Source organism: Squalius cephalus (assembly GCF_949319135.1).
Source record: "Squalius cephalus genome assembly, chromosome: 8".
Lineage (NCBI taxonomy): Eukaryota > Metazoa > Chordata > Actinopteri > Cypriniformes > Leuciscidae > Squalius > Squalius cephalus.
Window position 1 is genome coordinate 12,025,682 of NC_137129.1, and position 61,119 is coordinate 12,086,800.

Genomic DNA, 61,119 nt, shown 5'->3' on the forward strand with positions numbered 1-61,119 from the left:
CTATAAACCAGCTAGAAAACCAGACTATTGAGGATTTTCTATTACTTTTTTAGGCAATTGGACTCATGAATTTCATCTGGTGGATGAAAAAAACATAAAAAGGTTCACATTGAAGTAGGGACTGAAGCTATGCAGAGACCAAAATATCATAGAGACTTGGTTATAGACTTAACACCTTAGCAACTGCCTTACAACTCCATAGTAACATATTGGCAAGTTTTATATGGGAAGAACGTAAAAGTGGGTTTTACTATACAGAACAATAGTTCATGACATTAAGTATTTGAACATATATTTATGATCTAAGATTAGCTGGTGGTACATTAGATTAAGTAATGTTTATTATAAAGCAATTCCATGCATTTGATGTAATGCAGGTATTTATATATACTGGATAATACATTTAAATTACATTTTTACATTCCAGAATCACCTTATGTCACATCTGAATATATAATCATGCAATATGTCGCTTTGTGTGTGGGCTTGAGAAATAAAGAGCTTCTTGGTGATGGAAATTAGAAAAAAAAGAGAGACAGAGCATGGTGGTAAAGGGAAAATGAAACCGTTTGCTGATAATAGCGAATGAAAAACCGCAGAAAGAGAGGTCGGCTCCTTCATCGAGACGAGATAGCAAACTTGTCCCCATTTCCTTTTAATGAGGACAGGGTGGCTGCAGAGCGCCCAGCGAGGAGACAAAGAGAAAGAGGATTTCTCAGATCCGCCTTCCCCTGAGTCTACGCAGGGCAAGAATGATTCAGTGAACATGAAGGAGAAATGGGGATGTGCGGGCCTGCGGTGGCTGTTAAACGATTGGAGTTTGTGAATCTGCTGTTGGTAAACTGTTATGGTGGAGAGAAAGACTTGAGCTCTGCAAAACAAAAAATGCAGAAGTCGCTGTGATTTTATTTCCCTCTTTATCTACATCTTACTCAACCTAGCCTTCTTTTAATCGGTCTTCCTGTAACATGTATGTACAACGGGATCCAAAGTAAAGTATCAAGCATATTGTGTGTATTGCCTACTGTCTGCCTTGAGGCTGTTGATCTGTTGAAGCAGTGGAATGAAACTTAGAAGTAATGTCAATAAATAATCACGCCAATGTTCATTAGCAAACTAAACACTTCTTCCAATGCATTTTTGGCCGACTGACAGATGCAAAGCAGAACAAAAGAGTGTGTTTGGGTGGAATGTGTAGATAACAGCAAACAAAATGTCCACTCATCTGCTGACTTACTAATAACGTACTGAAGACAACAACACACAAGAACAAGGTATTTTCCTGCTATCGGAACAATTCAAGTTGGTATCAATCAACATGATTATGCTTACATTCTCTATTATTTAACAGAGGCTAGCTACAGTATTAATAGGCTACGCTACTACGTCAAATTTAAAGGTACAAAAACATACTTTTTGTACATTGGAGAGTAGGGTTGGGCGGTATTACGGTAATATCGGATACCGCGGGATCTTAAAATAGCACCGGTATCAGTTTCAATACCGTCATTACCGGCACTTATATAGCCTATAATATATATAATTTATTTATTGCCTAAAAAATGCTTATGTGTGGTTGCAGTTTGGCAATATTTCTGGTTCCAACCGAATGAGAAGGGAGAGCCGGTAAATACTGACGAGGCAATTTGTAAATTGTGCAATAAAAAGGTGACCGCGAGAGATGTAAACACCTCTAATGTCTCATCTCCGAAACAACCGCCCACTCACTGCTGCCAGGATGCATATGCGCATTAAGTTTCGTATTTGTTAAAATATTATAATGTTATTTTTTCCATCTTTGTTGATTATGAAAAGTGAACAGCTCAAATAAGATGGGATGCATCGGGAGTCAGACGATTTGACCACTTCAATAAATTTAGTTTTGTAAAAGGCCTCTTTAAAACGAATTTCGTTTTGTATAAATTGTATCTAAATTTTTATAAAATTTTCATCAACCAAATGCCTGGATTTAATATAATCATGACATGATGGGCATGCCGCGGTCACTTGCATTGAAATCTCATAAAAAAGGCTATGCCTCACAGACATGACAATTAAATAAAGCTTGAAATTTCTTTAAACGAAACAATTAAAAACGAAAGAAATAGGCAACTCACTGATTAGGCTAAGTAATCCATGATGTGCATTTCTCTCGTTCATACAGAGATGCGATCGTCAATTTCATTAAACAAAACAATTCAAAACGAAAAGAAATATAGTCTGATCAATCCATGTATCATTCGTTCAATCGTTTTTTGATTTAATATTGAAAGTAGAAAAATGAGAAAACAGTTCCTTTTTCGATTTTTCATCTTTTCCAAAAAAACGAAAAACAAGAATTCAGCTTGATTTTTCGTTTTTCGTTCTGAGGTAGCAAAATTAATAAACAGCTGGAAAATTCGATTTCTACACGTGGGCGGGAATGAAACGCCCCTTTCCTCTGATTTGTCAGCCGAAGATCAAACTGTCCCGTCATCAGCTCTTCCTCAGTTCTGCACTGCAGAATAAGAGTCCTCCGTTGTGTGGATTCTTAACGCGTTTATTGCAACTACATTTAATCTTTTTTTCATCAAACAACCAGACTAACGAATGGTTCGACACAACCCGTACTGGGAAATAAACTACACAGGGCTTTCTTCTGTGTAGATATAAATTCACCTAACTTTATGCTTTGCATCAGCTCGGTATGCAGGGTAAATGACGGCTGTTAGCCTAACATGGTCGCCCTCGATCGCCCAGTAATTTTTTTTTTAAATAATAAATGTAGATATAGATAATCAATATAATTAGTTGTAAATTAAATATTTTAACACTTATAGAAAAAGAAAAGAATAATGCATTGACTATATATATAGCCTAAGCCTATAGGCTATATTAACATAAACGCATGAACTGTCATTCAGACTGACTATCTAACAACCGGAGAACAGAGAACAACAGAGATATTAAAATACATACTCTTCTGAGTTTTATAATGTAGGCCTTATTGTGTTTTATTAAAATGTATTAATTTATATCTCAAAGATGTGCGCTTGTGCGCAGTGCACTGGGTCATGTTGAGAGGGAAACAAACGCATTTTATTATTAGCCTATTCAGAAAAAGACCGGTAAATAAAATTCAACATTAACATTATAAACACTATTAATAACATATAGGCTATTTCTATGCGTATTTTACTTCCCCTTACCATTACTTCCCCTTTGACATTTGCCTATGTCAAATCCTTAAATGAATGGTATTCAGAAAACAACAAGAATAAAAAATAAGTAGCCACGTATAATAAAAATATAACCTAATAGCTTATAATAATAGCCTATTGTGTCCTTATTCATTATAAACAACATTTAGCCTATTTTAAACGCCAAGCCTAAACAAATTTAGGCTATTTGAATCGAAACTGAAACTGTACCGACGTTGGTTTCGCGCATCTCGGTCCCAAGTTTCCATATTTGCAATGCAAAATTTGGATGCTAACTAGTAATGTAAAGAAGGCTTTAAACTTCAGTCGAGTCCCAATATAGGCCTACACGTATAGGCTAAATCATCATCTTCACAGCATGGGAAATGAGTTTGGAATAACTGCTGTGCGGCACAGCCTTTATATTGTACAACAGGCGAATTAAATTAAGCAGAATAACTTTTTATATATTTGGTTGACTGTGTTTTATTTTAATAATGAACAGGCTGCGATGTCAAGTTAGCAATGCCAGAAGTGAACTGATAATAGCCTATGTTGTTAGAGCGAGCGATGCGTCGGCGCCATCACTTGGATTTGTTGCTCAGCAGGGGAAATAACTTTGTTATTCGTTACTCTGTCATTCGAAACAGTAAAAAAATATATTTTTATTTGTGTACATTCAAAATGACTACAAAATGTTATGCCTTTGAAAAATAAAGAAAACAACATGATTTCTACTTTAGTGCGTCTCAGTCTCCTTGAACATCTTTCTGGCGCACACCAAAAATGAACCAAAATAGAGTGAATAGCCTTCGGACGCGCCTACTTTTCAAAGTCAACATTTAGATTATTTGAAGTAAAATGCATTATATAGTCACTTAGGAATAAAACTCAGCGTGGTTCATGATAAAAAAAAAAAAAAAACTTTACAGTTCGGAAAATATGAAAATAGCAATCCCCTGGCACTTGAGAACTCTGGTCTACAAAGAAGAAAGCCCCGTCTAGTCTATTCCCCAGTACGGGTTGTGTCGAGCCATTCATTCAGTCTCGTTAATGGAAAACATGAAAAAGTTGCAATAAACGCGTTAAGAATCCACACAACGGAGGACTCTTATTCTGCAGTGCAGAACTGAGGAAGAGCTGATGACGGGACAGTTTGATCTTCGGCTGACAAATCAGAGGAAAGGGGCGTTTCATTCCCGCCCACGTGTAGAAATCGAATTTTCCAGCTGTTTATTAATTTTGCTACCTCAGAACGAAAAACGAAAAATCAAGCTGAATTCTTGTTTTTCGTTTTTTTGGAAAAAATGAAAAATCGAAAAAGGAACTGTTTTCTCATTTTTCTACTTTCAATATTAAATCAAAAAACGATTGAACGAATGATACACGGATTCTCTGTAATCCATGATGTGCATGTCTCTCTATAGCGTTCAGATGCCGATCGTCAATTTCTTTAAACGAAACAATTCAAAACGAAAAGAAAAAGGCCACTCTCTGATTAGGCTAAGTAATCCACGATGGGCATTTCTCTCTATAGCGTTCATACGGAGATGCGATCGTCAATTTCAGTAAACGAAACCATTCAAAACGAAAATAAATATAGTCTGAGTAATCAATGGTTCGCATTTCTCTCGAGGCGCGTTCATACGGAGATGGCGATCGTCAGTTTCTTTAAACGAAACAATTCAAAACGAAAGAAATAGGCTACTCACTGATTAGGCTAAACTATCCACGATGTGCATTTCTCTCTAGGCGCGTTCATACGGAGATGCGATCGTCAATTTCAGTAAACGAAACCATTCAAAACGAAAATAAATAGACTAGCCTACTCTCTGTAATCCATGATGTGCATGACATGTCTCTCTATAGCGTTCAGATGCCGATCGTCAATTTCTTTAAACGAAACAATTCAAAACGAAAAGAAAAAGGCCACTCTCTGATTGTGTAATGATGTGCATTTCTCTCTATAGCGTTCACTACAGAGATGGCCATCGTCAACTTCCATCTTTGCAGAAAAGTTTTATTAATAAAAATCAGTGGACACGCGTCACCGGATTACAAAGGCACTTCTTGCTTGTTGCACGCACACAGATATTATGTTGAATAATGGTGGGCTCCGGCTCATAATAACAGTTAATGCCGTCGGCCTGACTCAGACACAACGTGCACGGGTTGGGCTTGATTTTTTTGTTGTTGTTTTTTTGCCCGATCTGGCATTCAGTTTCTGAACGGTGTAGGCACAAGCCAACAGTTTGGTGACGCCGTCTGAGCCCATTATGTCATAATTTTTAATTAGTCACGGTAATACCGTATACCCCGGTAAAATAGGGAGGCGGTTTGACGGTTTCAAAATTCGAATACCGCCCAAGCCTATTGGAGAGATGCTGAAATGTACAATATGGACATACTGACAGCATCTGTCAATATGTACCATCAGTATTAGTATATATACATAAATATACACATAATATACATAAATATAAATATGTATAGCCTATACTTGTCACAATAATGTAATGTCTTTATATTATCATAATATGGTGGCTTTTCCCATCAATTACAAGTATATGCAATTCATTTGATTAATTATTGGGCATTTCAAGTCATTAATTTAATTAAAACTGGAATTTGTAATCGATTTGCAGCCCTTATAAACACACTCTAGAGTAGGCTATTGAATGATAACAGCATAATAGCACACACAGCTTTTTTGTCTCAGCATTAGAAGCAGTGAGCGTGACTCTCACTCACACACACACACACACACACACACACACACACACACACACACACACACACACACACACACACACACACAAACAGAAACACACATCAATAGGAGTGCAAACAAAGCTCTGATGTCGGTTGTCAGAAGCAGTACCGCAGTTATTCATCAAGCCCATTCGTTGCCTCCATTTCTCTCTCTTTCAGCCACAACTCACTGAATCTGTATTAAACCAACAGGAGAAAAGCTCACAAATAATCTGAACCTACAGGAGTGTAATCCCCAGAGATTACACAGGTGTTAGGAGAGTTCAAAATACACTGCACACATATTAAATACTGTGGATCTAACGCACTAAAGCATGCAGAAATCATCCAGAGAATATTTACAGGTGAGATGTGTTGAACTGATATAGCCTATATCAGGGTTCACCAATCTCGGTCCTGGAGGGCCGCTGTCCCTGCAGAGTTTAGCTCCAACCAGCTCCAACACACCTGTTTGAAAGTTTCTAGTATGCCTAGTGAGACCTTGATTAGCTGGTTCAGGTGTGTTTAATTGGGGTTGGAGCTAAACTCTGCAGGACAGCGGCCCTCCAGGACCGAGATTGGTGAACCCTGGCCTATATCATTAGAAAAACATTTTCTCAGCCATGGCAGGGTTGAGAATAATAACAGTAATTTTAAAATTGAAGTCTTTCTTTGTTTTCTCTTTCAGATTAGTAATATGTTCCTAGTCAAAAGTCAAAACCTAGTAAGCATAAGATATTATCGAATCTTTGACTGTTGTATTTCTGAATCTTTTATTATAAATATGACTTAATTTCAATAGGCATTGTTTCTGACTGGAATAACTAATAAACAATTAAAGAATCACTTAATATTAAAAAAAAAATCGCTTGTAGATGTTACTACACTTTGAGCAGAGTTAACCTAAGGCAAATTCAATTGAATGGGTGTGGTTTGGAAAGGCACAGAACACTCAATAAAAACAGCTGAAAATGCATATCAGAGCAAACACCAAGCCATGAGGTCAAATGGACTGCCTGTAGAGCTCAGAGACAAGATTGTGTCAAGACACAGATCTGGGAAGACTACAAAAACATTTCTGCTGCATTAAAGGTTCGTAGAAGCATATAGCCTCCATAATCCTCATGGAAGAAGACTGAAACAACCAGGACTCTTCCTAGAGCTTGCCTCCTGCCAAACTGAGCATACGATGGAGCTTTGGTTAAAGTGCTGACCAAGAAGCTGATTGTCACTCTAGTTGAGCTCCATAATCAAATATGGAGCTGGGAGAAACTTCCAGAAGGACAAACATCACTGCAACTCCACCGATATGGGCTTTATGGCAGAGTGGCCTGACTCAAGCCTCTCCTCAGTTAAGATGCATGAAAACCCACTTGGAATTTACGAAAAAAGCACCTAAAGGACTCTCTCATACTGTGAAGGTGATGATACACAGGGCAAATTTTTGAGCAATATTGCTGGGCAATGTTGCCGTCAACGGGCAACCAGATGAGACACAGGGCCCACGACCGATCTAAATTATCCAGATAGAAATGTATTGCCCATTTTCAATGGGAAAGTGCCCAAGCAACAATCGCTCGACAAGATTGCCCAGCAACATTGCTCAAAAAGTTGCCCTGTGTATCATCACCTTGAGAAACAAGATTCTCTTGTCTGATGAACCTCGGTTCCAACTTCCAAGCATCCTGTATGAAGGAAACCAGGCACGTAAATCACCTGGAAAATACCACCCCAACAGTAAAGTGTGGTGGTGGCAGCATCATGCTGTGGGGGTGTTTTCCAGAGGGACTCTGAGGGACTCCTCAGGGTAGAAGGAAAGCTCAATGAAGCTAAATATAGAGATAGCCTTAATGAAAATCTGGTCCAGAGCATTCAATAACTCGGACAGGGCAGAAAGTTCACCTTCCAACAGGACAATTACCCTACAGCTAAGACAATGCAAGAGTGGCTTATGGACAACTCTATGAATGTCCTCAAGTGGCCCAGTCAGAGCCTGGATTTGAACCCAATCGAACATCTCTAGATAAACCTGAAAATGATTGTCCACCGCTGGTCCCCATTCAACCTGACAGAGCTTGAGAGGATCTGAGGAGAAGAATAACAATAAATATAAATAATAATAAATATAGAAAAAGGAACAATTACAAAAAGTTCAAACAATTTTAAAAAATGAAAAGAAAGGAATGTTCCAGGAGAAACTACAACAGGCTGTTTTATAATCAGCATGAGAGGGAATTATGGGTAAAAGGCTGATGTCTGTGGAGATCTCATTCACACATCCACATAGACTGGCTTCTGGGTCACACCATGACATTTATAAATATGCATCAGAGCCCACACATAAGCGCTCCTGTTTTCAACAAGGTCGTGCATCGACAAGCATTCACCCTGACTCTCTCCTCCGCTCGCTATCTCCCTCACTACAGCTCGCTTTTCCCACCCAAACAAGTGCAAACGCTCTCATTCCCCTAAGGAGGCAAATTTAAATGTTTGTGTTGTGTGTGTGTAATAGAGAATGAGCGATGCCGTGTGTGCGGTACAGGTTATTAAACCGCGGCTGGTGTGGGAAGGAGAGCAGAGCAGGACATAATGTGGCGTGAGAGTGCCATTACCTTTAGAGTAATGAGTCTGATGAAGCCAAACTCAAAATGCAAACTAAAACAGCAACACTTCAATGTTCCATTTTCAGATCAAATCTGAATAATCCCTCAATTTGTATAAACAAACAAAAAATCATGTATGCAGATAGCATTCCAGAGGGTTTCAAATGTTTTATATGTACTCATGTTTTTAATGTTATTAGATACAGTACATCAGATAAATGATCTATTTTATGTTATTTCTTCAGTTAAGAGTGCGTGTTATTTTAGCAATTTAGTCCGTGTGGTGACTTTAATGTTTCCTTCATTTAATGTGAAATTTACCTGGTTTATAAGCAGGGTTCGTCTTGCTCTAATAACTTCAGTTTTCACTATGCAAGATGGTGTCAACAAGTGATTGCATTTATGAGAGTCACTGAATCATTCACTCAAAGATTCAGCCAAAGACTCTAATGGGCCTTTCACACAGGACGCGGTATGCGCGGCGCTTGCCGCTGGGTTCAGCGTTGCCCTTCAGATACAACGCGATTTTATATACTTTAATATCTGAATCAGAACAAGAATCATGAAGTCAGCTCTTTTTTAGAATAAAACATTTATTCAAACATTAAACCTGAAACTAAAAAACAAATTATATATATACACAGTACACTACTAGCCGTTCATCCATTTTGATTTCCGTGCTTGTTTGGATCCCCTGATTCTATTGGCCGCGCTGGTAATCGTCACAGAGCGCAGCGGCAAAAGTTGAACTATTTTGAACTTTGACCGCGGCGTGCGCGTGAGCACGCCAATGATGCGCACCACTGCGCTTGCGCTTTGGTCGACGCAGCAACAAAACGTCCTTGCGCGGCGCAGGCCATTGAAATGAATGGGTTTTATAGCGCAGTGCCGCGCATACCGCGTCCTGTGTGAAAGGCCCATAATTCTTTCAAAAACAAAACAAGTGACTATCATGAATGAGTCATGAATCATTTACTCAACGATTCGCTCAAAAATACAGATTCATTCAGGAACAAAACAAGTGAGTGTATTTATGAGTCATGATGAATCATTCACTCAACCAATTCACTCAAAGCTACTGATTTATTGCCTCTCTATTGTTGCGTCCAAAATCGTACACTCTCTTTTTGAATAAGTACTTACTTTGCGACTGCTAAAAAAGTATTTTCTATATAGTATGAATTTATGTATGAATGTAATCCGGACTTACTCCATTCATCATGGTGTCATTGTTATGTGACCTACCAGCGTCAGTTACATCGCTTCACTGCCATTCACAAATCCTCTCCCTTGGCCGGTTAGTAAAGTGTCCATTGTATGCACACTTTAGAATCTCACCAGATGTAAGTCATCCTGGTACTTTTTGCCTTGTCTTTTATGAGTACTGTGAATTAGGATATAGTATTCTTGTCACACTATTTTTCGCCTACTATATAGTAGGGAAGTATGTGATTTTAGATGCAGCCTATCATTGAATCAAACTGATTTTTGCAAAAACACACTGATACATTCAGGAATGAAACACCATTAGTGTGTGCCTCTCTGAGACACACAATGGTTAATCTGCTGGGGTTTTTTTTTTTTTTTTTTTTTTCATTTGCAGAGCAAAAATAGACAAAAGTTCTGACAATATAGGCTAACTGAATATGAACTTCTTGTTTATTAAATTATTATAGGGTAAGGGTTAGCATATTTTAACTGCTTAAATAAAAAAAACTCTAGGCTATAGGCTAACTGAAATTACTATTATTATTATTATTAAAACAATAGCCTACTTTCCAATATGTTGCTACATTTAATATTTGTCTGTATTTTATAGGCTACTTTTGCATGTCCTGCACTGTGGTTATAGAGGAGTCACCATATTTTGCTTCTTCAGAATGACCTACATTGTACCTACATTGACTTTTCAGTAAACAGTAACATTATGAATCACTCCATTATGTCCACACAATGGAAGACTTATACAAAATGTCCAAGAGACTAAGCAGAGTACAAATTAGCCCATCCAACCACTATCACAACAATTTTGCAACCTAAACAATAAGTTTAATTCCCCTCACAACACAGAAAGAGAAAGCATACTGGGGGAATGTGATTTTTTTCCCCTCCCAAATACCCATGAATACAAATGAGACGCGACATGGGAGAATGCTGGCAGCGTAGGAATGCAATTTACTAATCCCAGGAAGTCTTCACTGCGTCCTCGGGGCCTACGAGCTAATTAAACCCCATCCACATCCAGTAAAGCAGCCAGCCCTTCTTCATGCTGCTGGAGTGAGACTTTCATATATCTTCTTTAATACCAAAACAGCCAGATATGTAATACAGGGGACCAAAATGAGGTTCATAGTTGAGGCTGTGTTACTGTGAAGAAGCCTCTTAAGAGTTTTAGCTCAGCCATGCTTCCTATTGCAATTTTAAGCCTGCAACAGTATAAGGGATAAATTCTAATTTCTGTTTATATTCTGAGCTGTAAAAGCCATGTGAATACTCACTCTGGAGCAGCGGGAAAATGACACCAACTGATGGCAACACAAAAACAAACAATGTCTAAAATCCTTCACTAGTGATGTCAGACCAAAGGCAGCAGACAGGGAAAAATAAGTCTGTTTATGCTTTTTAAGGCTTGTAAATGTAATGTGGGCAGCATTTGATTGGACCACAATAAATTCATGTTCCTGAACACACCAGAACCAGCCAAATATATGTGCTATGTGACAGAGTGTTACCTTGCTAGAAGAAGTAACCAGAATATGGCTATTAGTAACCAGAAGAAGTAACCAGAATAATGAATATTATGAAATTGTTTACTTACTGTTTGCAATGTGTCTGCTGTCAATCAGATCCAGTAGGCCTTGGCTACTTCATCTTTTAACAAAGGTTTCTTTGCTAACCACGCATTACACTGCCTCGTTCACAAAACAATCTGCTGTAAAAAAAATTAATTCTCCACACAAACATAATCCTCGAAGTCCGACGCGACTCATGCACTTGTTCCTGACGCTGGTGTCCTGTTGTCAAGCATGACAAGTATGGAGTATGTCAGAAACTGAACGGGTACTGTATACAGTGTAGACAGCATTGGTGATATTATTTGCTGTTGACGCGACGCGACGCGACGCAACGCTCGAGTTTGGTGTGTTTACACACAGGTGTCTAAGCGACTGAAGTGGGCGGGGCCTATGGTGTGATGATGTAAAACTATTCGTCGATGTTCTTGCTCTAGTCTAGAGGCAATCATATGCAAATTTGAGGTAATCGATAGTTGTTAGCCAGTCTGCAGTTGACAAATTTAACTGAAAATCGCATAGCCTATAGCTACAATGGGAACAAACTCAGATTTGTTTTTGCTTTTGAGACTTTTTATTCAGCCAGTCAGAGGATCAAACATGTTCCACATTTTGACCCGATTTTAGAACAAATGTTTTCATTAGCCATATCTCGTGAGTCGTGAGTTTGTTGTGTCCAGAATAGTGTTGGTAGTGTGTGACCCTATGTATGTACGATACCCAGTTTTTCTATGTATCCATTAACAAAGTCAGCAAGTGTGATTATAGTGTTTTAAAGGCACACTATGCAGTTTCCGTTTTTCTCAAACAGCGACCCCTAGAGTCGCTGTGGAGTAGCCTACTTGTATTTAACGTTACTGTCGTAAATACCACTCACGCAGAGCCATCGTTTTCTTTTCTTTGACTCTTCCGACCACTTCCGACTCTTTTCTTCGTTTTCTTCGTCGACTCTGCCATGATTCACGTCTGAAATGCATGCTAGTGTCTTCCATAGAGGCTGCTTCATATGTTGTTGATGTATGTGACGTCATGCCGTAAAGCAAGTCATGATTCTTGCGAGATTTGTCGGGGCACCACCTCTCAAACCTGCATTGCTGGTTTTGCCAGCGCCTACTAAGATGTCCTACTTAGAAAATAGGGTAAAACTCCACTTAATGACAACTTTAACATTGACAAGATCTAGATGATAGGTCATATCAGGGGCGGAGTGGGACCAAAAAATCTACCGGGAAATTTCGTAGACCACCGGCCCTCGGTGGTAAAAAACAACAACAACAAAAACAACAACAACAACAAAAAAACGTTTGCTAAAAAATATAGCGGTGAATGAGAGAATATTAAATAGATTTTTTTTGTTCCTCTATAGTTTTTTCACAACTTTCTAAAAGAGTAAAAAAATTGCGAGAGATGGATAACGGCAGTCAGAAGAACTCAGAAGAGAGAAATATATGTCAATTTGTCATCACTCCCACAGACGCAGCATTAGAAACCCTCACAGCAGCATTAACTCGTTTTTTGTAATTTTAATATAATATAAAATAGTGTTATAAATGTAAATACATATTTTTTTAAATAGAAAATATTTAAAAAACTTTCCAGGATTTATGCGGATGATGACCGTTAAAACGTGTCATCATCACCCTGTTGAAAAGGGTCCATGGCATTTTCACGGTGACACGACACCTTGCTAGTTAGCTTATGCTAGTGTTAACATAATCTGTATACACTTAATATAGCAGCAGCAGCCAAGGGAAGTTACTCGTTTTAAAACTAGGAAATCTGCCACTAGTAGATAGTCACTCAATAGTAAACTTTTTATTTGTCTCATATTTACCACAGCTACTTTCAAATTACACAAGCTTTTGGCTGGCTGGCTGCATAGCTGGTGCTAATTCCCATCTGTGCCTAGCTTTGACAACATGTGCTTCAGTTTATTTCACCTGTAGTATCTTTGCTTGTTGATGCCCGGAACATGTCTGTTATTTTGGAGCATTTCACTGCCTCCTCCTCCATAATTTTTTTCCTTTTGAGTCTGAACTTCTCAGCGCCAGATTTTTTAACGCTTGTGCTGAGGGGTGCTAGATCATTGACGGGGGGGCTGCGCAGTTATACAAATAATAATTGAGCAAAACTTGGCCACTAAATATTTAATATTCAATTATTTTAATGATCACAATTAAAGTTTTAATTTTATTCAATTGAACAAGCGCAACATTCAGCATTCAATCAAATATTCTAAAAGATGTAGGCTATTATTAGCCTACTAATAAGGTTATTTCAACATAATATTTCGTTATTTCGACATTTATGTGCGTGCAACAAGCAAGATGTGCATTTGTAAATCCGGTAACGCGTGCATTGATTTTTAGTAATAAATTAGTGTTTTCTGACAGTGTCGGGTGTCGGCTGCAAAGATGAAGTTGACGATCGCCATATATAGTGAACGCGCCTATAGAGAGAAATGCATGATTACGTAATCAGAGAGTAGCCTTTTTCTTTTCGTTTTGAATTATTTCATTTAAAGATATTTCAAGCTTTGTGTATTTGATGTGTTTCTCATGTCTGTGTGAGGCATACACTGAGTTTCGTTAACTTAGTTCGGATGAGATGCGCTCAGTTAACGTGCAATGCAATTGACCGCGCGGGCGCCTCCATGATTAGGCTATATTGTCTGTTTGTTATATTTGCTTATTATTAAATCCAGGCAATTGGTTGATAAAAAAATGATTAAAATTAAGATACAATTTATACAAAACGAAATTCACTTTAATGAAAGGTTTTCTACAAAACAAAACTGAATGAAATGGTCAAAATCATGTCTGTCTGACCCACCCACTCCAAGTCTCTCGATATATAGCGCATCATATCTTACTTGTGCTGTTCACTTTTCATAAATAAACATAAATGGAAAAGAAATGACATTATAATATTTTAACAAATATGAAACTAAATGCGCTTATTTAATGGCTACAATAGGCCTACAGACTCTCTATTTGTGCAAATTGCTGCACATTCATTTAATTCTGAATTTTGCACAAGTGGAAAGGCGTTTGTTCAAATCAAGTTCACGGATAATTGTGCGTGCATTTATTAATCATTATGATACTAAAATCATAAAAATGCTATGTAGGCTACTAAAAATCAGATGAGCCCAGAATATGAACGCAACGTTTAATTACACGTTAAGCAATTTCCTCCCATAGAAAACCATTAGGCCTAAGAACGCTTAATGTAGCTTAATGCAGATTAGAATGCCCCCTTATTATGTCGAAATAACGACTTATTATGTCGAAATAACGAGATATTATGTTGAAATAACGTCTTCGAAATAACAAGATAAGTTTTCTTTTCTTTTTGCTTCAAAATGCGGTTCAGGGCTTCCATAGAATAGCCTACAGCCTGAATATAGCCTAATTGCTTCCAGAAATTATTTTTGGGGGTGCTTTGGTCTTTCTTGGGGGTGCTGAAGCACCTGCTAGCCCCTCCCTAGAGCCGCCCATGCTCAGCGCCACCTTTCAGTTTTCTTTTTTGCCTTTCCATCATTTAACTCACTCTCACGGACGTTAGACTTCCAAGACGTGACGAGGAAAAAGAGGTGTTCGGCGGCTTTTTACATCAAAGGCCGACCCGATTTTGGGAGGGGCCGCTCACTGATCCCCCTATGTTTTTGAAAATCCTATAGACATGGTTGGACCTGCCGAACGGGTTGAGCACTTTTATATAGGCTACTGTGTTGAGCAGAGAGGCTGCACAGTTTGACCAGCTAGAAGCGGCCGCACATCAGGCCGCCAGACGGTGTTGCTAAAATAACTCGCAATGTATAACTATTATCAGACCGGCCCTCCGCGGCCTCAAAACACTACCGGCCCACCGGGAAAAGTCCCGACTCTCCCGATTGCCACTCCGCCCCTGGGTCATATAATATTTAAAACTTTTTTTTAAACTATGTTAAAAAGATGAAACAGTTCCTAAGCTAGGATTGGTCAGTGACGTCTTTAAAGGTCCCGTTCTTCGTAATCCCATGTTTCAAACTTTAGTTAGTGTGTAATGTTGTTGTTAGAGTATAAATAATATCTGTAAAATTATAAAGCTCAAAGTTCAATGCCAAGCGAGATATTTTATTTAACAGAAGTCGACTACATCGAACAGCCCGTTTGGACTACACCCCTCTACTTCCTTCTTTAATGACGTCATTAAAACCGTTTTTTGACTAACCTCCGCCCACAGGAATGCTCTCTCAACTCTACCAAAATTCGTTTATGTACTTGCGCACTTCTAATAACTTACTGTGTTTACTCAGCTCTTACGGTGATTTTCTGAAGTAAAACTGACGCTTCATCTTTTGTGTGATGTACAATAAACTTTATTAAACTCATCAGTACACTCTAAAAAATGCTGGGTTAAAAACAACCCAATTTGGGTTATTTGGCAACCCAGCGCTGGGTAAATATTGGACAGAACACATGCTGGGTTATTTTTACCCAGCAGGCTGGGTTTTTATACATTAACCCATCTGCTGGGTTGTTTTTAATCAGTGCTGGGTCAAACAACCCCCATGCTACAGGTTATTAATTTTAGATAATAATAATAATAAAAAAACGAATAGAAAAATACAAAAATATTAATAACAATAATAACACTACTGTTTATTGATTCAATTAAAGTGTTTATTCCAGGAAATTAATATAATCATAAATACATTCATGTAAAAAAATAAATAGACATCTGCAACATAAACGGAGGCCCACAAAAATCATTTGTGCTAAAATGTTGGTATGTTAAAATATTATAAAATGGTAAGATTCTCAAAATTCAGAACTCTACACTTATAAACTGTAAAATAGCCTACAGCTTAAGATTCTATTCACAAAGAATACAATAAAAACACATAAGTACATACATTGTAATTCACTTAAATAAGCAATCATTTAGTCCTGTGCAGCAAAAATGGGAGGCACATCTCTGCGTATAAACAGTAAGTACATACATTGCAATTCATTTTAAATAAGCAATCATTTAGTCCTGTGTAGCAAAATAAAAACATGAAACTCTATACCTATAAACTGTAAAATAACCTAGCTAAAAATTATCTTCACAAAATGATAAAAAAAAAAAAAAAACTGAGTCAACTTTTCCAGAGTTTCCCCTTCACCAAAAAACTGTCCAGCCATTCCAAGCTCCAAGACAAAGGGGGAGGGTTTTGCTTCTCTCTGCCTTTCCAGGTAAAGCACCATGTTGGTTCCAGACTAAATGAGGGAAAGACAATATCAGACACATAATTATTTAAAAGTGTGTCTTAGGTTTTCATAAGAGCAGTCTTAAATTAGTTAAATACCATCTTAAATTAACTTAAAGAATTAGTTCACCCCAAAATATAAATTTCCTAATCATTTACTCACCCCAGTGCCATCCAGGATATCCATGTCTTTCTTTCTTCAGTCGAAAAGAAATTAAGTTTTTTTGAGGAAAACATTTCAGTATGTTTCTACACAGAATAGACTTAAATGGCAACCAACTATCCCAACGTTCAAAGAAGGTTCAAATGTCCGTCTCAATGCAGCTTCAGAGTCTCTACACAATCCCAGTCGAGAAATAAGGGTCTTATCTAGCGAAACGATCGGTCATTTAAAAACAAAAAACATTTATATACTATTAAACCACAAATGGCTTATGGTTTCGCTAGATAACACCCTTATTTCTCGACTGGGATTGTGTAGAGACTCTGAAGCTGCATTGAGACCTTCTTTGAACGTTGGGATAGTTGGTTGCCATTTAAGTCTATTCTGTGTAGAAACATACTGAAATGTTTTCCTCAAAAAACTGAATTTCTCTTCCACTGAAGAAAGAAAGACATGGATCTTGGAAGACATTGGGGTGAGTCAATTATTAGGAAATTTTCATTTTGGGGTGAACTAATCCTTTAAAGAGTTGTGAGAAAATGAAATGCATGTCAGATTCAAGCAGGAATAAAACGATTTATCGTGCAGCCCTACAAACAGGTGTAAAGAAATGAGCCTGCTCTTTTTGTCCCCTGTTGTTTTACTTACCGGTTGTACATCAATGGATGAGGTTCTTGTCTCTTGAATAGTTGGCCGAAAGGTTTTGTGGCCAATCTTACACAGGCGGGGGAAGAATGACAGGCAGGATTGTAAGTGCTAGTATGCCTTTGGAATCTAAGAATAGAAAAATGGCAGATTAGAACATGTTCGTTCATCAGCTTTTAAATTAAGCAAAGTGCATTTCTAACTAAGGTCAACTTAGAATGAGTGAAATTAGCTTAAATATATAACAGTTAAATATGTACTCTGGTAATCTGAAAACATTTAGTGTTATTAAAGGTATAGTTCACCATAAAATGCAAATTTACTCACCCTCATGTCAAATTTACTCGCCTCATTTACTCACCCTCACGTTGTTCCAAACCTTTTTTTGGAACTTTTTTTGAAGTTTCTTTCTTCTGCTGAACACAAAAAGATTTTTTAAAGAATGTCAGTAACAAGATAGTTGACGGTAGCCAATGACTTCCATAATAGGAAAAAAGTACTATAAAAGTCAATGGCTATTGTTAACTGTTTTGTTACCAACATTTTTTTTAAATATCTTCTTTTGTGTTCAGGAGAAGAAAATCATTCAGGTTTGTAATACCATGAGGGTGAGTAAATGACGACAGAATTTTCCTTTTGAGGTGAACTATCCCTTAAAGCAGTGCTTCTCAAACCCGTCCTGGGGACCCCATACCACTGCACATTTTGTATCTCTCCCTCATTTAACACACCTGATTCAGCTCATTAGTACAGACTGCAAAATTTAAATTGGGTGAGACATCCTAAATTATGGGGGTCCCAGGACATTTGAGAACCACTGCCTTAAACCAAGAAAGGGGCAAACAAGCACGGCTATCTATGAAATTACACTGACAACGACTAGGCACAGAAGTGGTACCCTATGCCAGCCCTACAATATAACTGATTTAAATTCACCCTACATGGTTTGACATTAAGTCTTGTCATGTGCTTGTACTTGGACAAGTAAATTGGCCATTCATGTTTTTGAGCTTATTGTGAATGGTGTAGCAAACTTTGTTAAAGGGATAGTTCGCACAAAAATGATATTTAACCCATGATTTACTCACCCTTAAGCCGTTCGAGATGCATATGTCAATCTTTTTTCAGACGAACACATTTTCCGTTATTTTAGAAAATGTCTTAGATCTTTCAGTGGTTATAATGTGAAGCAATGGGGTTCACCTCCTTCAAGTCCCAAAATGTGCATGCATCCTTCACAAAAGTAATCCGTAGGACGTAGCGTAGAAAACGTCGTGACGTAGAACGAACGTGACAGCGCAGCCAGAGAGCAGAGCAAAACAAAACTCTACATTCATTCTACGTCAAGACGCTTTCTATGCTACGTCCTACGTCATACACCAGCATCCATCTCCGTGAACGCGCATCGACCGCTACCGGAAACAAGATATTTTCATTTATAAAGTTTTAAATATGTATATTTTTACGACAAAACCGCACGGATTACCCTCAGAAGGCCTTCGTTTATCCCCCTGGAGCCGGATGGATTACTTTTGTGAAGGATGCATGCACATTTTGGGACTTGAAGGAGGTGGACCCCATTGCTTCACATTATAACCACTGAAAGATCGAAGACATTTTCTAAAATAACTGAAAATGTGTTTGTCTGAAAAATGATTGACATATGCATCTCAAACGGCTTGAGGGTGAGTAAATCATGGGTTAAATATCATTTTTGGGCAAACTATCCCTTTAAGGGTTAGGGTTGGCACTGGATGCAACTGTGAAAAAAAGATTACCTACAAAGAAAGAGAATTTGAAATACAAAATTGTTCATCACATATTTACCAGCAATTTTTCAATGAGGCACTCAAGACTCCAGTTGAGGAGATTTGTTGAACAAAAATGTCCATTGCTGTAAAAGAAAAGAAGGAAACATCTGATTAGTAATATCTTTACAAATTTAGCATGTATTACATGTACAATGTTTTTAAAATTTATTTTTATGCTGGCTCCAGTTAATTTAAAAAAATATATATATAAATAATTTGAATGAATCATTACTTAATTAAAAAAAATAAAAAATAGACTAAATAATTTTTAACAGCTTAATTAACTATTGTTAATTCACAAGACTGTAAACAGAAGAAATGTTAATTTTGTGGAGAATTAAAAAATATTTTATAAAATTACCTGTAGATATTTCATAGAATATTTTTATTCATTCCAATGTATTAGTCTATCATTATAATAATTGCCCATTGCGCCCATTGACTTATTTGATTGCAGTTTCAAGATAAGTAAAAATAATAAATAAATGTTGTTAATGTTTATTCTTCCTGGCAGTTTTTTTTTAAATCATTCACGATTCAATGATCATCATAGTTATTTAATGACTGTGAACCAAATTGCATGACAAACCAAAATAATAAATTGTATTAGGCTATTTAATACATAAGCTTGGTTCCTCCTAAGGTTTTTTTCCCTCTCCATTCTGTCACCTGATGGAGTGTGGGTTCCTTGCCACTGTTGTCTCTGGCTTGCTTAGTTAGGGGCACTTAATTTTCAACAATATTATTGATTTAATTGCACTGACAATATCAGATGAGAACTGAACTGAACTGAACTGAACTGAATGACTCTTTTTTTCAGAGCCGGTTTAAGACCAAATTGTACTTCAGTAACTACTTTGATTATCTTTACATAGTTTCTGAACGTAACTGAAGCAACACTGAACTGACTTTAAATGAACAATGACAGTTTTTGATAAGAATTGTACTGAGCTGGACGATGACATCACTGTTTTCTGCAGAAATGCTTAGCCAAATTGAATTAAGGCGCACGCACCCAAACACAGAGAACATACTGCAGCATAATTCAATATTTTATGTAAAGCTACCTTTCGAAAATGACTAACAAACACAGTTAAATAATAGGTAACGTTAGACTTACAGCTTCTTTAACATATCCAGCCAGTGACGTTACACTGCATCCATCCAACGCCGCCGAAATCAAGTAACCCGCAACATTTCTGGAGATAAAACAGACACCAACAACTGTACTTAGACATTGTAACCGTGTTTTAAGTGGAATAATTGATTACAGACCGTGTACAAATAATGTATGTTATGTGTAACGTAACGTTAACGTTAGCATAACGGTCGCTAGTTCGACAGACGTCGACTTCGTCAATAATTCATAGTTCATTTCAACATAACTTCTTGTTGACTTTCTGACTTCTTTGACTAACGTTACTTAACATTAGGAAAGTTGTAATAAAACAGGGTTGCTCACCTTTACGCTCGCTCCTGCTTGAACCTCTCGTCCTCCTGTTGACGTAGTGATTTGAACAGTGTGGACAAAAGCGCGCGACTCGCGAGTCGCGAGGAGGCGCTGGGTCAAAATTTCCAAAACCCAAATGCTGGGTCATTGCCAGCTGATTACGGAGAAAATAACCCAGCAACATAGTCAAAATGCTCAACCCAGCATTTGGGTTTAAAAAATAACCCAGCATTTTTTAGAGTGTATGTTTGATCATCATTCAGATAGCAGACTTGTAGGCTATTAATAAATAATGGATACATACAAGCAGATGACAAATACGTTATAATAACCGTAATTAAACTACTAAACTATACCTGTTTCATCTCTATACAGCACTCTGACTCAGTAGGCATTATTGTCCGACTCGAAATGAACACCGTTACTGAGAGTTTCTGATATTATTATCATCATTCCGTGAGAAGAAATTGTCCCGAGACTGTGCGCGAGCTCATGAAGCTCCGCCCCCTGTGTCCTCCAGCAGCAGCTTATTTGCATTTAAAGGGCACACACTAAAACAGCGCGTTTTTCTGAGCCCCAAAAAATTACAATTTAAACATGCTGTGAAAAATTATCTGTTGGGTATTTTGAGCTGAAACTTAACACACACACTCTGGGGACATCAGAGACTTATTTTACATCTTGTGAAAAGGGGCATAATACGGGACCTTTAAGGCAGAGCTTAGTGAAGGGTCCATTGGTATTGCCAAGCAAATATTGCCACACATATTTACACTTCCAGTCCATCACAAGCCTGGACTAAAGGTAGGATGGATTCATATTTTTTTTTGCTTTTTTTTTTTTTAACTTTTTTTTTGTTGTCGTTGTTGCTTTTCCATCACTCGCTATAAATTGGACTGTTGTACTGTCCCGGGAGATCAGTTGCTGAGACACTCAAACTGCCATCTGGCACCAACAATCGTGCAACAGTCAAAGACACTTAGATCACATTTTCTTTCCTGATCTGGTATTTGGTTTTGAACAACCTCTTGTCTATGCCGGCATGCTTTGATGTATTGAGATGCTGCCCCTGATTGGCAGATACAATATTTAATGTTTCATATATAAATGTCAGAGTGTGTGTCAAATGAGTCTTGGGGAAAATCAGATTTACAGTGCAGCATGGGCGTGAATGGGGAGTCAATTCTTTAAATCTCTCTGCAGGGATGCTGAACTGTAGACACAAGCACATGCACACATACACACACATGCACCCAGGTGGCAGAGCTCAGCACACACTGTCCAGTGAGCGAAGCCGACTGTCCTCTGCATGCTGTAGCACCCACTCACAGACTGGGTAAATATTTGCGGATCAAACGCAGATCTGGCTCCATCTGTGTGGAAACCCTGTCTGCCTGTTTTTCAACTAACCTTTCCCAATCACTAAACCTGGTAAATCACAGAGGCTTTCAGAATGTATATGACACGTGTGTTTGCTTAAAATATTAGGAACAAAACTAATCATGTGATTATATGCATGTGTATTTGTTAATTTAAAAAACACCATGAGAGGTCACACAATGTTACAAGATTAAAGGATGTTGCATCAAAGACGTCAGTTTCAGTTCTGGCAATTTTCCATTATGAGAAGTTACCAGTAAAATATTGGTATGATGTTATGAGTGCACAAAGTATAAAATTACCGGTATGAGTACAGTAGCCTATGGGCAGGACATGCTGACTAAAGAGAAGTTAACTTTGGGCCAACCAAGCTCTGTTGGAGCTGTTTACTGGAAGCTCCGCTGCTTTTAAAGTCACCATGAAATCAAAATTGACGTTTCTTGAATATTGCAATATTTATTATAAATGATTTCCCTGTGCATGTATATCATATTTTGTCTTTTAAAATGCCCTCATAATTTTTATCACAATAACTTAATTTTTTATGCCGACTTTAATTGTTTTTAGCATGCGCTAGACGGGCGTCTGACTGCTGTGCCATGTCTTGCGTTCTCTAACAGCACAATTGTGTATGTACCAGAAAAGTAAATCTGGTCATTTTACGGTACTTTACCGGGTTTAATGTGTGAAAAGTGGCAAAAACAAACCACGACAGGGTGATCAGGATCCCGATGCCAATATGAGTTTGCCTGAAAAAATGTCCTCTACAACATATGAAACATATTTTATTTTATTCAATTATTTTGGCCTTGTAATGTTTAACTAAAATATCATAACTCGATCTTCCAGTGAAAAGTAATTAATCCCGGGACACACCAAGTCGACGTAAAAAAAATAGCGGTGACGAAAGCGGACTGTGTTTTCGCCTCTCATCTGCTCCTTTCAAACTTCAAACACTCAAACTTTCCTCCTTGCCATGCATTAAGACAATATAGACACACGTCTTCTTCATGGCAGATTCGTAACATCTTTATTTGATTGGAACTTCTTAATTATTGTCCTGATGGTGTAAATGGAAAATTTCAATGCTTTAGCTATTTTCTTATAGCCACTTTCTTTTTTGTGAAGCTCAACAATCTATTAGCCTGGTAATACCAAACTCTGCTACTTCGCTTTGCTTCGTAGACAGAGTCTGGCATGGCATAATTAAAAAGCGTTTTCTTTCTCGCGGGAGGAGCGCTTGTCTGGAGTTTAAAATCATTGGTTACCCGTAAGCCAATCACATAACGTTTGGTTATGGCGTGTGTTATGCACATGCTCAGCCACATCTAACTTCCACTGTAAACACATGTACAGTATGATGCGAAAACAAAACCATCGAGCGAAATACCGGAGTGAACATGGCTGTGAACGACTTTTGCAGATTATGTAAAGTAAATCTACGCATCCACGGTACAATCAGCATCTACGTCACGGCTCTCAGCCCGCCCTCTGTTCGTTGATTGGCCGGCTGTTTTCAGGCCGGAGGAAAATGGGGAAAACGGTCACTATCTCAGACTGAGTACAGAAGCGAAATGAAATTGAGCAGAAGTACGAAGTCTGACGTAGTCACGCTAACAATCTATTGCTGCACATCAGAACTATATTCTTTGGTTTTACTCATTGTGATGGATGATTAAGGGAATTTGGCCTATGTGTTTTCTCCTATTTATACTCCTGTGGAACAAGTCATATAGACAATTTCATGTTCATAGTCACCCTGGTGTGCTAAAAAAATTAAATATGAATGGGAATATACTTCAGAGATATGTTACTCATAAGAATTTCTAGGGATGCCAATAATTGTGGCCAACGTGCTTTGGAGAAAAACATTTATTTCATAATGTGAGTTTCCCCCCACTTTCAATTCTTTTATTTCAAAGAAAGTTTAGATTTTTGCGAATTTTTTGAATGAAAGATCAAAAGGATAAACAATGTAGATTTATTTTCACAACCATCTTTGATCATATTTACCAGGGGCGCCAATAATTCTGACCACAACTGTATCTTAAGATATTCATATAACAAAATATTCTGGGGGCCATACAAATTGTGTAAAAATGATGGCGGTGACTGGCAACTTAATATAAAAATTTAAAAAACACTGGTGAGGAAAGAGATAAAACCCTCCTAGAATCAGCAGCACCAAATGGGAGGCAGTCTCCAATACGGACAATAACCAATCCGGAGCTGCCACTTCTGCAACATAGGAAAAAAACAACTAAAAAAACAATTGAGGTTGTAACATTAAAACCGCCTGCTAAATGCATAAATGTAAATAAATGGAATGCAGGAGTGAGGCATATTTCTTGTATGTGTGTTATCATGAGGGCTTATTGACGAGTGTTGTCCTTCACCATGAACTGTGTATGTGTGTCTGCGCATATTTTAGATTAAAATCAGGGAGGTTAATTAGAAGATCCAGTGTGGTTAAGATGCAGTGATGATGGAGCAGGGTCGGGGCTGCCCTCATTGACTCTGCATTTTATGTATACCCTTTCTGAGAGCTGGAGGAAAGTGCTGACATGTAGGGTCATTTACAGACTTCTTTCAGTTATTTGCTCCAGTCTCCTTATCAGGAGGACAGCCTCTCCTTCTGCTTCATGCTAACTCTGCATTCCAACATCACTTAAGTAAATTTGCTCCACACAACCAATCACCCCGAGGAACAGCTCTCTGCCAGAATCCCTATAAGCAGGGAGACAAGGAGGGCGCTGGGAAGAAAGACATGGCCAGTGAGAGTGAAAAAGAGACAACAGCCCACTGTGGAAGTTGTAGAGGGTTTGGACGAGATTTCCTTTAAATTGTCTTTAGACCTCTATCTACACCTGGTATTAAAGGGATAATTCATCCTAATATTAAAATGTCATCATTTACTCACTCTCAAGTTGTTACAAACAAAAGTTTATTTCTTCTGTTGAACATAAAAGAATACAGGTGACTGTAGCTATTGACTGCCCAAGTATTATTATTTATTTATTTTTGAAGTCAATGGCTACTGTCAACTGTTTGGTAACCAGCATTCTTCAAAATATCTTATTTTGTGTTCAACAAAAGTAAAAAAGAAAAACTCATACAGGTTTGGAACAGTTAATGATGGGAGAATTTTCAGTTTGGGGTGAACTATCCTTTAAGAATTATAGTTCAACCAAAAATGTAAATTCTGTAATCAATTACCCTCGAATTACTTTTGTACATCTTCGGAATACAAATGAAGATATTTTTTTAATGAAATCTGCGAGATTTATGTCCCTCCACTGAAAGTCTGTTCACCCAAAACTCTGACACTTTAAAAAGTTCAAAAAGAGATCGTAAAGAAATCCAGATGAATCGAGCACTTTAATCAAAGGCTTCTGAAAAGACATGATCACTTTACAAGATGAACAAATTTAATTTAGACAGAAATTATTCACATATGAACATTGATAAGTGAACATACATAGAGCAATCGAATTTGGTAAAAGGAAGCTAAAGCATGCTTGCTTGATGCTCGATTCATAATTTTACGATCTCTTTCTGAAACTGTTGAACTCTCAGTTTTGGGTGAAAAGACTTTTGGAGGGACAGAAACCTCACAGATTTCATTAAAAAATATTTTCATTTGTGTTTCAAAGATGAACTAAATAAGTTTGGAATTACATGAGAGTGAGTAATTGATAAAATAATTTTTGGGTTACAGCTTATCCAACAATGGACAAAATAGAGGTTGTTTTTGCTTAAATTAAATTCTGAGGTAGTTGACCATTGCTTTTGTAGTATACTGCTTATCGATTGTGATGCAAGCACCTTAGGAATGTATTATTAACATGCTTTGCATTTTGACCAGCTCACAAATTGACCAGCTGTGTGTATTGTGTATTGGCTGACCACTGATAGCAGGTGCCTTGCAGTGACATTGCAGAAGTGTTGAACTTAAACTAGACTTTAGGGATGCAGTCTCTCTCTCTCTCTCTCTCTCTCTCTCTCTCTCTCTCTCTCTCTCTCTCTCTCTCTCTCTCTCTCTCTCTGAATTTTTGAATGTCAGGTCTCTTATGTCTGATGAAAATCTATGCATTCATTTGTCTTTTTGCTCACAGCAGATATTTATTCCTCTGTTCTCCCCATCAACTAGCTTTTTTTCATTCTTCATCGGAAATAAATTCCCTTCCATCTCTTTTTAATGTTTCAGTATGTTACATTTATCAGATATCTGTAAATCATTCCAGGTACTGTGATACCAATCATAATCCATCCGTATTGTGCTAGTTAGTCCAATAATACTGTACATCACTACTTACTGCTTCCCTTCTTTTATAAAGCTTTTAATTATTACAGAAATAATTATATTTAATGTAATAACATACTTAATTACAAACCGAATATTGTTTACTCACACTTAATTGCAATTAAATTAAAGTGGATTAGTTTAAATTAGATGCAATCAGCAGAACAACTGATAAACTTTAAACTTAAATTTGACACTATAAAGTGCACTTTTTAAAAGTTTACTTAAGTGTGTTAAGAAAGTCATAAAAGTGTACTCTCTTTAAGTACACGTAAGTGGCCTTTTATTTCATTAAAGGGTTAGTTAAAAAATGAAAATTCTGTGATTTATTTCTATTTTGAATGAAATCTGAGCCAGTTCTGTACTCTCCATTGACTGCTACGTAACTACCACTTTGACGCTTCAAAAAGTTAATAAAAAAATGGTAAAAATAATCCTCATGAATTTAGAGGTTTAGTCCAAATTTTCACACACAATCACTTGAAATGATGAACAGATTGAATTTAGGCTTTTATTCACACATTGATTAGTGAACATAAACAGAAGCTCAACTGAACCTGCATGATGCACGAGAACAAACCTCTTGCAGAAGATCAAACGTGCTGCGTAACATGAGAATGAACCTCATTGGTTCTTGCGGAAGCTCAAACGTGCTGCGTAACACGAGAATGAACCTCATTGGTTCTTGCAGAAGCTCAAACGTGCTGCGTAACACGAGAATGAACCTCATTGGTTCTTGCGGAAGCTCAAACGTGCTGCGTAACACAAGAATGAACCTCATTGGTTCTTGCAGAAGCTCAAACGTGCTGTGTAACATGAGAATGAACCTCATTGGTTCTTGCAGAAGCTCAAACGTGCTGCGTAACACGAGAATGAACCTCATTGGTTCTTGCAGAAGCTCAAATGTGCTGCGTAACACGAGAATGAACCTCATTGGTTCTTGCAGAAGCTCAAACATGCTGCGTAACATAAGAATGAACCTTATTGGTTCTTGCAGAAGCTCAAACGTGCTGTGTAACACGAGAATGAAACTCAGTGGTTCTTGCTGAAACTCAAACGTGCTGCGTAACACGAGAATGAAACTCATTGGTTCTTGCAGAAGCTCAAACGTGCTGCGTAACACGAGAATGAAACTCAGTGGTTCTTGCGGAAGCTCAAACGTTCTGCGTATCACGAGAATTAACCTCACTGGTTCATGCACGTCAAGCGAACATGCTTGAGCTTCCGTTTACCACAATTGATGTGTGAGTTGATGAATGTTTATATGTGAATAAAAGCCTAAATTAAATCTGTTCAGCGTATAAAGTGATCGTGTCTCTTCAGAAATTTGGACCAAACCACTCAATTCATATGGATTAGTTTTACAAACTCTTTGTGAAGTAGTTGCGTAGCTGTCAATGGAGGGACAAAATGATCCTATATTTTATTAAAAATATCTTCATTTGTATTCTGAAGATGAACAAAAGTCGTGCGAGTTTGGAATGACATTAGGGTGAGTAATTGATGACAGAATTTTCATTTTTGGGTGAACTAACTTTTTAATAATATATTATCTGCAAGTACAGTTTTTTAATAAGATTTGAGGTACTCTAAGTGCTTATTCAATAAAATTAAGGCGCACTTCTTTTTCACAAGGGTTATAATAAAGCATTTGAGAAACCTCTTACTTTAGCATGTAAATCATCCTGAACTGTTTGAGCTAGACATGAATGATACATCAAATCATCTCAATACATCAATACATTCTTTGAATTGCTGTATATGGGGAAAGAATTCCAACAAAGTAGAATAGGCTGCCGTGTCATTGAAATTATGTCGCAATGACCGAAATTTGCTCTGTGGATGTCTGTGAACTTTCTGACATGAAGCTTAATTATGAAATATAGTGACCAGCAGACCACCATTCAATATTTATGATACTCTTTAGAGCAGTCAATTAAATCCTCTAAAACGTGTGAGTTTCTCTAAAGTGCATGAATCATTAGAAGCACCTCCAGAAGGAACAGAAGAAAGATATATGAGGCCAGAGACAAAAAAAAATGGAAAAGAAAATGATTAATTTGCATGCAGAGAAAAGCGCCACCTCTGCCTATCAGTCATTGCTCACGCTCAGAGATTCCCATCCTGTCAACAGAACCACTGCGGCCCATCAGTGAGTCAGCAGGACCGTCTGCAACATAAAGCAAATGGCATCTTGTAAACCTGTTCAGTGATTTGTTCCCAAAGGTAATGCCCGCTGAGATCAGTATGTGAGGTCTAGGAGTCCAGACATTAAAAACAAATACTTCACTTTAGTTGTTGTCACCTACTTCAGCTTTATTGTAGGAGTAGAAACAATAAAACGAAACACACCAACACTGTCACAGTTCCACACAACCAGACTTCTGACTTGCAATATATGGTCACTCCAAACAATATATTAAACTGTTATGGGAGCAGAACAAGCTGTGTGCCATTTTTTTTCTTCACTTTTTTCAGTAATTTTTTTTTGTTGACCAAGCACATGCTGGTTATGTTTTGATGTGTGCATACTACATTGAATTGATTGTCTCTCAAAGTAATACAAACGTTATTCCAGTAACATTAATAGAAATTTTGTTCAGAGTTATCTGATCTTTAATAATGTTCTTAAAATATTAGCACAAAAACAGTATCTATGCATCATTCATTTAACTTTTTGTCATAAATGTTTTTTAAATGTTACTAACTTGTTTCAGAATGTTCAGAGAATGTTCCTATAATTTTTGCAAGATGGACGATGGAATGTTCCCTTAACATTCATATAACCAAGAAAAAAAAAAAAACATTTTTGTGAGCTAATTCGATTGTAGATACCATATAGGTGCCAATGGTTCTACGTACTTAGGCTTACGATGTTTTGGAGAAACGCGACCCTGGGCGTTTCGAATGTTCAGAGAACATTATAAAAAAAAAGTTTTCATAACTTTATGGGAAAGTTAGCAAAAAGTTCTTAGAACATTTTTGTTTGCTTGATATTGCAGCTTATTCTGTCAAAGAACCATCCAGTGAGACTGCTTGACTAATATGTGCGACCAATCACAGTTTGTTTGTGAGGCCGTGGGTGCTTCTTAATATTCAAATTGATGTTTCCTCGCTCCTACTTCCTCAAGCCGTGACCCGGAAACCAATCGAACTCAACGGAGTCATGAGCAAGGAAACACAAGGAAACGAAGCCACGCAAATAAGAAATGAGAAGCACCCTGTGTCCTAACCAGAAGCGAAGCAATGCCACAATTCTGTTTTAGAAACGAGGTGCATACCAATTTGAGTAGCCTAGGTTATACACTATGCCATTTTGAAGTATAAATAGTTCAAGTAGTGTGTTCACACTGAAAATTCCAAATAGAAAAAGTGCATTTTAAATACCCTGATGAAGCACTTAATTAACCGAAAAAAATTATTGTGAAATGTTGGGCACTTCATGCACTAGCTCAACTGTCGCAGCTTTAGTTTCATAGCAGAGAAGGCAGGGCTATTAGACTATGATGTTAAATGACAAAATAAGCTTTTAAAATGAATACACTACACGGATGAGCACATGCATAAGTAGTGTATAAGTGTAAGGCACTTATTAAAGCACCATTTGGGACACAACTATTTCTATTTCTGTGACGTTGCGGCTGGAACAAAAACATACAAAGTATGACAATGATAATCCCAGCCAGGTACTGTCTATATGCTTTATTTAATGTTAAAAGCTTCTAATATGAGTCTGAATGTAATTTTGCGTGACCTCCATGCTGAAAGCGACAATGGATAATTCACCTCAGAACTTGAAAATAAAATTAAAGGAAACAAGAATGTGCAACACATTGTGAACTAACAAGTGTATTCTATGACAAAGAACGTTTCACTCACTGTTCTTCAAATTGCTTGTCGCTGGAATCTTATCGTATCATGTCTGGTTAGGACACGGTGTAATATTTGCTATTTATGTACATAGATTATGATAAGACTGGAGGCTGAGAATAACATAGTCATGCATTCTCAAACACGTAAAACATAAACATTCATTAATGTCCTGTGGCAATAATATCTCCACAAGCCTCAGCCCTGCAGGAGTGACTGCTTTTCTAGGGGAACGTGAGAAGAAGTAGCTATGGCCTCATGCTTTGAGAAACAAAGATATGTGGTTATCCCTCAGGATCAGCCCCAGTAATGCAAGACACAGATTCACCTTCACGCCAATTTATAGACTCTCTAAAACCGCTGCCCTGAACTACACAGTGTGCAGAACCACTGTGCCCTCATTTCTCTTTCTATCAGCGAGAGAGAAACGAGAACCTGGGAGAGGAAAGAACTGAGAGGCCGAGATGAAATAATTAGTTCAGCAAAGAAAATTAATTCTGACATCATTTAGTTATGTAATCCAAACCTGTATAACTTCCTTTTTTCACACAAAAGGAGAAATTTTAGGTTGCTCTCATGTAATTATAATGAATCAGAACTATAGTGTTATTCTAGTGCAGAGGTCTTCAATCCTGCTCCTGGACGCTCCACTCACTGGCCCTCTGTTCTAGTGAGTGACCGGACACTGTATTAGGTACACCTGTTCAACAGCTCTTTAACGCAATCTAATCAGTCAATCACATGGCAGCAACTCAATGCATTTAGGCATGTAGACATGGTCAAGACAATCTGCTGAAGTTCAAACTGAGCATCATAATGAGAAAGAAAGGTCATTTAAGTGACTTTGAGTGTGGTATGGTTGTTGGTGCCAGACGGGCTGGTCTGAGTATTTCAGAAACTGCTGATCTACTGGGATTTTGATGCACAAACATCTCTAGAGTTTCCAGAGAATGGTCAGAAAAAGAGAAAATATCCAGTGAGCAGCAGTTCTCTGGGTGAAGCAGACGGGCTACAGCAGCTTCAGTTCTACTGGGGACTAATTGCATGACAAAAAAACAACCAGGATAATTCTCCTTTTGTGTTCTACAGAAGAAAAATAAAGGTTTGGAACAGCATGAGGGTGGATAAATAATAACAAACTGCTCTTTTTTAGGTGAACTATCCCTTTAAGAAAGAAAAAAAGAGTGAATCCAACAGGGCATCCAAGTGAAACAGAAGCCATATGGCCATTACATAAATGTGGCAGTCTCACTTCAAGTCCCTCGAAGGCTACTTTCAGCATACCTTCTCTGTATTTTCTGGATGAGACGGCACAGAAAACAGCCAACATCTCCAACAGTTCCCATGACAAGAACCTCTAGCCTGAGGGGACACTCTATTACTAAAAAGCATGTTTCTCTCACAAACAACCAAGCAAGTGTGAGCTCTCCCTCAAGTGCTATTCGATTTTTCTAATTTATTTATTTTTTAGTAAAACATTGTAAAAAGAGATTTTAACAACTGTTTGATTAAAATGCTAATTATGTATCGATCTAAAAAAAGAGCTATTTCCTTCTTGATCTACTACTCAATAATCATTATACAGCAGCCGTAGGCAGAATTACTGTAGAGTGTTATTACGGGTTTAAAAATGAATTTGCACATCATGATCCAACTATATTAAATTTCACTGGGGGTCAAGAGTGACCCAAGCCACTAGAGACTGAATAATAAAACCTGGTTCAGCTCACACTAGTGTGACACAATAAAGTGATAAGCAATGCATGCTATTCATGTAAATATGAGTTTTTATCCAAACCAGCCACAACACAGTAAAATCTAATTTGATCAGAATCTCACTCAAGTTGCCAGTTTACCAGTGATGCCTTATAAACACAAAGTAGCCTATGGCAGAATTTATGTGGACATGCTGTCTCTAAATGTTCTGTTCTCTTAATGTCTCATTCAATCATTAAAAGCAGAATGTGTTGAACTTGTTCTTTAGTGAAAGGTCAGACAGTTTGCAAGGTAAGCACTCTTTACTGTACTAAACGCTGATACATCCATCACAGATAGTGAGGGTTTTTCAGTGTTATTTCAATATTCCTACTATTGAATTGGCTTTTATTTTTTTCATTTTTATATTCTAATTTTAAGTTTTAGGAATTTTGTTGTGCTAGCCCATATGTAAACTTTACCAGTCCCAAATCTACATGTGCATATGAGTCATGAAGTGACTACTGTGTAAATAGGCCAAGGCCCAATCCCAATTCTATTTTATACCCCTTCGCCTACCCCCCTTACCCTTGCCCCTTGAAACAGAGTGGCAAGGCGTAGGGGTGAAAATATTCCCCTAAGAAATGGGACACCACTACTACACCGTTACACGTCATTATACGTCGTTGCTAGCGCACCTATGTCACAGGAGATGCGCCAATGTTTATCACAAACTTCCAAGATGCCGTCGTCTGTAGTCTTGCGTGAGTTACAGCTATTTTTTTTGCATTTTTCTTCTTAAGTTCGCAGAAAACAACGGAGATGACGATATATGATGCGTTCACACCAAACGCGAATAGAGCGTCTGGCGCAAGTGATTTCAATGTTAAGACGCGTTTACGCGCGTCTGGAGGTCGCAATTGCGGCGCGAATGAGGCGTTTAGCGCGGCGCGGTGGACGCGAATTCGCCTCATTCGCGCGTCCACTTCGCTTACACGCGTCATATTGTTAACGAACTTTAGCGATTTTTTTTTTGCTTGTTTATTTGAATAACATGACCGTAAATATGAACACAAGATTGAATGTGACATAAAGAAAATGATTATTGGCAGTCATGTTGCCTCTGTAGCCTGTGTATGCAGGTATTTCTCATACCCCTTCGTTTGAAGTGTGGTCCCGAAAAATCTTCGTTTCAAGGGCTATCTGGCCCTTCCCCCTACCCCTACCCCTCCAACCAAAAGAGAATCGAGACAACCCTACCCCTTCACAGGAACGCGCAAAACGGAGGGGTAGGGGCAAGGGGGATTGGGATTGAGCCTAGTGTTACTGTTACACTTGACAAAATCTGCATTGCAACTTTAAAAGTCAGCATATCTTAATGTTTACTCATAGATGTAGATATTTGTGTTTGGCATACTGACAAACATACTGTACATTAGAATAATGAAAACGTTTCAGACGTTATGAATGGAAAGTGCATTGTGTGAATTTAAAGTGGTGTCATTCTGTGGCAACTCCTTTTGACATGTAGAGGGTATTTCTCAGAACTTGGCACGAGAGTTCAAGGAGAGAGCTGGAAAGACCTCCACAAATTTAGGAAGAGTGGTTTCCCTCAGTAAGCATTCTGGCAGGAACAAGCGAGAGGGAGCGATGAAGACACTGCCAGCACTTTCCAATCTGAATTTCATTTGGAGACTGAAATGGGCTGCAAATAATGACTATAGATCAGCAGTCACTGGACCATCCATTTAGCCTTAGTCATCACATTTTGAGCTGTTTTTTAGTTGTGTATGTCGTACACCGAAAAACCGTCAATGCGTATTAAAGCCAAGGCTATCATGCAACGCTCAGTGCGCTGTCCCAGGCACTGGCTACACCATAGAAATGGAATACATGTGTAGAATGGAAATTGCCATGACAAAGGGAGTCCTAAAATAGGTGGAGCTTAACAGCCCAGACATTATTTATCTGTCTACAATCAGTTTGCAACTTATGTAGCCTACAATAACTTTGAGGGGGTTTACAAAGGAACATCTATGGAAAAATTAGCAATCGGTTGAGGTTTGTCTTGCCGGATTATCCCAGATTATCATATAGATTGTCTAACAGAAAGGACTAAGGCCCGGATTCATTGACAGGGCTTGGACTAAGCCATTGATTAGGCCTTAGTTCAATTAGGGCATTTAAGTAGCTTTTATAAACATGCTTAGAAAAAAAACAAAGTCACTGACATATAGGCTATCTCAGTTCAAGTTGCTTTTAAAACAGCTCAAACATGAATTTTAGTCTGGACTATGCTTAAACCTTGTCTGTGAAACCGGGGGATAATGTTTATTTTGTGCTAGGTATTAATATGTGTCCGAGTAACTTGTAATGTAATTTTCATGGTTACTGAAGTATTATTAAAAGGCTTGTTGAAACGTTGGCTAGCAATCAAAACTGTTTAGGCCTGTGTGTAGTGGCATATTGTGACATATAGGCCTATCAAAGGTGAAATAGCTTCTCAAACAAGATAAAAAGGTAAAAAGGTAAGGTGAGAATTGATTGGATTGTTGTGGTTTGTTTGCTATTGCTGTGATCTCATGTGAGTGACAGGTTGTCCCGCCCTCGCGTCAGCAAACACGTCATCAGAGAGGAGAAGAGATGCTGCTGGTGCAATCTATTTTGATTTTAAAATTAATGATACATTTTTTCGAATTGAAGTTAAAAACACATAATGATGTACTACGGATACATTATTTATAGGCTAATAAATACTGCTATACCGATTCCATAAAAAATTAAGAATAGGCCTAGTTAATTTTGATTTCAAGCCTCTCCTTTAGGATTTGGGTCAAGCCTCAGTTTGAGAGTATTATTTAGACACCCTATGGTCTAAGTACTCCCGTCTTATTCTTCAATTTCAATTCTTTTTCTACTTTGAAGATCGTCAAGTGTTTTTATTCGGGTGTAAATTATCATCCAGATCACCGCTGGAACTTGGACAGCGTTGTCACGAGGAGCCTGTTACTTTTCTCAGCGATATTAGGACAGGCCAATCACAATCGTTTGTGATTACAGAATAAGGTATTTTATTTAGCCTTTGTACAGCAGTTGCTGTTACTGACCTCCGTTATATGACAGATATAGAATATTTATAGAATATTTTGAATTTATAGATTTAAAAAAATAGCTTGGAAATGTTCTTAATGAACTAAAATTTGAATGCGGTTTAATAAAGAAATGAGGGTTTGTGAGCCACCGAGCGCCCCCTGGAGGAAGATTACATTATGCCCTATTGTTAATAGTGACAAATGCCGTCCAATGGGCTCAGACAGTCTTCTCATGTCGACTTTCTGCGGCAAGTACGGAGTTTAGATCCAGTGCTGTTCTGGACTGATGCGGGAATAAAGACGGCCACCAGTCGTCAACGTTAAACACATAGACGCCGACTTATAAGTTTAAAAATCGTGTGAGTAAATGGGATTCAACGTCTTCCGAACAGAATGTAAAGAATTCCTTGAAGGATGTGGGGAATTGAAGGCTCGTGCGCTGCGCTGTTATTGTTGTTTTTGGCTTATATCTCCGTTTCCTCGGTTAACGCCGGTAAGTTTGCGTGATTGTATTCATTTAGACAGGAATGTTATTTTTATATATGGTCATTATTGGGCATTTGGGCTAGACATAGAAAAAGACACCAAACCCTGTTACACTATTTTTGCATGAATAAACAGAATGACAACTGTTTTATCTTAATATTACAAACAATATGCATAGTAAAAAAGCATTCTGATATGTTCACACTGGCAGAGAACAGACAGATTGCGGGTATGAGATGAATAAATGATGCGCTACTACCTGTTCAGCCCTTCATTGGGAAGCACAAGCCGCTCGTGGGTTTCCACTGTTCATTCAGACTGCATGTAAATGCTGTGAACAATTCATGTGATCCTAATTGATTCTGTTCACAGAGACAGCAGAAACCTGGTCGGTAGACAGAGATTACAGTTTGAACGCACAATAGATCACATTTGAGAGCTCTGGGATTTAGGGCATGTGTCTGGATGCATGCAGACACGTTATATATTAGTAGGCTACTGAATTCATTTGTTTAATGGCTTATGATCTGATAACTAGTACAGCTAAATAACTACAGCAGAATAATGATTACTTTGTCAAGGTCACAAATTCTCCCCCTTCAATTGTATTTGCATTTATCTTTCTCCATTAATTTAACCTTTCTAAGCAATATATCATTTAATAACATCAATGTTTTGTATTAGTATGCTTTTTTTTTTGTCTGGCCTATATATAATCTAATAATCATGGTATTCTGTTTATTTATTATTATACATTTTTTTAAACCTATAAAACAATAGCTGGTTTTACTTATACAAAAATGTTTGTGCAGATAACAACATTAGATTGTCTGCAATATCATTTGTTGGATGGTTCAGCTGTTAACTTGTTTAAGATACTGTTAGTTAAACAGCTTGGAAAGGATTTACAATGATAATTTACCTTTTTAAAAGTGCTGTATAACTCAGTTCCTCAATATGGAACCTGAGATATATAAAGTGCCAATACTTTTGACAAATGCAAACCAATGGCTACCACAAGTAATGCACATTCATCTTTTTAAATTCAAATAAGTGTCAGTTTGCAGAAACACTGAAACAAAAAAGCATAAAAAAGCTTTTTAGGCAAATGCACATTTAAATATTCATAACAATAACTAGTCTTAATGAGTAATTTTTAAGCATTTTGATTCACATGTGTGTGTTTTAAGTTTCACTTTTTGTGGTTGCATGAAAATGAGTGGAGCACCTGACACCTAAAAATGATAAAAGTGAAAAGTATCGGCAGTAACTTGAAATTACTCCGAGTTTGCTAGATGTCATGCTGCTTGCTTTATGTGGATGTGTAACACCACATATGCACTATTATTGTGATTATTGTACTATGTAGACAGATTTGGTGACGATTTAATGGATGAGGGCATTGAATGTTGCGTTGCTTGCATTCTGTGTGTAACATTAGATTACAATTTTTTTATTTTTTTTTACCCAAGTCATTTTTACCCAAGCCAGAGACATTTATACACTGTGCAAGTTTGGAACTGTTCACCAAACACTTACCCCATTCCACCCTTTTTTTCTTACCAAGACATAATAGGCTCTGATCATTAGCTGTTTTTAAATGATCAAAACAAAATTACATTAATGCATCAGTAATAATAGCCATCAAGAAACCTGTAGGACTGCATGCGTTCCATTTACCTCAGAGGAGGGATGTCGGTCACACTGTAGATTAGGGTCCACTTCTCACTATTAACTAACTATTATCTACGACTTTTGCCTAATTACTGCTTATTAATGGTTAGTAAGGTAGGCTAGTTGTTAAGTGGATGGAAAATATGGTGATGCTGAATAAGGCATTCATATGTGCTTTATAAGTACTAATAAACAGACAATATCCTAGTAATATGCATGCTAATAAGCAACCTAGTGAGAATTGGACCCTAAACTAAAGTGTTACTGGGATGTCGTAACTGAATGACGTCAAACCCGCGTTGACCACGTTCAGAAATCTAAGATGGATGCGTCCAGGCAAGCCTTCATTGTGCCTGCTCTATTGGAATACAAACACATAAAAAACAGTATTTTGCACAGATAGTACCGAAGTATCATGTCCACAACTAGAGGTTGGAAAGCACTGTGTGTACCACTGAATTTATTGAGACACAGACAGACTGTGAGCGATATTGGATTCTGAAGTCGGGGTTGTGGCGCTTCCCCCGAGTTTCCAAGTCACAACTCCGACTTGAGGAGGTGTTCCACTCAAAAGTTCCTACAGGGACTAGGACTTTCCCACCTCGGAGGACAATTGAAGTCGGCATGAAATGGAAGTTTCTTCCCATATTGTGACGTATATCCAAAGGAAATGGCTTTTTGAACAAGAAAAAATGTAGGGCGGGACTTGATTTTGTGCTCCGGGAACTGATTGGATCATTTGCTATTGCTGTGATCCCATGTGATTGACAGGTTTTTGTTGCCCTTGCGCCAATGAACACATCATCAGAGAAGAGAAGAGATGTCGCTGCAAGAGGGAGGGGAAGTTATTTTGATTAAAAATTACGAGGGCACATAAAAAATAACAATGATGTGCACGGATAAAGCATTTATAATAAACATTGCAATATTTCATTTTTAATTTTGAAATCATGGTGACTTGAAATGCATGGTTTTCTAGAGGAAGTCACTTGTGAGTTGATTCTATAACAGTTGTTTGGTAAAGGAGGGCAGTCTGCTAGAACAGTCTACTATTTCATATCAGCAGCACCTGTTTTGACAATCTGAAAATTGCAATAGTGTAGAAATACACAACAAAGGCTCTTTTTATCAAAAAAAGATGCTGTGAAGTGATATGGCCAATCCATATATCTTGTTGAAATAAGAGCACAGTGTGTGCTACATTACAGTGCTGTTCTGAGCTGCTAATGTGTAACATTATGTACAGATTAACTGTAATAGACATCCACAGCTCACAACACACCCAAACAGACACTAATAAAGCACACCGAACCATTTTCAATCTGCTTTTCTCTTTTATGTTGTCTAGAGAAGCAACAAAGCCTCTGTCCATACGTCTTTATGCTGAGGCATTGGCAGTGATGCAGGACGGAGGAATATTAATGAAGAGAGCCAGTGACATTTCCACACCATTATGAAAAGAACACGGTTTCAAACACCCTTTCTAATACAGAGAAGCAAGAGGAAGCAGGTGAAACAAACATGTCGGAGAATAACTGATCAACTTTAAGGCTGCATGATGGTTTAGTTTTATTACAGGCCTGTTGTATTTTGTTATGACGCTTGTGATGAAAGGCAGAGGTGCCCACGCAATGTGCAACGCGGAGTTCCTCGCTCCGAGCTCTCGCATGTTTGTTTCATCTGACAGTGTCAGGCGTCTCATCAAAGCTACGGGAGGACATTGCGAATATGTTACGAGTCTGATATTGTTTGTTGGGGCCAATCGCCCCTATGCATTGCATATCAGAGCAAATCTATCAGTTTATCACTCTGAGATTCTGTGTTTGATGCATTAAGACTAGGGATGTCAGATCCCTAAAATATAGGCAGGCAACAGAATTCAGTATAGTGTTTGTTATTTGTCTAAAGTGTATTTTGGTGAGGCACATGAAGCCTGAATTGCTCATTGGTTTAGAGCTGTGATGCAGTAGTTAGTGCACAGGATATTAATACGTTGAGCTATGGTGCTCAGGTCAGACTCAAAGCTGTTTATATTGTGAAATTATGTTTATGTTGCAGCCTTATGCTAAACTGCTTTAAATGACTTTTTTTCACATCAGTCTGCACTCTATACACCATCATTACAAAGCAAAAAACTGGAATAATGAAGACTTCTTAATGTTTTTGCCTTTTATGCCCACCAAGGCTGCATTTATTTGAGAAATATTGCAAAATATTATAATATGCAATGTCTGCCTCCTTCTTCCTTGAACTTGAACTTTGTTAGTCATGTTCAATCACTTAAATTCACATTATTTTATCTAGTTCTAATGAAAAAATGCAACTGTGCAAGTACTGAATTATTACTCATACGGGTCACTTTATTTGACAAATTAAAGTTGTGGGCTAACGCAGCGATGTTTACTTGGTCAAAACTATCATACAAAAAAAAATACATTTGAGTGTGTTGAAAGTTATGTTATAATGTTGCTCGGTGGCTGGTATGAGACACTTATTGCACATTGCAGTAAGCTAGATCGATATTAGAATATCATTAAAAGCTGGATGACTTGTGTTGCTAAATGGCATGCAATTAATTTCAAAATATATTTTATGTTGAAGAAAATTCTGTATACCTGTTACTAAAAATTATGCTCTTTCTGATTATGCTATGTTAGCCTCTTGACAAAATAATATTGTCTCCGAGGCATGGTACAAACACGTTACACATAAAATTAGCATGGTGGATTCTCACTGCGTGATATTACTCTCACACAAGAGTGTTGTCAAGAATATCTGAAAATAAGAGGCAGTCAGGTGGAGTGCAGACTCCAAGCTAAGTTGTTATTAGATGCTGGAGGAGAGCAGTTTGCATCGCTTCCTCTGAGTTCAAGACAGGCCATGGGTGTGTGGATCAGAGACTGGGATTTTAATCTCAAGGGTTTAATATTCTCAGTCTGGAGGTCAGCCTGAGCTGTGAAACCACTTATAGACTTCAGGCAAAACTGCCTCCTGTCATCACTGAATTGTTTATCAGAGGCTCGGTTTTTACTCTCCATAAGGGAGCTTTGCTATATTACTGTAGCCTACATTAAGAAATATTTTCAGTATTAAAATATTTCAGTACTGCTAGTTTCCTTTTTTTTCCCAGAGTCATGATCTGAAAAAGCTACAGTACCTGATGGCCTTATAAACAAACAAAAACTCTTTGCATTTACTCTGAAACTAAATGGCAACCTCTCCGTCAAATTAGCTTCATGCTACTGTTTACATTGTGACAGAGCTTCAGCTCCTGACCAAAACTTACCCTGATAAATATCCCTCAAAGGCTTCCTGTGGGACAGCAGTGCTAAGCTTAATATTTACGAGGACTGCCATGTCCAGGGACAGAGGACGCAGTCAAGCTAAGCCAAGAGATTCACCTCAAAGCCTTGGCTCCCTAAATCAGGGCTGCAGGTCTAGGTAATGCTGCTGCCCGCCTGACTACACAATCCTCAGACACAAGACAACCAGAACGAAAAAACTCTTGCTTCCTACAAGGGCGACCAGCAAACATGCATGAGTTCAATGTGACATGTTGAAAAATGAATCAAATTAACTTTTCCAAAGGGCCAGTATTCCTAAGCAGTGCTCATTGCAAGATTGCCGGTTGAGTGAATGCCTTGAAAGTCTATACATTCAAAACACGTTTGTCTCCGCGGACAGGCTAATACACTTTAGGTTTGGTGTCTGGCTGAAAGCCAAGGACCTATAGAACATTCACATGAAGCCCATTACCTACCGATGGGATCCAGAAAGACTGAATGAACGTCTTCTGCCTGTCCTGAGGTAACATTAATGCACTGTATGTGTTAACATCATGTATGACACCTCAACTCTTCAGTGGTGGTAAAAAAATTATATTCAAGGCAGCTTGACCTTAATTTTTAAGAAGGTAATTTAAGTTAAAAGGCTTAATTAGGTGAAGCGCTGGTGTTGAAGACTTGGAAAATATCCAAACAAAACATCCATTCATTAAAGGTGAAGTGTGTAACTTGAGCGATACTGAATAGAATAATATGGATTTTTACCAATTTCGTTTCACAAATACTCTCAACCAACAAAAGGCTTGATTTTATGTTCTCAGAATTTCAAACTGAAAACATTGAAACATTTTTAAAGGAATAGTTACCCAAATATGAAACTTAACCCTCATGTCATTCCAAACCTTAATGCCTTTCTTCCATGTAAACCAAAAGGAAAAGTTTATCAGTTCATGCTGCTCTTTTCCATAAACACATAGTCACCAGGAGCTTAAAATAAGACCCCAATAAAGTAAATAAAAGTGGATCATACAACTTTATACACTATATTAGAGTCTTCTGAAGTCATATGAAAGTTTTATGTGAGAAAGAGAAGTTGTTATGAAAATTGTCAAACTTGAGCATATTCAAACTTAACGTCACTGTAAGTGATTTAAATATTGGCTTGTTCCTTACACTAAGATATTTCTAACTTCAGCATACCAGTGATATTTTAGTATTATTTATATACTATTATACCATGGTCTGGGTGAATACTCGATTCTGATTGGCTGCAGGGTGTCCATTAAAAAGTGATAGAGGACACCTAGTAAATAAACCATCAGGCGTAACCAGGGAAACCAAGTTATTGTTTGTAAAGACTTTAGATTTCGATTGTAAAACTAATTAAAATATAAACTAATGTTTTAAAAATGTGTTATTTGGCAAGTGACCATGGTATAAGCGGGTTAATGCCCTTCGAGGTGTCCATTGTCAGGTATTAATGGACTTCGGCGGAGGCTGAAGCGCTCCGCTGCGCGTCGGACGGTTCACGCCTCGCCGTCGTCCATTAATACCTGACAATGGACACCTCGTCGGGCATTAACCCTTACTTATATTATTTATTCATATTTTGAATGATCTTTTATTTTTATATTTTCATGTTTAAATTTTACATTTTAAGTGAACTAACCTTTTGCACAACAAGATTTCTCGAACCATGAATTCCGGGAATTCATTCAATATAGGCTATGTTTCTGAATGCATGTTACATTCCTCCCCTATTTAAATTGTGATGTATGATTGTTCCAAACACATCCTGCCCAGTGGGAAACATATTGTGTCCTCAGGGCTGACTGGCTTTCTCTGTCTGTCATCACACAATTTCCCATCTGCAGGGTGTGAATTTGTTACATTGTGATGGATGACGTTAACCAGACAACCATTTCACTCTGTAGTCAACAAACATTACTGATGATTAGAACTTCATGCACCGATTTAAGCAACAGCATAGTATCATTCTGTCAAGTGATGACACACAACACAACTTCTGACATCTTCGTTGCAAAACATTTCAGTTTAATTCATGAACAAAATGCCCAATGGCCAAACAGCGGCTGGCTTTGTGTACTCTAGGCTGTGCCAGGCCATTTTCTTTGTTTGATGACCATCAAAGACAAAGAGGCTGGTTCAGATAGCAATCTAAGAGCTCCCACACAGTAAATAAAAGTAAAGAACAGTGGACATATTGATCTAGAGCAGTGGGTCTTCACTATTTTTTTCTTGAGAGCCGTACTGATAGGACAAAGTCAGTAGGAGAGCCATTTTTACCGCAAAGTATAAAAAGTTACATCCAGTCATAAATGCCATGTCTGCTTATCATTCTGTCACCCCTGAACATACAATATGCAATGCAATAAATACAAAAAGGTGAAAAAAACAAACAAAAAAAACATTCTTTACCATCATTTACCAGTCAAATTTGTAACTGAGACAAGATGATTTCCCTTAATGACAAAAAAGCAGAATTTCCAGAATATATTCATCCCAGAATGACCTTAAAGGGGGGGTACAATGGTGTTTCATGTATTCAGAGTTGTTTACAGTGTTAAAGAGATGGATTCTCATGCTTAACATGGCCAAAGTTTAAAAAAAATATTTTGGACGAATAACGGAGAATTTCTGTGCCGAAAATCTTACTTCCGGGTTGGTACAAGTTTCGGCTGTTTTTTTTTCCACCGTGGATCTAATGACGTAGACCAGAGTGGAACTCCTTATATGAGCATTTCTCCCGGAAAAGCTCGCCCGCGCACACGTCGACCAGAGGAAAGCGAGACCGCGCACATCAACGCGCTTCAACAGGAAATCATCGGCAGCGCTGCTTAGTGTCTCCAAAGTGTGTTTTTGGATGTAGGGAAAGCTTACCATGTTCAGCTTCCCAAAGAACCCAGCGTTAGGAACAGTGGATGCAGATTGTTTTTCCGGGGCAAAAACGAGTTGTGTAGACTGTTTGTTCCCTGCATTTCGACGATGAATGTTTTATAAACAAAGCCCAGATCGACGGATTCTCTCTATGGCTCTGGCTTCGCCCACACGACCCGCCTCCAGAAGCTCGTTTTTTTCCGGAAAGACTCGGTACAGCCTATCTTTCTTTTATAAATATAATAAAACTAAAGACTTTTTGGAGATATGAAGGATGCAATACTGCTCTATAGGTACTCAAGATTAACAGGAGATTGAGTGAAAATGAGCATTTCACCCCCCCTTTAAGTTATTTTTTCTACAGTAGCCCATCATGTGTCTAACCATCCAAGAGCACATGCAGCGTTAAAGAGCTGGGAAGACCGCCATAACTGGCAACTCTGAGTCCGCAGATAATATGTTTACATGCACAACTTTAGTTTAAATCGGACTGAATTCATTCCGATTGATGAATCTGAATGTATTGTAGTTTACATGAACGCTAAACATCGTGATACATGATCGGGTTGATGTGCGCGTTTATAAGTCAAAAGATTCTAATCGGAATAGATTTTTTGACATGTGCACACTGCACAAATACACAAAGTTTCCCGCTGTTGTCGCTTACCCATTCTCCTACATTGGTTCTTTATTTGTTTTAAACAGAAGACTTAACATTTATCCAATTCTGGTCATAATTTGGAGACTATGAACATATGAACCGTTGTGCCGTGCTAGCTGTTTGTAGGCTATTTATCACGTAGTACAAAGGCCCAGTGGTGTAGTCTAGTTTTTTGTAGTGAGTATACTCTAATATAAGAGTAATATAATATATCCCTGAAGCACAGGTTTTATCAGTTGACAATTTTCAAAAAAAATTTTAAAAGCATTATAGGCACAAATACAAATTTACTTTTAGAAATGGTGTTTTTGAAAATTTTTTTTATTTTAAAATACATTTTACTGTGCAATTTCTTTCTAATTAATTTGAGTTAGACCGAACTTTTATTTTGGTGGGTTGTAGACATTTGAGTTTCTGTGTGTTTTAATAAACTATTATTATTATTATTATTATTATTATTATTATTATTAGGCCTGAAGTATACTCTGTGCAATAGTAATATATTTCTGTTATAATTTCTTCAAGTTATACAGAACTTTTATTTTGACAGGTTGTCGTAAAGACATAACAGTTTCTGTGTTTATATGAAACGAATGAATGACGATAGTTTTATCAAATGAAATGGTGAAATTCTCATCAAGTGACTCTCATAGCAGCTCTGCGATGAAATGCACATGTGTAGCTTACATCATGTCTCAATACAGTGAAACGCTGAAAACACCACGAGCGTGAGTCACGCGTGCTTCTGTGTGTGTGTGTGTGTGTGTGTGTGTGTGTGTAGTGGAGCACACACTGAGCGCTCATTCCCAGAGACGCGTAGAACAATTGCAGTCTCTTTTAACTTTAATATTCATAGACACTAGTCCATATCGAGATTTGATTCATTGTACAGCCCTACTTTTGATTTATTCGTTCAAAAATAGCCAAATTCCGTGACGTTCTGTATTATATAGCAAGTTCCATTTGTGACTGGATTCCGCGATTCGATCCGTCGCTTCGCAAACACAGACGGGGTGAATTTATGAATGAAAGTGTGAAAGTTCTGACACAAAACTAAGTTGATACGTATCCTCACGCTTTTTTTAAGTAGGTATACGCAAATCCTTGGCCTTTTCTAGTGGGTATACGGCGTATACCTGCGTATCACGTAGACTACACCACTGCAAAGGCCCAAAACCAGTTGTCTGTGGATGAGAATCTGAAACAAGGACTGGTGAGCCGTTGTCCTGCTTCACTTAACCGATGCTGAGTGAAAGGAGAATTACAGAATGACAGGACACTCATTTATACAACACTTTATTCGTCAGGAGAACAGCTCGTTCAGCGCGTCATACGTCGTCCTTTCAGTTTCGGTTTTCAATCGATCAAGTGTTGTTCTCTCGATAAACCACCCCTTTCAATCCGATCGAAATTATTTATAATAGAGCTGACACTTTGAGTTTGTAATGGGTTATGTTATAGCCCTACTTGTTTTTAATGTTTTTTTATGAAATATCTGTTGTGACTGCAAGATCATATCACCGTATTATTTACCGCCATGCGCCACAAATTAAAGCTTGGCGAGCCTCATGAGGTAACGCTAAGTTAATGAGTAACACTGATCTAGAGCAAACATGGAGTTGAGCATCAGTGCATTTCCATTAGCCAAACCGCACTTTTCATTTCGGTATGAGACAAAATAGAGAATGACATAACAAAGACATTAACCGAGACAGAATGAATCATTTGTTTGGTAAATAATTTCATAACATCATAACCGCCCAAGACAACCAGGATGGGTCTTGCTGCAGACATGCATTTTCTGTGACGTCTTATGAGCTGTAAATAAGTTGTAAGGTATAATATTGCATAAGAGTTGTTGTTTCGCTTGAGTATGTGTACAAAAAAATAAGCAAGCAAGCAATTTCTGCATGTGCAGAGGTCATATATGCATGGCAGACTAGTTCTGCAATGCACACTGCTGCCGTTGCTGTGAGCATGTAACATGCGCTACCGTTGTATGAATTGACATACAAAAATCCTGTATCAGATCTAGGCAGGTGGAGTTGGGGGAGGTAGAGGGTTTAAAAAAAAAAAAAAACTCTGATGGCATGCTGCAGGACCAGCTTACTGAAACCATTGAGCCAGAATATTTAATTGTTGAGCAAGCAATCTCATTGGCTGCAGAACCAGCAGAGGTCAGTCAGCTTGTGCCATGCAGTAAACTATATATATCCCTGCCATTTATGTTAAATTATTAAATAAAATGGTTATTCAGAATCAGTTATTATCACAAATGACTGTGACTGGTCCAATTCAGTTATTATTGTCATAATACACAGTGAGGAGGTGAAACAAAATAATCATTAACTTTTCGACACTCTCTCTCTCTTTTTCATCCTTTTAAGATTCATTAGGAAAAATGAGCAAAAATGATCTTTGCTGTTGCAAAGTACACTCAACATTACACCCTAGCAAATAGCGTAGTTCGGCAAACACTCGCATTTTCTGCAGTCTTAATGTTCTTGTGCATAAATGAGGGACTATAAAATGAGAGAGGTCTTGCAGTATGTCACATCAGTACCTTTTATCCCTTTATGTCTTTTTTTGTGTGTCTCCTCAGACAGTTTATCTGCTCCGCTCAATGTGACCATCAAAGCACTGGAGGGGAACTCGGCGATAGTGACATGGGAGATTCTGGAAGGAGACCCAGTTATTGGGTTTGCCATCACCCAGCAGGTACTGAACCAGTTAATGGTCCATTTTGAGTCCTTACATGTGCAAAACAGGGGGAAATCACCTCATAACTCAAGTTTAATGAGGCAATATCATGGAGGAATTCTTGTGTAAGCATATTGGTTATGTGTCAATGTAGACTGGTCTGCTTTCTCTTCGAGGGCACATGCTGTTGATATTTTAGGTGGCCTTGAGCTTCTGTAAATGTTTTATGCGTGCATGCATTAGTGTGTGTGTGCAGATTTGAGGAAAGCAGTCACTGTGGAGACCTCAGTAATAAGGACCGCAGTGACCATCTGCTGGAGTACAAAGCCATTACAGCTTGTCACCAAACTGAGCAAGACAGAGTTTCTGCAGTGTGTGTGTGTGTGTGTGTGTGTGTGTGTTAATTTTATCTCCTCATGAATTTCTCATGCCACTTATCACAACTATGGGATGATTTCACTAAGAATTGCGGTGATAGCACTGTTTATTAGTGCACACTAAATCTGTTCTGACAATGACATCATCTATGCAGGTCTTTAGTGAATAAGGCATTATTAAAGTAAACATTAAACAGCATTTGATTATACTAAGATACATGAGTGAAACAGATGGATCAATCTTAAAGTACTAGTAATTTTTGATATTGATGCTGTATCAAGAGGATAGATAATCACATAGATTTTTCAGTCAGGTGTTAATTTTTAACAGTTTTTACCATTTATTTTGCTTGAAAATTAATGCTTCATAAGCTTTGAAGTGGGAAAAACAATACTATTTGGTATTACCAAATAGGTATATTGGATAGGAACTATTTTTCCTTTCTCTCATTTTCTGAGTGAAACGGTGAAAGGTACATGCACAAACAGAGCGGACAGGAATGAAAGATAAACTATATCTGGAGATTCATGAGATTGTATTGGGGGTGAGGTTTGCTACTAATGTATTTATTTAATTTGAAGTTATTAAATGCATAGAACACAAACATGATTATGTTCTGGAATAATTTAAACTAAGCAAAACCCTTTTTTCCCCCATTAAATGTTAAAAATAATGGCTTTCAAATTGAATTTGACCACAAATTACCCATTTTATCTTTCAAAAAAGAAAGAGAAATAGCTTGGTGTCAGGGTTATATTTAATTTCTTATGTTTTGTTTTTATTCTCCCTGTTCTTGTTTGCCTGTGTTCTGTTTTCCTAGTTAGTTTCCTTGTTTGTTAATTAGTTACACCTATTTCTGTTTTGCTGATTACCTCTCCCCATGTATTTAAGCTGTGAGTTCTTTCTGTTCAGTGTTCGGTCTCGTTTGCATTTATGTCTTGTGGTTGTAAGTTATTTCCTAGTTATTTTCCTGCATGTTTCTCTGGGATTTTATTGAATAAAAGGACTATTGTGAACTCTACATCATTGTGCGCGTATACGGCCACACACCCCGTGACAGAAGACCGTTTGCCTTCTCTGTTCAGAGCAATGTAATAATAATCGCGAGGACCATGCCAATGGCTTTCTAGACCTGCCGTGCCTTACCAATTTCCCCGACCGCTCCCTGTGTGTATTTTTTCGAGCAAGCTTAAATGTGCGGTGTAAGGCATGCCTACCTGGTGTTGGTTTTCCTCGAGAGGATTTCGCCACGTTTGTGGAGTGGGTGCAGGAGAACAAGCTTAGTGGTTTGCACCATCTGCCTTGAGGAGGACGTCACCAGATCTTCCGGTCACCAGCTCCACCTAGCAAAGAGGATTCCCTGGCTCCGCCTTCAGCCACAGAGCCCATCACTCCACCTCGGCTTGTCGACCAGTTGGCTCCACCTTGGCTTCTCCCTCCCTCGGCTCCACCTAGGACCGGCATCCTTAAGGCTCCACCGGGCTCCCTTGTCCCTCAGGCTCCACATTGGTCAGTCGTCACTCTGGATGCGCCACGAACTTCCGGGCCTTCAGCTGCGCTTTGTCCCTCCACCCCTACGGCTCCGCTTTCCCTCCGGCTCCGCCTTGGTCCTCAGTCTTACCGGCTCCACCTCAGTCCTCTGGCACCCTGGATCCACCTCGGAAGCTTGTCGCTGTGGCTCCACCTAGGTCGTCAGAGCCATCGGTGTTAGTTTGTCCCATCGGCTCTTTGGCTCCACCTGGGTCTTCACCTCCATCGACTCTGTCTCCGTCTGTCATCCCCTTGGTCAAACCTGCTAAGTTTCCTCCATGACCCCTCCCTCTGTTGACACCGCCATGGGCCTTCGTACTGGCTGTGGTCTGGGTCCCCTCCAGGCTCCTCCTGCTCCTGGCTCCTCCCACCAGCATCACCGCCTTGGTCTCTCGCACCGTCTTCTCTTCCAGATTCTTTCCATTCACCTGATCCACGTCCTCCTGAGTTGGAATATTAATTATAGTTACATCGCGCGTATGCGCCTTTCCGGAGCAGGGGTGAAATGTCATGGTTATGTTAAGTTTCTTGTGTTTTGTTGTTATTTTCCCTGTTCCCATTTGCCTGTGTTCTGTTTTGCCGATTACCTCTCCCCATGTATTTAAGCCCTGAGTTCTTTCTGTTCAGTGTTGAGTCTCGTTTGCGCTTATGTGTTGCGTTATGCGTTTATGTGTTGCGCTGTGGTTTTAAGTTATTTCCTAGTTATTCTCCTGCGTGTTTCTCTTGGATTTTGTTTAATAAAAGGACTATTGTGAACTCTCCATCGTCGTGCGCTTTGTTAAAGCCACTCTCCCCATGACACCTGGACGGAGTGGTGAAAATAAGAGGACTTGGTGACGCCAACCAAAGAGGAAAGTTGTTGTAGACACAGAGCAAAATATTACATACTGATTATATATTACAATGATTTTTTTTTTTTTTTATCTCTGGAATAACATACACTGATGAATTATTCACAATTAGACCAGGAACATGCATTTGAAAAAGTTAATAGGATGAATTTTGATTTCATGTTGACTTACATGTGTGTGGCATCAACCACATTTATCCTTGGATTATTAGCATAAGCTTCTCAATCTCATTATTTCGTTCTAAATTTGATGTTTATAGAAGAAGGACGTTCGTATGCTGCGATTCATCCAGGAAGTGAACACCACCACTCGTTCATGTGCATTATGGGACTTGGAGGAAGACACAGAGTACATTGTGCATGTGCAGTCCATTAGCATGAGCGGCACCAGCCCCCCAAGTGAACCTGTTCTGTTCCGCACTCCCAAAGAGTCAGAGAAACTGGCCTCAAAAAGCCCAGGTAACTACCAAAAGCAATTTGTTTTTTTTGGGGGGGGGGACAACATAATCCATAATACCATAATAGTACCATAATATTTTTTGCAGCACTTCAGAGGATTATTTGCGAAATTGCATCTTAAAGTACTAAAGTAATTAAATTAATAGCATTGTAAAGAGTTAATATCTTGCAACTGCAAATTCATTTAGCATATTCACAATATAATTTCTTGTAATTTCAACATTATATCTTGCAGGACCATTAATTATGTCATAATTTACTCACCCTCATGCCGTTCCAAATCTGTATGACTACTTTCCTCTATGGAAAAACAAAAGTTTTTCTTTTTTCTTTTTGGAAGAATATGCTGGTGAATATAATAAAAGTGAATAAGGACTGGTATATATACAGCTCCAAAATATCCTAAAAGTAGTTATAGTCCTCATGCACTATATTCCAAGTCTTCTGAAGCCATTGATACTCATTAAGATGATGCTTTTATCCAAAGTGACTTACAAATAAGGAATAAAACAAAGCGAGTCACACTAAGGAGGCAGTCACGTGAAATGCTGAAATACAAAGTTTAAAATTGTTCAGAGGAGTACAGGTACTGATAATACTAGAGAAAACTAGAATAAAGATGAAATTCACTTCATTATTGACTGAACATTTTGACGTCAGCTATAGTTCTTTGTGGTGTGTTGAGTGGAGAAATTGCTAAGTCTGATTCACGAACAGATTATTCCTTTTAGGTAAGATCTTTCAGTGAATAGATTGATCCAGTTCACAAAACTGGTCTGAATGATTCAAACTTTACCCGTTTATTGCAATATTAAAAACTGACTAGTATATTAAAAAAAAATGTCTACTTAATGTTTCAAGAAAGAAAGAAAGAAAGCCACACACATTCAGAAGAACAACATGATAAATGATGACAGAATCTTTAGTCATTAGCTTATATAAATGATTATATACAGAGATACAATACTGATATCTTTGCACAGTTGAAAAAATAGATTCGTTTGAAAGATGACTAAACGGTCAAATCATTTCCGTAGAGGGAAAAAAGCCACAGCAGGGGGGTGGTTATACAACCGCTCTAAAAATGGTGTTGTGTCATAATTCAGTGCATGAAGTGCTCACTTTTGTGCGTTTTACCAATGCGTTTTCTTTTAAGGAGCTTGTCTTATCTAGAGCAACACACAATACAGCCAATTTTCATGTTGTGTAATCCATTTCGATGACCTACTTACTTGGACAAACATCTGCCGGGGAGGATTGTGTTCCTGAAACACTTGCCATTTTATGGGTGAGTGTCAGTCCTTGGCACTGGACTGTGTTGATGACATTTAGTGTCAAACCATCAGTTGTGCAGGTTAGAGTCAGGGCAGGAGTTGTCAGTGAGGTGTAACCTCAGACATTAGTAAAATGTCAAATGATACCTCTTCATCTTACATCTATGTTTTTGAAAAAAAGCAACTATTATTTAGTTTCAAATAATGGTTCTCATAAAAAATGTGAAAAATAAGCAATACATTTATCTCATTTGCTATCATTATATGTACACTACTGTTCAAATGTTTGGGGTCAGTAAGTTTTTTTTTTTATGTTTTTGAAAGAAGTCTCATTCTCAATAAGGCAAAATACCGTAAAAACAGTAATATTGTGATTTTTTTTAATATAATTTAAAATGACTGTTGTCCATTTTAAAATGTAATTTATTCCTGTGATGGAATATTTTCAGCATCGGTCTTCAGTGTCACATGATCCTTCAGAAATCCTTCTAATATGCTGATTTTCTCCTCAAGAAACATTTCTCATTATTATACGTTACATAAACCGTGATACATTTTTTTTCAGGATTCTTTGATGTTTAGAGCGTTCAGAAGAGCAGCATTGTGTGTAACTTTTGTAACATTATAAATGTCTTTATTTTCTTTAATTATTATCTTTGCAGAATACAAGTATTAAATTATTCTTCTTCAAAAAATAAAAAATAAAAAAATCACACTGACCCCAAACTTGAGCAGTAGAGTATAAAAAAAAAAAAAAAAAAGATAATAATATATTTTGTATATATGCCCTGCTCTCTAGATATTGATTTTGGCATTTTGACAACTAAACAACATTTCATAGGTTTATGTCACTCAATATAGTACAACATTAAAATAGCGTTAAACATTATACTATATAAAATACAGTGGGGTAAAAAAATCTAATTTAAACCTGAATAATTGAAATAAATAAAAATTAAAAAATTAATAACATTTTTAGTATTTTAACCAATTTGAAACAAAGAAAAGTTATGTTATAAAATGAATTTGAAATTGGTAACACTTAGTTCATTAGTAAATCAAAATTTACTAATACATTATTAAAATTAAAGTTGTAGCCTATTTGTTAATTAATGCACTGTGAAGTAACATGAAGAAACAATGAACAGCTGAATTTTTATGAACTAATGTTAACAAAGATAAACAAATACAGTTACAAATGTATTGCTCATAGTTAGTTCATGTTAATGTTAACAAATGAAACCTTATTGTAAAGTGTTACTGAAATATTTTATATTCTGAACTATTTCTAAGTCAGATGGTCTTCCTTCCATTTTACTGTAGCAAAATTCTAAACAAAATTTTTAAATCTATTAAAAAATATAATTGTTATGCTGATAATATATTCTTTTATAAAATTACATTTTTTTTTAAATAATTTCTTTTGATAATATTTTTCACAGGTGATCTGATCAAAATTACAAACTGGCTTGTAGATGAATCTATTATTGTATTTAACGGACGTTCTAGTGTCATATTCATTAAGGTATAAAGTTCTCTTTTTCAGGATCCATCTTAAATCTGTTAACTCTGCACTAATGCCATTTGTGATGGATCAGGGGTAGAAATGTGCTTAGCGCAGCAGAGAGTAGTTTACAGATGGCTAATTTTTAGCTGACGCATGTGTCAGTTGGATAGCAGGAGCGTTTACAAAAAAACAGTTTAATCATCAGGCATTAATGCTCATGTTACACTGTAATTAAGTGATCACCATCACACTTCACTAAATACCAGAGCAGCTAATGAACACAGACAGTTAATCTTTCTCTCCGTTGGCCTCCCCTCTCCATCGCTTCAGGGTGGCTTCGTGTTTGTTTTTGTATTGATGTTGACGGTGAGCTGAAAAATGCCTCAACTTTTCCCCTGCACTCAAATGCCTGAGACATCCAGTAACATTTCAGTTTCACCTAAAGGGTATCGAGATTTTTTTCAAAGAAAGAAGAGACGAGTGTAACTTCTCCCTGCAGTCATTATGAAGCACAACTCTTCTGCTCCTTCAGATAAGAAGGACGTTGAAGAGCTTGGCTTTTCCCTCTGCGGTTAATCAGTGAACACAGACCAGAGCGCTACGTATAGTTTCTTTTAAATAACAAGGCTTTAATTAGAAGACACTTTAAATCTTCAGCCAAGAAAGTGACCCCTAAGGTCTTCTCCCAGTGAGAGGAGAGCGCAACCCCGAAGTGATCCTCACAGTCATCCTCTTCGACTTGGGTTTTGAGTTGAATTCAGATTTTTTGACATGAAACATAAATAATAAATATATATCTGCGGCAGAGAAGATGGTTTGCTTTATATCCTCTTGAGGCTAATTAAAGAACCCTCGGAAATGCTTTTAATTCCTTAAATAATTCTACTGTGGTTTTGCGTGTTTTCACGGTGCCTGTGCTTTGATAACTGCAGAAGTGTGCTTGTTTTCTGACTGTATGAGTGAATGAACTCTGTTTGTTTGAATCCACACAGATGAAGTGACCATGGAGGAGGTTGGCCAGGCCGCCCAGCTCAGGGCTGGAGAGCTCATTATCATTGTGGTGGTTCTCGTCATGTGGGCAGGTCAGAATGTGACCAATGATCAAACAGTTTGACCAATCAGACACAAATCAAATGTTGACTGGAGAAATTCACATTGCAAATAGCCAAAATTCACAAATAGCCAATGTGAATTTCTCTAGTCAACATTTGACCATTTATATATATATATATATAGTGATGCTTGAAAGTTTGTGAACCCCTTGCAGAATCTGTGAAAATGTGAATAATTTTAACAAAATAAGAGGGATCATACAAAATGCAGGCTATTATTTATTTAGTACTGTCCTGAATACAATATTTTACATAAAATATGTTTACATATAGTACACAAGACAAAAAATAGCTGAATTTATAAAAGTTCTTTTTTAATAAAAACAGGATAAAATGTCAAATTTTCGTATTTTGTTTAAATATAATTTTTTTTTTCATTTTGTACGGCCCTTCGGAAGCAACAGAAGATACTTGCATGTTTCCCGGAAGACAAATTAAGTACAATTTATCTTCAAATTCAAAAAGTTTTCACCCCCCGACTCTTAATGCGTCGTGTTTCCTTCTGGAGCATCAGTGAATGTTTGGACCTTTTTTAATAGTTGTGTTTGAGTCCCTCGATTGTCCTCAGTGTGAAAAGATGGATCTCAAAATCATACAGTCACTGCTGGAAAGGGTTCAAATATGCAAAAGATGCTGTAAAACCGAAGAATTTGCAGGACCAAAAGCATTTTTCTTAAGAACATTGGGCAGTTTAACTGCTCAGGACAAACAAGAGACTCAAGAACAACCATCACAAAACAAAAAACAGTCGTGGATCATCCAGGTAATGACACTCAGTATTACGAATCAAGGGTATGTAAACTTTTGAACGGTGTCATTTTTATTAATGCAGCAATTATTTTCAGCTATTTCTTGTGGACTATATATGTAAACATCTTTTATGTAAATTATCTTATTCAGGACAGTACTAAATAAAAAATAACATGCATTTTGTATGATCCCACTTATTTTGTTAGAATTATTCACATTTTCAGATTCTGGAAGGGGTTCACAAACTTTCAAGCATCACTGTATATGTATATGTATATGTATATATATATATATATATATATATATATATATATATATATATATATATATATATATATATATTAGGGCTGTCAAACGATTAATCGCGATTAATCGCATCCAAAATAAAAGTTTGCGTTTACATAATTTATGTCTGTGTACGGAGTATAATTATTTTCTATATATAAATACACACACATGCATATATATTTAAGAAAATGTGTTATTTATATATAAAATATTTATATATAATATAAATTATATGTAATATAAATATATATACACAGTATATACATGCAAATATTTCTTAAATATATACATGCATGTGTGCGTATTTATATATAGAAAATAAATTATACACCGTACACACACATTTATTATGTAAAAACAAACTTTTATTTAGGATGCGATTAATCGCGATTAATCGTTTAACAGCCCTAATATATATATATATATATATATATATATATATATATATATTCCATGCTTTTAGAAAGCTTTATTATATATAATTAGATATTTGTATTATATTTAATAAAAAAATATTCAAATATTATTCTAACAAATATTCTGAAATTATTCATTTTATTATTAAAAATGATAAAAGCTATACATATTACCATTTCCACATCAGAAACTATATTTTGACTGTTTTTTTTTTGTTTTTTTTTGTTATCGCTGCTATGATTTTATTTTTTGCTCAAAGTGAGGAATGTTTTTGCGATTCCCATTTGATTTAAGTTATAGTAACACTTATAATTGCTTTTATGAAAAAGTCATTAAGATTACATAATGCTTAACATATAGTTCATAAACATTCAGATATGATTACAAGTTTGTAACTATATCTTTTTAGAATAAAGTTGAATAACTGAATATTGTGTTTGTGAGTGTGTGTGTGTGTATGTATACAGTAGTTAATTCACATTAAACATTTAAATTTAGTTTTTTAATGACATTTCTAACTCTTCGCGTCTACATTTGCAAATAATGGGTTTTGATAAAATTGTCATTAATGGTTATTAAAAGTTCTCTAGTCTGTGGTCATAAATGTGGTCCATGCTAGAATGGAGAAACGACAAGAGCGTATCTAAAGTTATGATTGGGTCTTATAAAGGCTTTCCTTATCTTTTTATAATCCACGTCAAGTCTTTTAGAAGACTAGGGAATAAATCATCAGACAGGACAGTACTAGCACAACTTAACTCAGGGCCGCAGTGCAGCTCATCATCCTGTTCTAGTCCAGCTATAATTTGCATGTTATTATTTGGGGCAGAATCATGCTGCAATCCATCATTGCATTTTTCCTTTCCTTCTTTCGACAATGTCTCATCCATCACCACCACTCTCCCATCCTGTCTTCAACTCTCCGAATCCTCTTTCATTTGTGCACAGGTGTGATAGCTCTGTTCTGCCGCCAGTATGACATCATCAAAGACAACGAGCCCAACAATAACAAGGACAAAGCCAAGAACTCTTCAGAGTGCAGTACTCCAGAGCACCCTACGGGGGGACTACTGCGCAGCAAGGTCTAATTCAGCCTTCCCCTGTTGGCAATAATAGGCTTTAGCCTCAGGACAGGTATGTTGGTTGATTGTGTGCTTGCTTGACTTAATCGAAAGTGTAACATATCTAAGTTAAGTTTAAGGACTAAGTTTGGTCTTTTGTTGTTTCGTAGTATTTAAGATATGTTTCATTGTTTGCTTTTCTAATACAAACCATATTACCATGGTTAAAAACATGGGAAAATGTAAAGTACTTGCAAGGCAGCGTTGTATTGACATTTCTCATTCTAGTTCAGGTTTGTTCTAATCCGCTAAACCAAACACTGCTTACTGTACATTCAGCCTCATGTGTGCTATCCTTTTTTTAATATATACTTTTTTCTAATTGTATCTAATATACGGTATCATTTTCGAAAGTTTTGGGTTAGTAAGAGTTTTTTAAAGACATTTATAATGTTACAAAAGATTTCTGTTTTAAATAAATGCTGAACTGTTATTCATAAAAGAATCCTGAAACAAATGTGGTTTCCACAAAAAAAAAAAAAAAAAAAAATCAAAAAAAAAAAAATCAGCATATCTGAATGATTTCTGAAGGGTCATGTGACACTGAAGACTGGAGTAATGATGCTGAAAAACACAGGAATTCATTAAATTTTCAAATATAATCAAAAAGAAAACATTTATTTTAAAATGTTATAATATTTCAAATATTACTGTTTTTACTGTAAACCATTTTTACTTGGAAAAAAATAAATAAAAAAATGCAGCTTTGGTGAGCATAAGAGACTTCTATCAAAATAATTTACTTAACCCAAACGTTTAAATGGTAGTGTATGTGTAAATTTACTATAATTAATATATAATAAATTATATTGTAGATTTTTTTGTTTAGAATTAAAGTTTGAAAAACTCCAGCAATGATGTCATCAATATTTGCATACCTAACTGCAAGTGGTCAACTTCCTCACATCTATTAGCATAATGAGTTGCAATTATTGTATTATTTCGTCTTATTTGCATATACAACATTTAATTATTTTAGCAAAGTGGCTCTGTTCCAAAAGCTAGTTAGCTTTCTCGATGCCTAGTGCCTTCTATGGCAGCATGCTAACTGATATGCAACCTAATAAGTGACTGCTCTTCATAAACAGCAAATCTGTAAGTAATAGAAATAGCACTCCTTTTGTGACGCACACGAGAGACTTGACTATCCCTGCATCACAATGTGCATACTATACATCCTAAATAGTATGTGAGACTAAAAGCATAGTATGTTGAAAAGAGTGTCCCAATATTTTCCAGATGGTCTACTATTTCTGGTAGATTTTTCAAAGTGTGGAACCATGCACACTCTAATGACTAATATTGCACATTGTGCTTTGGAGGAGGATTCGGTTCAGAACTACAAACACGAATATAATATGTTAAAAAACTACAAACATGGCAGATGTGGGAGGAGGAAGCGCTAACAAGGACGCTAAAGAGCGCAGCCTCTCGCGAGTCAGTCGTTAGCGCACCTCTTGAGGCCAGGGAAGTGAGGTTTACACGCACAGCTCTTACTGGCCTACGTCCGTTACATGTACATACTTCTAGGGCGACGTATAAGTAGGCTGCAGCATCACAAATGAATTCAGTAGAATTTGACGTTAGCATGTTGCTAAGCTAATGGCATTATAATCTAATAAGAATAAATATACATTACACGAAATGACGGTTATGTAAATAGTTCATTTTAATCATTAAAATATTTGTAGCTATCTTTTAAGAATTAAATAAGTGTTTATAATTAACATTACTCTCACTTTGTCTGGCATCTTGGATTTGTAGGATTGCTCATCAGTCACAATGCATTCTGGGATTGCCTTCTTTACAAAGGATACATGCAATGCGAATATAATTATGCTGCCTATATCTTTTGCGTTATTGAGCAGTAGACCAACATCAATGGTTCCATGAAGAACCTTTAACATCCATTAAACCTTTAATTTCCATAAGTACTAGTGGGAAAATGTTCTTTAGATTATTAAAATGTTCTTCACACTAGGAGAAAATTGGTTCTTTTAAGAACTGTTCACTAGAAATGCCATCACTGCGAAAATCACCTTTTAGAACCTTTATTTCTAAGTGCCTTAAAATGGTGGCTTATTAGGCAGTTTACTAGATTTTGGAACAGAGTGTGTGTATTGATTCCTGTATGTAGCCGACTGACAATAAGATAATAAGCTAGCCTAAAGCTTGAACATTGTTCTTTTGCTGCCTTGCAAGCACTAGTAGTAATTCCTTTTAGGAAATGCAAATCTTTTGGTCTTTTAACTCTCGTTTTGTTTCGTCTTCCCAAAAGTGCTCTGAGACAAAACAAGTAAGCCATCAAATCACAAAGTTGTGAAGCCCACCTCTCATCCTCAATCAAACAACCTTTAAGTATTCCCATCGACCAACATGAACTCTTTGGTGCTTGTCTGTTTGGGACACTGAGACAAACTTGAGGATGAAATGGACAGGATGGTTCCAGAACTGCAATGCTGGAAGTTTCAGCCGTTTGAAGCGAGTTGTTGAGTTTCGATCTACAGCTGCCTCAGCTGAAGGACTCAAACCCTGCTGTGAGCTGGAAGACCAGAGACGTCGTGCCACCAGGAGTGTCTTTGGCTCCTGTGTAGACTCACAGAGATAAGGAGAAACCTGCCACCCCGCATAAACCTTAAATAAACCAGGAAGCTGTGTTGTGGAAAAGAAGGAAGAGCATTTTTCAGAGCTCACCGTCATATTCAGCTCTGAACCACCTGAAGGTTCTTTCTTTTCACACCTCTAGATTTGTTTTGTTTTCTTTACTCCATTATCCGCCCTCCAGCAGCCAATCACGCACCGTCTAGGTAATTTGATGTGGTGTAATTGGTGCGGTAGGATCTTTCTTCTCAGCACTCTTGCTCTCAGGGCATTCAGGAAAACATCCATAGGAGGATGATGGACCAGATCAGATTCACACACCTGCGGCTAATCACACCGTTCAGACCGAACTGCACATCAGAGATTGATGAAGAGCTCCATATTATAATAGTGATAGAAAACCTATTTAATCGCTTGTTTGTCTCAAGTAAATCAACAGCTTGTCGTCTCTAATGAGCACATTACTGTACAGCGATTGCTATTTTGGTCTTCATATTACATTCATTAGCATATTCAGCATGAGTATGGCAATTTACCGCTTTTATGTGCCGCTAAGATATAGAGTTGGGTGCCTTTTTCCCCACAGGCTTTTCTGGATTACAGTCCCTTTAAAAAGTTCAGTCTTAAAGTCAACATGAAATCAAAACTGACCCCATTTACTTTCATACTACATCTTTCTTGTGTTTTATCGTGAATGATTCCTCTGTTATTCAAACAGGGAAGAAAAAAAAAAGTTATAAATTGAGGCCATTGTTTTTGCGACCTATTGAGTTCTCAATTGATTGTCCCATCCTTCATTTTTTTTTCCCCCCTGGTTCAATATCTTCTTTAACATGTCGCCTTCAATGTAAATTTTTATGCAGCACCACACATTACATGAGGGGGGAAAAGATACAGCCTACAGTAGTGGCCATGAATTAAGAATTTGTTTCCACAATATATTAATTAGTTTCCTCGCTTTAGTTCAATCATGTTCACAGTTTAATTAAATGAAGACAAGGGAACAAATTAGTAAAACATGGCCACATATTAATATATTTTGTGGAAATGAGTTCTTAATTCATCACTACAATATCTTTTCTTCTTCCATGTAATACGCAGTACTCTGTAATAAAAAAAAAAAAAAAATATTTTAAAATGGCTTGTAATTTCCAAATAAATGACATTTTAGGATGCAAAGAGAATTGCAAAATTTTTACCAAATATACAAACGTTTCATATATGATCATCAGATGATTATGGAAGCTTGTTTCCACCACTGAATAAAAAATAAAAAAGGTATTTAAGATATTTTATCACAACACGGAAAAAAATTTATAGCTCACAATTCTGACTTTATTTCTTGCAAGTGCGAGTTTACCTGTATATCCCGCAATTCTGACTTTATAACTCAATTGCAAGTTTATATCCAACAATTCTCGCAATTGCAAGTTTATATCTCGCAATTCAGCAAAAAAAGTCAGAATTGTAAGATAAAAAGTTGCAATTATCTTTTTATGATTTATTCTGTGGCGGAAACAAGCTTCCATAGATGATTGCCTCACCAACCAACTTTCAGTTTACCCCTTTCATTGACACAGCTCAGTTTGTTCACTCACCGAAATTACTGACTTAGATTTTTCTAAGATTTGTCTTCTTCAAAATCATTATTAGTCAATTGGTAATATTCTGCAGCATTTTTCTTGTCATTTTCGTCAGCAGTTAAAAATTAATCATTTAATTATCAACACAATGCACATTTTATCACTTCTTCACTCTAGTAGATGAAAATCATAAAAAAAACTCCTTGTAACAAAGTTTTTCTTCAGTAATTTGGTTGAAAAGATCAACAGTGGTCACATTAAAAAAAAAGTAACATGGTCCCGTTTCATGTTGACTTTAAATTCCTTCTAATTTAGAATTATAAGAAATGTTCTTTTTGACAGTTTAAGCAAACTATACGCAAGACCAGATCTGTCTGATGGTCTATATCGTCCTTATCGGCTAGTCTCCCGGGCAAACTCAAGAAGTCCTCGTGTGTCAGGAATGAAGAGTGGGAATGGAGGTCAGAGGTCTAGAAAACATTGATTCCCTCAGCCATTGGTCATTTGGGACTCTACATGATCTGAGTTCAATTCAATGACACTGCAACAGTTCGACTTTAATGAGGTTATAGACTG

At 37.3% G+C, this 61,119-nt stretch overlaps 1 protein-coding gene across 1 annotated transcript; it reads left to right on the forward strand.

The window, feature by feature from the left end:
- Positions 1 to 35,189: 35,189 nt before the first annotated feature.
- Positions 35,190 to 60,072, forward strand: fndc5b (fibronectin type III domain containing 5b). Its single transcript, XM_079878402.1, has 6 exons — positions 35,190 to 35,463; positions 46,576 to 46,691; positions 49,692 to 49,890; positions 53,664 to 53,753; positions 56,187 to 56,372; positions 58,638 to 60,072. Exons 1-5 carry the CDS (start codon positions 35,385 to 35,387, stop codon positions 56,324 to 56,326), a joined length of 624 nt encoding a protein of 207 aa, XP_079734528.1. The 5' UTR covers positions 35,190 to 35,384; the 3' UTR covers positions 56,327 to 56,372; positions 58,638 to 60,072.
- The last annotated feature ends 1,047 nt before the right edge of the window (positions 60,073 to 61,119 follow it).

Bases quoted from the DNA above. Each gene is read 5' to 3' on its own strand.
- fndc5b (XM_079878402.1), top strand. From the start codon at position 35,385: ATGTGGGGAATTGAAGGCTCGTGCGCTGCGCTGTTATTGTTGTTTTTG. The intron at 46,692-49,691 runs GTACTGAACCAG...TGATGTTTATAG, and splicing joins GGTTTGCCATCACCCAGCAG to AAGAAGGACGTTCGTATGCT. The intron at 49,891-53,663 runs GTAACTACCAAA...GAATCCACACAG, and splicing joins ACTGGCCTCAAAAAGCCCAG to ATGAAGTGACCATGGAGGAG.